The sequence below is a fragment of the Fistularia commersonii genome, chromosome 17, assembly GCF_037954325.1.
Source record: "Fistularia commersonii isolate RoL2024-O1a breed Wild chromosome 17, RoL_Fcom_v1.0, whole genome shotgun sequence".
Taxonomy (NCBI): domain Eukaryota; kingdom Metazoa; phylum Chordata; class Actinopteri; order Syngnathiformes; family Fistulariidae; genus Fistularia; species Fistularia commersonii.
Genome location: NC_141300.1, coordinates 6,511,425 through 6,583,513, shown reverse-complemented (window position 1 = coordinate 6,583,513; position 72,089 = coordinate 6,511,425). Strand labels below are relative to the sequence as shown.

The 72,089-nt window shown below is 41.6% G+C and overlaps 3 protein-coding genes across 7 annotated transcripts; 1 reads left to right on the top strand and 2 right to left on the bottom strand.

Annotated features, from left to right (window-relative positions):
• Positions 1 to 39,846: 39,846 nt before the first annotated feature.
• On the bottom strand, positions 39,847 to 41,411 carry ascl1b (achaete-scute family bHLH transcription factor 1b). The gene has a single exon (XM_086163194.1). The coding sequence runs from the start codon at positions 41,252 to 41,254 to the stop codon at positions 40,634 to 40,636; it is 621 nt and encodes a 206-aa protein (XP_086019320.1). The 5' UTR covers positions 41,255 to 41,411; the 3' UTR covers positions 39,847 to 40,633.
• Positions 41,412 to 45,972: 4,561 nt separating this feature from the next.
• Positions 45,973 to 51,435, top strand: irf7 (interferon regulatory factor 7). Its single transcript, XM_086163234.1, has 10 exons — positions 45,973 to 46,126; positions 46,319 to 46,472; positions 47,386 to 47,557; positions 47,645 to 47,745; positions 47,843 to 47,894; positions 47,989 to 48,087; positions 49,005 to 49,207; positions 49,840 to 50,041; positions 50,144 to 50,259; positions 50,347 to 51,435. The coding sequence occupies exons 1-10, from the start codon at positions 46,119 to 46,121 to the stop codon at positions 50,533 to 50,535; spliced, it is 1,296 nt and encodes a 431-aa protein (XP_086019360.1). The 5' UTR covers positions 45,973 to 46,118; the 3' UTR covers positions 50,536 to 51,435.
• A 179-nt stretch (positions 51,436 to 51,614) lies between these two features.
• On the bottom strand, positions 51,615 to 69,580 carry phrf1 (PHD and ring finger domains 1). Of its 5 annotated transcripts, none has more exons than XM_086163228.1 (19): positions 69,489 to 69,580; positions 68,660 to 68,785; positions 68,395 to 68,505; positions 67,917 to 68,113; positions 65,429 to 65,512; positions 65,085 to 65,218; positions 64,610 to 64,701; positions 64,092 to 64,270; positions 63,687 to 63,819; positions 63,405 to 63,529; positions 63,044 to 63,237; positions 62,615 to 62,734; positions 62,016 to 62,170; positions 59,788 to 61,696; positions 58,406 to 59,673; positions 58,178 to 58,278; positions 53,536 to 53,688; positions 53,327 to 53,455; positions 51,615 to 53,211 (listed from the first exon to the last, which is right to left on the bottom strand). In XM_086163228.1, exons 2-19 carry the CDS (start codon positions 68,745 to 68,747, stop codon positions 53,047 to 53,049), a joined length of 5,337 nt encoding a protein of 1,778 aa, XP_086019354.1. In that variant the 5' UTR covers positions 68,748 to 68,785; positions 69,489 to 69,580; the 3' UTR covers positions 51,615 to 53,046. The 5 variants fall into 5 exon arrangements, with proteins under 5 accessions (XP_086019354.1, XP_086019358.1, XP_086019356.1 ...); XM_086163232.1 differs by having other exon boundaries at positions 53,536 to 53,595; positions 58,196 to 58,278; XM_086163230.1 differs by having other exon boundaries at positions 64,107 to 64,270.
• Positions 69,581 to 72,089: the final 2,509 nt, after the last annotated feature.

The window sequence follows — 72,089 nt, the reverse complement described above, 5'->3', positions numbered from 1 at the left end:
AGAGAAAGGAAGGGGGAGAAAAAAAGTAATTTGATTGTCCGAAGGCTCCATATGGTTCCGTGGCTTTTTCGTTCACCCCGGCTGCCTGAGGCCTTTCACAGTTTCAAACTGATGACAAACTTCCTTATCCTCCCTTCATCCACCTCTCAATATCCCCTCCTGCTCCCCAAGCCCCATCCCCAAATACCCCCAAAACACCCTGAATCTAGTGAGAGGAATAATGGAAGAGGCAAACAATGATGGTGTATGAGGGGATGTTGGAAAAAAAAGGAGGGGGGTGTCAAGTGACCCGCAGAAAACACTATCAAACAAGACTGAAACTCTAAGGGGGTGACAATGGAGCGGCCTGCTCTTTTCTGTGCGGTGCCACTGGTGGGGCAAGATAAGGGAATTCCACAAAACAGCAATAAGGGAAGAAAGGGGAGCACTGCTTTTGAGAGATTCAAACCTCCAACCGAAATCCAAACACTCCCCCTAAAGATTATGGCTTGTGTGTTTAAAAGGGTGTCTGAAATAAAGCAGCACTTTGTTGGACAAGTTAGCCTTCTTGGTGTTGATCTATGCTGCCATTGTGAGCAGCAGTTTTATGCAGTTCTATGCAGATGACGGGGAGATTAAGAAAGGCCTGGACTACACAGGGCCTTTAAAGTTCTGATACAGAGATCTGTCACAATAAATCAAAAGGTAACACTGTGGCATTAACTGCTGCAGCTGTCTGAATCTATTGAGCCTTAAAACACTATAGAATAAACAGCAGATTTAGCTTTTGGACTCCTTATCAAACCTTTTGTGCACCCAGTTTGACTTAAGTGCTCAAAACCAGTATGTCTGAAGTGTCTGAAATCTTATGCTGCGTTAATGTTACAGAGCCTCCGGTGTTAAAGTCGAATAATGGGCCAGATCATAAAGAATGCCTCGGCCTATGTGAGACAAACTCAAAGTTTTGGAGAAGGTAATGTGTTAGGACGTTGAGGTTTACACCGACGTACCGTCACAACATTGCAGAGTAGTACAGAGACAACGTACAATCCTATTTGCTCTGACTCAAACATGGAGTGATATTCCTTTGTGCCTCCTAACTGTCGAATGTCGGACACGGCGGAAAGGCCAGTCTCAACCACGTGGCACCTTTAGGATAAACTGACAGGCACATATTTGAACAACAAGAGTAAGCATTTATTTATCCCTTATACCATCAATAAGTGAAAAAGAGATGTGGAAGAATATTGTGTGTGCTAGGACTTGTGAATAACTGGTAGATTTCCCTCATTTACTCATTCCGCATCAGCTTAATATCATAAAACACTGATTATTGAAATGAAAATGATACGAGAAACAACAGTAGCTTTAGAAGTGGTGTTAGTAGGAAGTTCAGGGGAGCTCTAATGAAGCCGAGCTCCTTTTGGCTACCCTGTTGCTTAATTTCTGCTTCTACTGTCAGAAAATAAACCACAACCTCTTCTGGCTCATCGTCATTGACCAGCTCAGTATGAAGGGAAAAAGACACCATTGATGTCCTTCAGCCATTCCTTACTCTGTCCTCGCAGCCTGCAGTGACACTGATGAGCTTGGACGTCGGCCAACAAACAGACTGATTGGTTAGTTATTTGCCTGGCTGGTTATAGCCGTATCTTGATGACCAAAGTGCTGATTAGAGTCCCAAGTCTGCATGAAAGACTCGCTGATTTTCCTTATGGAGAAGTTTCATATTTGTGTGGTCATTTGTAAACACATATTTAAGCAAAACATGTCAGTGAATATTAAATAGAAAAATAAGGCAAATAGAGGACTGTCTCAGAAAATTAGAATATTGTGATAAAGTTCATTATCTTCTGTAATGCAATTACAAAAACAAAAATGTCATACATTCTGGATTCATTACAAATCAGCTGAAATATTGCAAGCCTTTTATTATTTGAATATTGCTGATTATGGCTTACATCTTAAGAAAACTCAAAAATCCCATCTCAAAATATTAGAATATCATGAAAAAGTAATTTTTGGTTTTTTTAATTGAATCACAGAAGATAAAGAACTATATCACAATATTTGAATTTTCTGAGACAGTCCTGTATGCGTGCAAACACTCCACACACACGCACAGTCAGAGAGGGGGCTGCGGTAAAAAAAAAAAATGAATGTGAATATCATTTCAGCAAATTTACAATGCTCCTTTGGTGATGATGATGAAGATGGTACCATGGTAACATGGTTATGTCAGCCAAAGGGGAATTGGATGACCTCAGTAAAGGCTGGCAGGCCAAGCTTTATCAGCTGCACCAGTGACTGTAGTTTTAACCAGTTATGGTCTTGCATAACATCTTTGATAAGCAGAACTTCACTTTAACCAGCTCTAGCTCTATTTTTTGAAATCTTGTTGCAATAAAAGGGCCTGCAGATAAAATAAAGTATACTGACTGAAGACTGAGCCAGTTGTATTATGTCTAATGTAACTACAGGACTTGAAGAAGCAAAACTCTATTAGACATATTGAATTTACTACCTAGAAAAGCCTGAAATATACCATTCATATTAAAAATCTACCAGTCCCTTGTGGAAATTTTTAGTTGTCAAATGAACAAGCAAAGTAACAAATCGTTTTCTCACGATAGTTCAGATTCAAAAGGAGAGTTAATTGTTTATTTTTTTCCAATCAGTTGCAATTAGTCCCAGCGCCATTAGAGGAGGGTAGAAATGTCAATAGATGAGGAGTAGGGAAAGATTCATGAGGCCTGTTTCATTTGTTACCATTGGGGCTGTTCCCCTGTATTAAAGCCAAAAATAGTTATAGCAAAACATGCTCATAAATATTACTAAAATTTGTCCGAAATAAAAATCCTCCATCTATATGGCTTCTTGCTTCAAATGCATTTTCTGATTACTTTAGAAATTAAAATTACTATTTTTAGATAAACATTAAGTTAGCAAGAAAAGGGAAAATAAACTAAAAATAAGATAAACTGAGGTAACAAACTTGTGATAGTTGAAACACCACAGTTTATCCCTGCCAAGTCCAAGCTGAGTTGGGACCTGCATCAAAACCATTGATGCTTCTCCCCTACAGAGGCGACAACCCCTACAACCCTCACGTTTTAAGTTCAATATAAACAAATCAGCCTACAGAGGTATTTGAAGAACCTTTCAGACCAGCCTCATGGGACATCTGACAGATTTAGTGTAACAGTTGACTTTTCAGGGAAATAGGTTCCCCTCCGTGAGCTGCCACCTTACCGTGGTGGAGGCATGTGCATGTCCCAGTGATCCTGGGAGCTTTGTTGTCAGGGGCTTTATATCTCTGGAAGGGTCAACCAAGGCAAACAGGTCCCAGGTGAGGGACCAGACAGAGTGTGGCTCAGAAGACCACCCATGAAGAACCACCCATCATTGGACCCAGTTTTCCCTTGCCTGGACACAGGTCCCTCACCCACAGGAGGGGCCAAGGGGGTTGGATGTAGTGTGAGCGGGAGTGGGGGACCTTAGAGGTCCGATCCTCGGCTGCAGAAGTTGGCTCTTGGAACATGGAATGTCACCTCTCTGGCAGGGAAGGAGCTCGAGCTGGCACGCATGGCTGAGAGATTCCAACTAGATATAGTCGAACTCACCTCAACCCCTGGAGGGGCTGATAGAGAGCACTCCTACTGGGAACTCTCTCATTCTATTGGGAGACTTCAACCCTCACGTGGGCAACGACAGTGCAACTTGGAAGGAGGAACAGCCCCCCTGATTGAACCCAAGTGGTGTTTTGTTATTGGACTTCTGTGCTCGTCACGGATTGTCGATAACAAACTCCATGTTCAGGCATAAAGGTGTCCATATGTGTACTTGGCACAAACACACCTTTGGCCACAGTTCTTTGATCGACCTTGTGGTTGTATCGTTGGACTTGCGACCGCATGTCCTGGACACTCGGATGAAGAGAGGGGTAAAGCTGTCAACTGATCCGCACCTGGTGGTGAGCTGGCTCCAATGGTGGGGGAGGATGCTGGTTGTTCTTAGCTGACCCAAACGTAACATGAGGGGCTGCTGGGAATGTCTTGTAGAGTTCCCTGTCTGAAAGAGTTTCATCTCCCACATCCGGCAGAACTACAACCACGTCCTGAGGGAGGCGGGGACATTGAGTCCGAAGGGGCCATGCTCTGTGCTTCCATTGTCTAGGTGGCAGGCTAGGGCTACAGCCGTAAGGCGTTTGGCGCCTGTCAGAGCAGCAATCCTCAAACCCGCTGATGGACTCCAGTGGTGAAGGATGCCGTAAAACTGAAGAAGGAGTTCTATCTGGCCTCTCTGTCCTGTGGGGCTCCAGAGGCAGCAGACAGGTACTGGCAGGGCAAGCGGTATGCAGCTTTGGTGGTTGCCAAGGCAAAACTCGGGCGTCAGAGGAGTACGGGGAAACCATGGAGCACGACTTCTGGTGGGCGTTGAGGAGATTCTGGTCCACCATGTGGCGGCTCAGGCAGGGGAAGCAGTGCTCCGTCAACATTGTGTACAGTGGGAGCAGGGTGCTGCTGACCTCAACTCGAGACGTTGTAGACCAGTGGCAGGGGTTTATAAACAGATTTTCTAAGCATAGCCAGGGCGTCGAGGGAATCCGGTTCGGTGGCCGTAGGATGGAGTCTCAGTTTTTTGCAGATGGTGTGATTCTGTTGGCTTCATCAGGCCATGATCTCAAGCTCTCACTGGAGCAGTTCGCAGCCGAGTGTGAAGTGACCGGGATGAGGATCAGCACCTCCAAAGCCGAGACCATGGTGCTCAAATGGAAATGGGTGGAATGCCCGCTCCGGGTCGGAGAAGAGGTCCTTCCCCAAATTAAGGAGATCAAGTATCTCAGGGTCTTGTTCACGAGTGAGTGAAGGATGGAGCAAGAGATCAACAGGGGGATTGGTGCAGTGTCTGCAGCGATGCGAACTCTGTACCGGTCTGTTATGGTGAAGAGGGAGCTCAGCCAGAAGGCGAAGCTCTCAATTTACTAGTCGATCTACATTCCCACACTCACCTATGGTCATGCGCTGTGGGTAGTGACCGAAAGAACGAGATTGCGGATACAAGCGGCAAAGAGTATTGTACAGCTGAGATGAACTTCCTCCGCAGGGTGGCCAGACTCTTCCTTTGAGATAAGTTGAGATTTTCGGTCATCCAGGGGCGTTTGGAGTAGAGCCGTCGCTCTTCTGCATTGAGAGGAGTCAGATGAGGTGGCTCGGGCATCTGGTCAGGATGCCTCCTGCACGCCTCCAGGGTCCATCTGGGAGGAGACCACGGGGAAGACCCAGGACATGCTGGAGAGACTATGTCTCCAGGTTGGGCTTGGAACGCCTTGGGGTCCCCTCAGAGGAGCTGGACCATGTGATGGAGGAGAGGGAGGTCTGGGCCTCGCTGCTCTGGCTGCTGCTTCCGCGACCCGACTCCGGATAAGCGGCAGAAGATGGATAGATGGATGAATGGAAGTTCACTATCCTGATATCATAGCAAAAATAGCACAGCCATAAGCCAACAAAAATATTCTTTTAACATTTTATATTGAAGAAACTATCTTTATAAAGAGACCTTGAGCTCTCTCTCATCAAACTCCTGAACATCACTGGGAGCATACAGGGTGCCCCCCACCTAAACACACATGTTTTTTTTTTCTCAAATTTCTAGTATTATTCTTTAGAACCTTACAGCTGCATCATATCACTATATCACTGCCAGCGTCTTGTGACGGCTTTTGCTGACAGCTGTTCAATAGACAACTTATCATAACCACTCCCATCCTATTTCTCTGTCAATCCAAGACCTGTCCGCAAGACAAGAAATTCACAATTGTGCAACAACATTCATGGCATTCTTGATGCCAGGAACTACAGTGTGAATGTATGTTTTTTGTTGCTCTGTTGAAAAACATAATGGCATGAGAGAGAGAGAGAGACAGAGACAGAGACATAGAGAGAGAGAGACAAAAAAGACCGTTAAGACATCTTTCCTTGGATAAAACCAAGCCCACTGCTTATCTCAACGTTTGGGGCAGAAGGGGCTTTACTTTGTACAGAGCTGCTCAAATATGCGCTATTTGCACAGCATACAACTTCCCAGTCACTACGGATTAAGCAAACAATACAACTCCCCCATACAGCCCCGTCTGCCAAAAAAAACCTCCACCCAAATTAGTCTTTCTTTGGCCAGTTATAAAGACCTGAGTATGAATGAGGGTCTCTGTTAGTCCAGGGAAGATAACGCACGCTCACTCACAGCAAGGGGGAAACTGAGTGGTGGCCTTCCTGAACATCTGATTGGTTAGAAATGATTTGTCTCACTGTCATTACTGGATGAGAAAAGTAGCCGAGCTGCCCAACTGCTCCTGCGTGCCATATATTGTGCCTCCTTACGCATGAATTTGTGACGGATGAAAGGCCTTCTGCTACATCCTGATTAGGTTTTGGCCGGGAAGTTTGTACATCATCCGTGGCAACTCGAAAGACCTGCAGAAAGACAGACCCATGCACCGATAGCAAATTCAAATCAGTCTGAATGACAGTTATCTTCATTCAGAGAATTGCTGGCAATTGTCTCTGGATCACAGCCTGTGTAAATATATCAGCATGTACAGGTCAGGGTGTGTAATGTTAAATTCCAATTGAGCTGTTGCGTGGTTAAAACTACAGGTTTGATTTATGGGATGCAGACGATATCAACCACATTCGATTGCTCTGATGCCCCCAGCAAATTCCTTACAGTCAGATAAATTGGCGCATGACCTCCTCTGAACACTGAGTAAAGGAGTAATACAGTTATTTTGTAATACGTTACATTGTCTTACCTGAATCCTAATTTAAAATCCCAGATTGACCTGTAAGATGTCACTCAAGGAGAAAAAGTAAACAAGGTGGCAACTGACACATTTTTGAATGCCCAACCAACCATTTCAGTTTCAGTTTTATCAAAGTTGATGTAGTTAAAGTGTGATAGATGACTGAACTTTGTTAATCGTGCACGTAGGTATGAGGAACCACCGCCGCCAGCTAATGAGGTCAACACATACTGCATTAATTCCACAAACTAGGTGCTGAGGGAAGAGTGTGGACAGATACACTATATGCCTAATGACTTCACAAGTATATCTACTCATCAAGTCGGGATCCTACAGAAAAAGTGAAGGTGTGCGTATGCATGCGTGTGCATGTCTTCAGAGTGCAAGGTAACACAGAGACACCAAGAATGTTTAATTAAATCTTGGAGAAGGCTCTGGGGGCTCATGCTCTAAATGGCCCTCAAGCTGAAAGGAAGGATTACCAGAGAGCATGGACAGGCCCGCAGCTACAGCATGCTCATTACTGCAGAATGGAGAGATAAGTCCAAGAAAATAATAAGGGTGGAGAGGAATCGAGACCAGAGGCAAAAAAAAAGACAGAGAAAAGGCCGTAGAGGCAGAGTTTACATGTGAAATGTGATGATGCAAGTCCTCCTGAATACGTTCAAGTTGACAGACTGCAATAACTGTGGATAATTCCACACAGAGGGAAGAGTCCAAGAAGGAACAGCAGTCTTGACGGAGGTAGACAGCAAACATCCCATCATGGAGTGCAGGTAGTCACTTGGAGCAGTTTGTGTTGACTTACATTTATCTCCAGTCGGACAGGGCAATTGTCCATCCGCCACAAACCTTTTTGACACCTCACAGTTTGAATCAATTGTCAGGCTCCATGCCTCTGAGCGAACGCCAAACATACACGTGTTCACTTAAGGAGAAAGTATGGAAATAACTTATTCTGTCACTTTTTCATATCATTGATGACCCAAATGTGTAATCATCATTGCAATGAGACTTTGCACACCGAAACCCTACATCTTTGTTTGTTTTATGGTTGGTGATGAATTGTTCTGCACTGACATCTTCAGTCAGCTTAGGATGTCATGTTCAGCCGGTGTAGCCCAAATTTCACACAGGTTTCTGCCCATGTCACTGATGCTCTATTTCAAGCTAAGAATCCAGAATTAACTGGCTTTGTGAAAGATTTTTAAACATATACACCTCGCATGAGTGGACGCATACAGGAAGCGTTGTCATTATGATATTGATATATTAATGACAGGGAAGTAACTCCTTCTTTTTAAAACGTTTAAGTTCAATTTGCAGTCTTGGTTTTTCATGACAAAGAGGAGTAGCCGAAAACAATTCCTCCCGTGTTGGTGGGATTGATGACAAACAATAATTATAATGATGAAAAGATGGAATGTCATTGCAAACCCTTTGAGTTGAAAAGGCGCTGATTTTGAGATCTAAGTCTACATTTTAAATCTTATATCATTCAAAACAACCATTCCAATAATTGCATTACTTTCACTGGCAACTAGAAGTAATATTCATGTGCACCTGCAATTATGTGGGGAGGGGCTCTAGATTTAATCTTATTTCACAGGTCCCTATTAGCATCAATAACAAGTGTGTGTTCAATTTCACAAAAGCGAGGAAGTTCACAAAAAATGACGGCCTGTTGTTGGTCAATTGCATTGAGATGGACTTGGTGTGGCCTGTGCTGGAGGGGTCTATGTTCATCAGCTCAGACATGTTGTTAAACTCACTCCAGGGCGTCTGAGCTTCTGGGAAGCGCAGAATTCGACCCCAAGCCAAGCCCTCTGAGCCCCGGCCATGTCCGTATTAGTGCCACAGCCAATCTAACTGTGCTCAATGTCAACAGCTCACAGACTGGATTCACAGGGGGCAGTTTGCTCAACCTGCAGGCTTTATCCTTCAGACGTCCTGTTGACCTGGCTGCACCAGCTGGCTGGCAAATACAGACATATGCACTTTTGCTTGCAAACTTCATTAAGCCTCTTGAAACACTGGAAGCGTTTTGATGGGAAAGTCCATAACAAATGGAAACATATTTAAGGTACATTTGGTACATTTAACTACCCCTGGGAGTCTTCTAAGACACTAGCAAACATACACAAGCACATATATGTACACAGTGTTAAGTGCTGTTACACAAGCACATTAATTTAGCAATTAACAATGTGATGGCTGTAAGTGAGTGAAAGTATGTTTGAGTGAGATCAACATTCCTTCGCTCGCAATGTGCAAAATCAACAGACGAGGATAATTTGACGAAGTGGATGCTTTTCTGTTTTTACACTTAAGAATAGCAAATCAAACACAAGTCCCTTCCCCAAACACAGCTAATTGTGGGTGGAATTTCTACAGCAGATGCCAAACAAGACGAAGGATTAGATGATCAGAGGTTTTTGTTGAAAAATTACAGACAATACATCTGAATAAAATGAGACAATAACCTGATGGACAAAAACAGATTATAACAGAAATTGGATTTCGGTCTTGTGTCTCTGTATTTATAAGTCAGGAATGTCGTCTGATTGTAAAATCACACGACTTTTTTCTGTTTCTGTTTAAAGCTCAAAATAACTTTGAGATTATGGACTGGATACTGACCGGTGCAGGGATGCACTATGCACTGTCTCTTGTGATGCAGTGGAATGAATGACATAATCTATCTGAAATTAATCAGTTCAAGGACAAATTTGTACAGGCATATAAAACAGCTTGCAGTTACAAGCCGGTGTGTTGTTGAATCACACGTTTATCACCAGACAGTTAATATTGATTCATATCAGAGCTGCACCGACGGATGGAGACCAGCACGCCTCTTTCTAATCACTCCTGTCCTGTGACAGCGGTTAAGGTCAAGACCTCCCTGTGAATTTCCAGATCACTGTTTATCTAGCAGCAAATCAGCACCATTTCAATCACACCTGTGATAGTAACCTGTCTGCCTGCACAGATGGCCAATGACCCGGTCAAGTTCAAAGAGAAACCTGTGAGACGGAGAAGTCGACTGCGCCGCTCTTCAGCCTGTTGTGTTGTGAGTGAGAGCTTGGATTGATGGTAAACGTGAAAATGCACATAATGGAATAGATCCCATTCACAAATCCACAGTTTGTTTCCCAGGCTGAGTCCAACTCTAACATGTGTGTGTCTGTGTTCTCATCTCTGTCTTTAAGCCTTTTAGAAGTGAGAGAAAGTGTCTGTGTGTGTGTGTGTGTGTGTGTGTGTGTGTGTGTGTGTGTGTGTGTGTGTGTGTGTGTGTGTGTTTGTGTTTGTGTCTCCAGGCGTTGCCTGTGGGATTTTGATCCAAAATGAGTTGAGTGTTGGTGCATTAATGAGTAACACGCTACCCTCATCTGCCACAATGCCCTCCCCGACACACACACACGCAGACACGCGCACAAAAACATCCATTCAGCATGCACATGCACGCGGATACAAACACACTCACACACACACACACACATACACACCAAAAGTCCTCACCTCCTCCCACTTCTCTGACATTTCTGGGCTGTGTTGGGAGCCAAAGGAGGAACTTCTTCATTTGGAGTGTGAGACAATGTGGCAGGCCGGTTGGCTTTGTGCTCCTGACATCCCGCCGAGGCACAATATGGCTCCGTCAGGGATCAGTGGGAATACACAATGCCCATTACCCACGGGGCCGTGCAGAGGGCCTCAAGGGCAGGGCCGGGATGGGCCCGTTTCCAGACTGCAGGGTGTCTAGGCCACACTGAAAGAGAGATGGAAGAAGGAGAGAAGATCAGAGAGAAGATAGAAAGACCGGAGATTAAACAAGAAAGCCAAGGAAAGAGATAGGGTAGAAGATGAATGCCGGAATAAAACTATGGGAGATAGAGGATTGAGTGTGGAATATGAAAATGGGTAGGGGTTGTGAGAAAGAGTAAGGCACAGGCGCGATAGAAGTAAAACAAGCAGGATACAAAAAAGACGGTGTTGAAAGGAGGACATACAGGGAGCAGATCCTCTGCCAGGGGGTGCATCTCCCTGGGGATACATGGGAGGGGGAGTTTCTTGGAGCTGAACTTGGTTGCTTGATCACACCCAAAATAAAGGCAGCCGTGAACAAACACGGGCAGGAGGGGAGAGATGCATTTTCACCTTCACCGCTGCTGCTTTGACCCGGAGGCTCTTTGAGTGGGCGCAGTGAGTGGACAGGATCAGATGGGGTGAATGTCAGGGGCCAGAGGGCCAGAGGTGGAGACCAGGGGCCAGAAAGGGGCACCTAGAAAGACAGAGAATAGATAGAGAGGGTGGACGTGGGTCAACAAGCCAGCTGAACTTAACCATTAGTATCCCACGAGAATCTCCCTCTGTCACTTTTCTCCGTCGTTCAAAAATACGACATAACTGAACTAGTTAGACAAACAATCTGTGGTGCGGAAATGTCAGTTATGCCATAAAACAAGCAGCAGAGACGGGATAAAGTTTAGTTCGAAAAGTTGGATCAACATCAACCGGTCTGATTCACATGCTACAACTACGTGTATCTTACTTCAATTAAATTTCAAAGAGAGCAGGGCTGGAAGGATCTGAACCATCGCTGTTCCCGCTCTCACCTTAGTTAGGGGTCAGCACCAGTTTGATGAATTGGGTCAGCACTCGCCTATTTTCAGCCCAGGGCTGACAGAGAGATTCATTAATAATATCAGCGTACCCCTGCAGAAAGAAAAACTGCTGCGCCAATGGGTTTGCAACGTGCCCCAAGAAGTTTCTCCAAAAAGCTCCCAACAGTACATCTCTCCTGTGATAGAGGTGTATATATAGCCTGCTCTAGAAGGATGTAAGCGAGTCCAATTCTCACAAGCGACAATCTTTTAAAGATATGTTACGCTCATTAGGGGCCTGTGCAGTGAGTCGTTATTTGCCCCCATTTTTACAGCATCTAGCCTCAACATTTAGCCATGTGTCTCATTATTTTTACTTAGATCCCGCGCGGATATTAAATCACGGTGTCTCTGGAAGAGCACACTCATTTTTCTTGACGCGTACAGAAAGTAAATATTACCATGTAATCAGAATGCATCAGGGACACTGGGAACGGTTCCCAGGGAGAGAATTGAAGGTTCTGTAATGCAGTGACAGACGTGGTGCTGAGGGCAACATATGTGACGGTACATAGAATGAAGTCTCTTCCCTCCCTTTACCCCCGGCCTCGGACTCCCCTCTCCCACTCTGTATGCTGGAGTCTCCAGTCCAGATTCTGCCACAGGTTTTGTAGAACTAGAGGCGTTTGCGCAGCACAGCTTGGCTGAATGGAGATTCACAACATGTGGCAACCCCACCACCACCACCACCACTGCCAACAAACACTCACCATCTGGCCTGATCCTTTCTGCAGTATGAGAGTGCACAGATGTGCAATTAAAATATTCCCATGCTTATGCACATATGGAGACACAATGATCTTCTTTTTTTTTGACTTACACTTTTCTCTAAGTTGCAAAGTTTTTTTTATACTCACTGTTATACTGCATCATAATTTAATGGAGTACTTTGGCCAAAAGGGAAAAAAAAATCCTTAATTTGATTCCCCTTTGTATGGAAGATCCCAGAAAGCCCACATAGAATGGAGAGACCGGTCTCTTAACTGGGGCTGAATGGCCATAAGCATGTTGATCTTTTGGGGTCAGAAATCATTGTGTCCTCTGCCTCCACTGTGTGGTCTCTGGTGTATAATTGACATTTAATGAAGGTCTCCCTTAGCGTGCATGAGGCCATAATGGCACTGAGTGATTGAATAGCGAAGAAGGGGGGAAGGGGATGGGATGTGGGAAGAAAATAAAAGCATAAGGAAGCATTTTATAACTTCTTAGAATAAAATGTCTGACAAATAAAAAAAAAAAAAAAAGCTGGCAGGGGCTAGCTTTGCATGTAGATCGAGGGTAAGGGTGATTTACGGAAGTGGAGGATAGATGGCACTGGAAAATAAAGGCATGATGGGAAAGGGCCCTGCAGCATGTGTGGAAAACGACAGCCTGCTGTCTGGCTGCCAACCCCATCTGTCTGCTTTCACATCACCTCCATCAGGAAGCAGGAGATGTAGTGGGAATGTGCGAGATGGAAGGAGCGGATCAGCTAATGCCCAAGGAGGTGGCGAAATGTCCACATGCTGACTTTGAAACATATCAACTAAAAGAGTTGCACACAACAGCAAGGTTTTTGAACGAAAAAAAACGCTAGATAAGATGACTCACTGTCATGTAAGGTGCGCTTAAGCAAATGTTGCTCCAGGCATCTCTTAGTGTCTGTTACATCCCACTGCTGTCAGTTCCTGATATTTATAATAAATTCAAAATGACATAAACTATTCAGTGATATAACAAAACGGTACGTGTTCTCCTTGCTGACATCTCATTTGCCTAATAATTGGGAAGAGAGTTTGTGTTTGAAAGGAAAATAACTGCTAAAAACCGACTAGTTGGCCCAGTATCAAAGTTTGTACTCAGGGTGAAAATATATCCAATCACAAAGATCTGGAAAATGTGGAATGTATACAACAGCGTGGCCAGAGTTTAGCTTGGAAAACTTTTTTTTTTTTTTTTTTTCAGAAGTCAGACAAATGCATCCCTGCCAATCCAACTGAAACTGGAGACAGAAAGAGTCAGGGGAAAAAATAACTCACATCCAGAGTGAGAAAATACACAAGATAACTTTGTAAGATGTCATTGCGTTCCAATTTTAATTGGAAGACTTAAAACTGATAACTAAATCTCAGTTATTAAGCCCAGATATGATTGTTGAGAAAGAGGTTGCACTTAAGTCTGAAGAATAGTATGTGAGTATTTTAGTTCTTTATATTATGTGAGAAGTATATTGTCTAAATACATCTCATGCCAGTATGAGTTTAAAATTTATCAACAAGTTAACTTGTTGAGTCTGTGAACTCCTGACACTGTGGACCCATGCAGACCCCCACTGCTCCCACCAAATTTCATCAGAATTGCTAATTTGATTATACTGATGACAGATGGACGCTCTGAGTGCACAGGCCCCCCCACCTTTGAAATAGTGAAGCAGTAAAAATGTCTGCACACAAGAGAGTATAGAATTTATTCATGATTTCACTGAGATTGTATTTATTATTATTTTTTAATTGTTTTTTCTTTTTTATTGCTTAGAGCTCTGGTCAGTGGGTCAATTACATCTATTAGTTGCGATGGAGAGCAATCCTGCTGTCATTCCATTTCAGAATACCACAATTTACAAATCAAAGAATAAATGCTCTCTAAACTCCTGCCAGCGTCTACTGAAACCAACCCCTCGGAGTGCAAGGCAGGCAAAAACTATTAACACCACCCCATCCCTGGGGAGAAGGCTGTGTGGCAGGTTCGTCCCTCGGGGAGGAACTCAGAGAGTCTGTTCCTCTAAAATTTTACGTGTCAGCTCATTGTTGCGGCATGTGATGTATTTTCAAAACTATGCATTGCAGCAGTCTGTCATTTTTGACAAATCTCAGCATTATGAGACAATTGTATTGTTAATGCGGAGGCACACACACGCATACCCCGATTCCATGTTCAATGGATAATTTGAATGGTTATTTCTGAACAGTGCACAGAGACAGAGCTTCACTGCTTTATGTATATTTCTATATCGGTCAGTCTTCTTGGAATGCTACTCATTAGTCTGTGTTCGACATACAAACAATTAATACACACCGGTTTGCTGATCATACAGATGTCTGCATGAGTCTGAATACATGAATGCAAAACCAAACATGGAGAATAAATGGCGTTCCTTTCGAATGTCACAGTTGAAATGAGAGAAAGTGCTAAAGCGTGACTTAGTCTGTGATACGAGAAAGCCTTGAGGACGTGAAAGTCATTTCAGATCTTTTGCATCAGCTCATAGTTTTAAACTTTTTCTGCGCCATAAATCTTTGTCCTTTCCCATTTTTTCCTCTGTTCGTCAGACTCCAATAGCTTCAGACGCACAGCTGAAGCAGTTAACGGTTACAGTGTTTGTGCATGTGTGTGTGTGTGTGCGCACACACACATGCACATGGGTTTGTACCTGTTTAACATACTTTTGCATGTTGTAAACAGCCTTAGAGACATAGATCTGCCAGTCCAAAAAAATCCTGTTTAAAAGCAGCAGGGCAAACCATAAGTTACACTCCCACAATTTTGTTTATATATGTTTCTGATCTGTGTGTATGTTTATATATGTGTGTTTGTGTGTGTGTCTTTCATAATGTCCTGAAGATTGGCATGTGAGAGATAATGGCTTGTAAGTGGGCGTTAGGATTACCACGCCCACAGCGATTCTCACCTTTAAGGGAAAACATTTGCTAAACTGAAACAGAGACACCCGACTGAGGCTCTATCTGTTTGTTATGTCCTCAACCGAGGAGAGCAACAACAAACTACACAGGGATTTTCGTAGTTTGGAGGTTTAGATAAGAGATCTTAACAGACACACACAATAGAGAACAAAGTTAGGGCTTTGGCGTTGCTTGTCACTTGCTATCAGGAGTTCACACATGTGAAGGTGCAGAAAGAGGAGCACATACCTGGCCTTCTACCCTGCAGCCTTCCTGTCAGTCCCAGCATGTTACAGCTCACAGAGGCTGGCCGCGACTCTGCTGAGTAAAATGGAGATCAGAGGTCACACGGCAGCACTGATTTCAGTTGCTATATCAGGTTAATCTCCTGCAAGTTTGGCAACTTTTTTTTTTTCAATAGCTTTTGTCACTTTCAGATTTTCTCGTGTTTTAAATAAGCAGAGTTAGACTGAAACAAAAATACCAGGATTGCATCACCTGGGAGATATATAATACGCAGACCTGACAGTGTAGATTTATTTAGAACCTGTCTTATGTACTGAGGTTGTTTTCATCATTGATTTCACATTTTAAGTTGTAAGAGTTCATTCATGGCCTAAAGCCAAGGAGCGAGAGAGTAAAAAGGTCAGGTGTAACAAAGATGACACTGTTATCTGTCATATTTCCACACCGATGCACACAATGGGTCTTGAAAAAGGTTTTGTGGGGAAAATAGAATATTAACTGCCTTCAGGGTTGCTTAACCTCACCGTAACACTTTTCAAACATGATTCTGTGGGCATCCAGAAGAGTCTATCAGCATGCAGAAAATTTTGAACTGTGTAAATGTTGCACCCGCATTTGAACAACCGCGACAATGCAAGTATTTAATTATATCCTTCGTCATGCTCTCTTCATAATTGAAAATATATAATTGTGAACATTTTGTGTTCAAACCGTCTGATGACGTGGTATCGTCTAATTTGAATGAGGAGTGTATCCGTCTTTTCCATTCAATGACAGAAAGAAAAATCAGATAGTAAACCTGGACTAGCACAATTCTAGCCATCAAAGGCTTGTCAAGGAAAAATATAATTTAAACATTAAAGGTATCTTTGAAAATGAAGCAAATATATTATACAGATGTATTGTGCTCTTTGGCACTTATATAGAGTACAGTTTCATTATGTGAGCATGAATGCGTGTACCCTTGTGTGTGTGTGTGTGTGTGTGTGTGTGTGTGTGTGTTACTGGTGTGGGGGAACCCAACAGCATCAGTGACAGCCAGCAGTCATTTCTCGTGCTTGACAGAGCTGTCATAACGCATTGTCTCGTCCACTCACTGTTAAGGGAGGACGGGGCACGCATTCCTCCATCAGAGACCTGCGAGGTGTCTTTATCCACACAGTGACGGGACCAGAGACTTGTAAACATACAGAATCTGACGTTGGGAGTCAGTGAAGTGGGACATGGTGTGGAGCACTGTGAGACATCCCCCAGCGTGAATCAAGGGCATCAACCTCGATGTCGGGTTCTGTCCTGGTGTGGAGAAATGAACGCATTTCTTCACAGAGAAAACTCACGAACACGAGTGAAGTTTCAAGCTGATCTAAAACTTTGCCCCTCACTAGTGAAGTAGAAACATTTTTCATGTTTAAGTTCTCTGTGCACACACACAAACACAGTCCATTCGGTCCTTGCTGGGGGCTACGTTCGGTCTTTGGCTTCTCAGACATGAGCAGGCTTGCCTTTTACATCCTCCGCTAAATTAGACCAGAAATGCCCTCAACGGCCAGCTGATTTCTATTGTGTGTGTGTGTGTGTGTGTGTGTGTGTGTGTGTGTGTGTGTGTGTGTGTGTGTGTGTGTGTATGTGGGCAGGAGGGGATTGAAAACTTGGGCATTAAAAAAAAATATTCCGTGGGATATCACCTCATTGCTAAAGGTGTTGAAATCATAAATCAACCCTTCATTTATGTAGAAATTCAATGAAATTCAGTGATCTTCCATATGATTCTGAAAAAATAATAGGTTGTGAATCAAAATGACTTTAAATGACAAAAAGCCCAGCTCAGTAAAGGAACCACTTTATTGATAATAGTTGTTAAATGAAGTTAAAAATGATCTGTTGTTCCCTCTTAAATCTTAACAGTAGTACACAGCTGACATCTACACAACAATGCTATCTGCCTGCCATCTTTCATCTTGTTGTAAATACAAACACTGGGAGGGGTTGAGTGTGTGTTTGGAGACGTCAAGTGTAAGACTGCAGAGTGGCAGTTTGGTTGTCTCCTGCCAACGTCTCTTCTCTCTCTGTTTATTGTAGAGTGAGACGAAGCAAACCGTAAACATTGTAAATTTTCAACGATTATCCTTTGTCACATCAGACGGAAAATTCTTCATGCAGTCCGCGCTCTTTGATACGCAGCATGAACCACAGGCATCTTTCAAACCATCACTAGGAACAGCACTCAACTTTGTTGCGGCTCGCTGTCACTTTCTGTTGAAAAATTTCACTCCCAAATCAAATCACCACACTTTTGTTGTTTCCTAGCTTGAGAATCCTGTTGTCATACAGTTTGGCATACATCTAAAATATGGATTCCACCGTTGACATATTGAAAACAGTCTTTGCTGTGCTTATACTTAGAGAAATGCACTTATTGGTTGATAGCCAAATTAATAGATTTCTTCATCTGCCTTGAACTTCTTTTTACATCTTGAAAATCTGATAGTCCAAGTCCATTTACTCATTTGGTGATAAATGAGATGATATCTTCTCTTGAAGATGTTTCACCTGTCATTCAAGAGACTTCTTCAGTTTTGAAGGTGGAATTTTCACAAGATTTGACAAGGATTAATCTACAGCTGGATGGTTGAGAGCCTCCACAGTCAATATAAATTATTAGAACACTGGGAATCAATTGCAAAACCCAAGTGATATCCAGCCTGTGCCATTTCTAATCAGGACATCAATAATAATAATACATTTTGTTTGAAACAAGTATAAATCTAAATCTAAGACATTTAAGCGAGGGCTTCCCACGCTGTGGACAGGGACCTGGGCTTAATTTAATGACATGCCGTGTCTGGGCAAGTTTCATTTCAACCAGCTTCTGACGCTCTGTGCAATCTCATTCATCGTTTCTTCCCACAATAATAAAACATGTTTCCATCCAACAAACTCATTCCAACAACCACTTGAAACCTGACAAAGCTCAACTATCTTAAAAGGTTAAACAAGTTTTAACATCTTTGCTGATGATCCACGGTTGTAGCGGCACGTATTCTTTGTAATTCCTTTGGTTCTTTCTAAGATACCACAAAGGGCCCCTTTACATGTTCGTGACCAACATTCTGTAGCAATCATAAAGAGATTATATTATAATTTGTCGTATTTCGGAAGCAAGATTAGGATCAGGATGCCATAGGGATGCTTTTGCCCATAGATTTGGGTTGTGAGATGAAATAATGTTCTGAAATAATGATAATAATAATATAACTTGTAAACTATCATGAAACAGTCACATTTTCAATAACCAATTTAACATTTTAAAAAATAAATCACTTTTTGAAGTTATCTTTTTGGAATCAGTTAGTTCTGTAGCTACTGTGGGTCATAAGTGTGTCTGGCATTTATTTTGGGTGCTGGAACTCCTGGCTGACCACCAACTCTTCCAAGGTTGCCATGTTGGCTGTTTGTTCAGACACGTTGGTTCAGCTAGCTCAAACAGTATTTTATATCGCTATGGTAATAGCATAGGAGCACGCACACACAGACACTTTGACACACAGACACACACACAGACACGATGGAAACACATGATAGCGGGTCTGTTTTGGTGTGATAAGGCTATCAGACAGTGTGGACAAGGATGTTCCTGAAGTACAAATGTACATTTGCTAAAAAATCAAATCTTCAAAGAATTTAATAGGACTTAACTTGAGGGATCTCGTGTTTCATTTAAAGCATGTTTTTTTAGTCTTGATTGGTTATGAAGGCCACGGATTGACAGCCTTTTGATCGGCCTCTGGTGAAACAACAATTGGAGGAGATGCCGAGGCCCCTTCCTAAACCATTCCAACGTAAACACCAAGCACACGCACACACACACACACACACACACACATACACACACACACACACCACATACTCACACAGAGATGTATGCACGTACACAAATGCGCAGCACAATCCTGAATCTTCTTTTTGTTTTCAGCGGCCCTTTTAATTGTGTGTTTCTGCATCTTGCCTTGTGTATTTACAGAAAGTGTAACAAGGCCAATGGAGCCAATTATACAAAGCACGGTCTCCAAACCCCTCGTCCAGGCGGAGGAATCACAGAAATATTTATCCTGTTTAAAAGTTTAGGAAGGAGAGAAAGGACCTTGGCACTAAACCCTTTAGTGAGGCAAGAGGAATGAAAACCTCCAGTGTAAAAGGACCTATTAGTCTCAGGACATGGGCATTAGCATGATAGTAGACTAATCCTCGGGCTGAAGGAGAGGGACGCTGTATCTACGCTTTCAGCGACTGAGAAGGGGGGTTCCTATATACATACACACACAAGCTCTCTGATAGGTAGGAAAATGCAAAGTGGGGCCCTATAAGGAGCATGAGGAACACCAGCGACCCAGTAAATAAGGAGAAGGAGGAGGCGGAAGGAGAGTGGGCGTGTCGGGGAGTGAAGAAGGGCGATGGATAGAGAGGAGAGTGAAACTCACTAACAACAGACCAAGACCAGGGGAACCATTAATGATGTAAGGAGCAATTTGTAAAACTGCAGGCATGAAAAGAAGTGTATTTCTTTTTTTGTGTATGTGTATAACGTTCATTTAAAGTTTCTGCTCTGGTCTATAATAAAGAGTTAAATTATGAAACAGATTTATTTCTGCAAATACCGAACAAATCTCCAAGATAGTCCTTGACTGAAGGAATCCTGTGACATAAAGGTTTATAGGGTCACGGGGAGCATACAGACAGGGTTTTGCAAACCTTAACAGCTCCTAAAATAAAGGTCAATGAGACCTGTGACCACCAAGATCTCTATTTATAGTAATAATAGTGTATTGAATGTCAGATTGTTATATTTTGTAATCATTTGTAGTCATTTTAAAATATTGTCAGTTATTATGTTCTTTGTGATTTCTCAACGATTTTCTCAGACATTTCATATTTTACATTTGTGGGATATTGTATCTGTTTTCAGGTAAATTCTTACTTTAATTTGTTGTAATTTTAATGGACTTTCCTGGTCTTTTTTTTGTCAAATCTTATCTGATTTTAAAAGTTCTTTGTAGATTTTTAGTGTCATATAAACCGGTATGTGATACCCATGTATGCGTGTGCATGGGTGTGTGTGTGTGTGTGTGTGTGTGTGTGTGTGTGTGTGTGTGTGTGTGTGTGGCAAGAGATGAAGCACGTTGACTCAGTCTGGGGTCAGAGAGGCCAGTTATTTACAAAGCGTGTGTTGATGTAGTGTAAAGATGGAGGACACACAGGCAACTCATGCAGGGAGAGGGCAACAAGTAGAGAGAATGAAGCTCATTGTATGTCCGTTAGGGAGATGGTGAGCGTGGTGTTTGTGGGCGGTTGGGACTGAAACCAAACAACTGAACTCAAAGTGCCTGTGCACATTGAAGTGTTCACAGGCTGAACAATCAAAAGGCAGTGGAAGGAGGAGGGCAGGTTACGGAGAGGAGACACCTCCAACCAGGCTCTGAAAATATGATAAATGGCCTGTTTGGTGGGAGCATTCAGTTTTCAGTCATGGCAAGACGTTGAGGGATTAGTCTGTATGAGTCAATATTAGTGTTGGTAGCATTAGGAAAGCCTTGTCTGGTTAAACAGAGCAGGGAATAAAGCATTTCCAGCTGATGTCAATGTTTGAACAATGATTCTAATCATTTGCACAGACATGAGGTCTGTCTTGGTTTATCTAATAGATCAACGGGGATGTAAAGCTAAAAGAAAGACATGCATATTGGAGGGAAATTGGTTTCCTGGATGCGCGGGGGATACTAGTGAGCCAAATATTCGCCGCTGAAATGTCCACAGATATCCTGTATTTCGGTGGCTTTGCACAGAACGGCCACACATTATATGAAGAGAATTAGAAAAGAAAGTTGCTGACCCACAGTTATGACAGGTAACCTTAGATTTCATGTTGACAGCTTTACACATTTGTCATAAGTACTGTACTTCAAAATGTCTTTCCTCCCGAAACCTGCCTACCTACCTGCAGTGCAAACTCTGTGTTGCCCCAAAAGAGAAAACTAAGAATGCCATTTGAACACAAACCACTTGCAATGTTTTCAGAATTGTTATAGATGTGATGTGGCGGCTTTCCTTTACACAGATGTTCAAATGAACAGTGTTCAACAGTACTCTGTCACTTCACGTTAAGATATAAAAAAAACATCTCCAAAGGTGAAATGTGTCCAACTGATTTTAGATGCATGTGATTTGCATATCTTGATAAAGTCTTCACAAAAAATCCCAGAACTTCCTCTAACCTAACAGTAACTAAGGACTCTTGGTCCGGAGACTTGGTGTGTGCTGTGAAATGTCTATTTACTACAAAACGGCTGAATGGATGAATGGTTACCTGTTGATTTATAAGTGTCAGGTCACTAATAGTACACTGCACTGTACATATTCTCAAACTAACAATATCCCCAAACTGATGGTAGAAAATACCCAGATCCCACAATATCTCTGTAGATAACACAACAAATACTACATGAACGGTCCATCCAAATATAGTATTTACCTATGCTTTAAAATCTCAAACAATTAACGTTTCATCTTTTGCAACATCAAGATTTTTTAATTCATGTTTCGTAATTACCTCTATGTCATTGAACACTGTGTTAATTAACACATAAAATGCCGTACTTTATTATTATTTATTTTTATGTCATTTATTAATTATTACTATACCGCTACTTTGGTAATAGTAAATATCGGTCTGATAAAGGAAGTGAAAAAAAAGTTTAATACAAATTTTGACATAAAACATATAATCCTTGTTTGCCTAAAGTTTATGGACTAAATCACCAACTGTCGTCATTATTTCCCTCTCCACCCACGGTCCATGTGACAAATAACCGATAACGCCTGCTCACGCACTCTGGCTGTAAGGTGTGTTCCTACAAAGTCTTGAGCACAGTCCATTTCAGCCAAAAGCTTTTTGAGTTCCAGATTTTAGCACCAGTCAAAACCGGTATTAAATATTTAATCCATGAGTCATGTGTGAATGTTATCTTTAAGGCAAAAGGTGTACACACTCACACACACCTCCCCCTCCCTGGAAATACATTTATTGATGTTTGATTTAACCCCTTTTACTGCAAAACACTTCTTTTTGATTAGAACTCATATTGACATCCAAATCGAAACTTAAAGGAAGATATTGAAATAAAATCAACTCATGGCTTGGATTGTTTTAACACACGGAGCTGATCAAGGCCGATTATCAGTTTATAATTATTGGATCATCCTGGACTTACTCCAAGCTGGGATATCTCACTGCAAAATTTTATTGTGTCTGCACAATGACAATTCATAATCTTGATTCTCGATTCATTGAGAGCAAGATTTTGAATAAGTTTGTGTGCAAAAAGAAATGGGAAATACCGAGTAGCTTACTTTTGCAGCAGACTGTTGCTGATTGTATTATACTTCCACGCTGAATAACCGATGCTCGAATGTGCGGCCACTGAAAGCATCATCAGGTTACTAACACAGAGACAACTGCATCTGTAGTTGACCTGAATCTGAAGGCAATTAAAGACCAAACTTGTCATTGCTTTACCTCCCACACCAACCCCAACAGACTCACAGATTAATGAAGGCACTTAAGACTTCCTGTTTGAACCATATGACTGATCCACTTCCTCTCAGGGTAAATGACTGTACTTGGAAGTCCTGAAACTTTTTGCGTCACAAACCATTAAGCTCTATTTATAGAATTTAAAGGAGCAACACCCCCACCAACTCTGTAAAACATTATTTTCTACATCCATACCAACATCTTTCACATCTTGAGAAATTTAAAGATGAACGAGTGAGAGAAATAGAGCCATAAATGGAAGTATAGGTGATTAACAGGCTGATAAATATGAGAAGGTGCCACGTGTTTTCACTCAGTAAAGTGAAACAAACACATTTGCAGGCCATGGATCTCACGTTTTTTTGAGTGTTGGAGTACTGCTGGAACACAAGGCTGAAACTGTGTATTCACAACGTGTTAATGGGTATATAAGATGGAGCCGTGCACCATATACGAAAGAAAACGTGCAAATAAAAACCACAGAGTAGTGATATCAGAGGATTACATGGAGGTACGGCTGCTGAGTCAAATAGTTGGAATATCTGCTAGGTGTGTGTGTGTGTATGTGTGTGTGTGTGTGTGTGTATGTGTGTGTGTGTGTGTGTGTGTGTGTGTGTGTGTGTGTGTGTGTGTGTGTGTGTGTGTGTGTGTGTGCATAGGTATCCCTATAAGACAGGGCGAATATGCTTGGCCCGCCTACAGCTGTGATGAATAGGTCTGAGCCTTTATACCACAATGCCCCTCACTTCATTACTGTCACATGGAACAGATGGTGCCTTTCACCGTAGTATCACACGTACGCGCACTCACATGCACACACACACACACACACAAACACACATACACACATTTTCTTTCCAGGGATGCTGTGGCAATGTGCACACACATACACATGCGGGGGATGAGCACACTTAATGAATTCCACACCACATGCAGATTCTGCACTCAGCTGAGGCATTAATTTACAGTTCTGAGGAGCAACCAAACAAGAAATTAGATCATGAGTATGAAATGTTCAACAAACAAGAGAGGGCATAATTGAATGAAGTGGGGGAATAAACAAGCAATGCTTTGTCCAGATGGAAAATTGTTTTTAGTATTTAGGTATCAAGATCTGCCAGAGCAGCAAAGCAAATTCCCTAAGTTGTATGAGACAAACATCTGTGTGTGTGTGTGTGTGTGTGTGTGTGTGTGTGTGTGTGTGTGTGTGTGTGTGTGTGTGTGTGTATGTGTGTGCACGCGCGTGTGTGTGTGTGTGTGTGTGTGTGTGTGTGTGTGTGTGTGCATATTTTCTTCTCATTTCCTCGTGTACTGAAAACGTTGCTCATGATAAACACAAATAAAAAGCAAAGTTTGAGCAAGTGATTGTCTTTATTATGCGCACAAACAAATTTACTAAACCAAACACACAATGTGCTGACGAACTTCATTAAATATTGATGTGAATTACACGTACAAAGATCAGCAGGAGATGAACATCTTCCCATTTCTTGCCCAGTTGTCTCTCTGGTCCTGAGCTTTTTGTGCAAATCACATCTGTGAAGAGCAACCGCGAGAACAATTCCCCGCTCCCTCTGGTGTCAAATCCAAACTCGCCTCTAAACTTAAATCATATCCCTTCCCTTCCTTTTCTTACAGGTCACAAATTAATAAGTCCTGGTTCACTCAGCTGCAAAGGAGCTTCCGCAAGGCACACAAATGTGAAGAAGAAATGGAGCATGAGTAGATGCAAAGACCCCCACTGAAAAATTCATTGGTGTAGTTTTAATGGAGGTACAGTGGGTTTAATGACAAACTCATATTTACTCTGTATGGAATAGTTACAGAAAATCATTAAAATCTACAATATATCTAACTGTTATTTCATTATATATTAGAATACATGCCAGTATAAGAAATCCAGCACAGCGTTACTGATCTGACCTCAGTTTTAGTGACGATAAATATACATTTTTCCTCTCTTTCCTTTCGGTTGTTCCCTTCAGGAGTCGCCACATCAAATCATCTTCCTCCATCTAATACTACTCTTTGCATTCTCTGCTCTCACACCAACTAACTTCTTCCTCTTTCACTCCATCCATAAACCTCCTCTTTGGTCTTCTTCTTGGTCTCCAGCCTGGCAGTTCCAACATCAGCATCCCTCTACCAATACATTCACCATCCCACGTCTGTGCAAAATATTCAAATGACTAAATTATTTGCAGATACTTGACGTATTCTTTTTATTTCTTCCTCTGACCATCCGAGGATGACCATTTCTTTCTTTTTCCCTTCATTGTGCAAATGTCCTCCGCATCACTCGTTTTCTTTCTTCTGTCCCTTGACTCAAAACATGTCTCACCTGTTTCTGGAAGGGGAAGCAAAGCAAAGTTCAAAGGACCGTAAACTTTTCAAATTACACCTGCTCGCGCGCGAGCGCAGTAAACACTATCTCTAGTTTTCATACACACTTCTTGACCCCGCTATCTAACCGAAAATCAGAGGGACTGATACAGGGGTTGTGACCACACGCCACACAGTGCCCAGTTTAAACTCTATCTGCAGATGGAACGAGTCCAGACTACATTTTCCCTGCAGTATCTTATTGGTTTAACACTGAACAAACTGTGGCAGCACACCAGACCACCAGCGACCGGGTCCGTTATCTTATTTCTGTTTGCTCTTGTTTTTCTTCAGCTGTCTTGAGGGCGACTATCAAGGGTGCATCTCCCTTATTTGCAAACCAAAAGAATACGTGTTCATTTGTGTGTGCGTGTGTGTGTGTGTGTCTGTGTGTGTTATTTAGTTCGTTATTAGTGTCATATAGCTCATAAACATTTCCCAAATAACTTATTATTCATCCTTGTACTTTTGATTGGAAAGGACCTCGAAAGTAAGGCTTATCATTGAAATGGGCAGGAAAGGAAAAATAAGTAGATTTGGAGGATGTTCCTCCTTTGTACTTCAATTCTTCCTTTGTTTCATAATGAAAAATACATGAATGTACTAAATGAATTACCTTCTTTAACAATTAGTGGAATAACTGGTCCCAGTAGGAAACAGATGTGGGACAACCTCCACACAACACCACAATAGCCTGGAGTCCATGCTGACCATCCATCTGTATTTGTTCTATACAGTAAAGAATTCCTGCAGGAAAACCAACTGGCATTCATCTGTTGTCTATTGTGAAGAAACTATCACAGGAATGGATCACTGGGAAGACAATCCCACCCAATTCTCTAATTTAAAGCCGAAACGACAGCTCCGGCATCGACTTTGATTGATCAGGGAACAAATGGTCCGGATTCCCCAGGCCTGCCCTTCTCTGACAGACTGGCATCTGAATGGTTAACTCAGTTAATTTTTGGAGGCTGTGGCTTTATCTCCTGTCAGAGCCTGATGGAGTATCTGGTTGCAGTAGGTGGTTCTCTTTGAAACCTTTGGGGGGGTCTAACCTGCTACTGTTGCACTGCCGAGGCAGGGGTTAGCACCCATAGATCCTCCAGAAGAGGGGGAGGCGTATCACACAATTGTGCATCAGCAAGGTTGATATCATGACTGCAGGAATCAACTCATCTGCTCCATTGATTTTCATACAGTGGAACAGGATCTTGCGGCATCTAAAGCCTGCTTTACCATAATGATTCCACACAGCGCCACAGCTGTCCATTTTATCATTTGACACCATAAATCTTGGTGATTTTTTGAATTGGAATAAAATCTGAGATACACCCTGTAGCAACAGGAAAAACAGAATATACCTCAGGGTGCTTGAGAAATATGCACTTGAGAAAATGGTATTAACCAAAAACCTCATCAGACAGAAGGTGTCATCGCAATATTTACAATTTCACAGGCATTTTTGATGAGCATTTTCATGGGTTATCCAATAACAATGATATAATTTGACACAAAAAAGTACCAGGTTGCAAGAGATTTGTTTTGCATCTGCCCTTACTTTTCAAGTAAAATCGATCTTTCATTTGGTGTAGATAAAAAAATGAATTAAGTGTTGAAGTGTTCACTCAGGTTTATGTCCCATCCAGGCAAATGATACATGTACTGTATTACATATTTTCCTTTTTTTGTCCAAAGTTGTTGTATTGAATCCATGTACACTGAAATTATCCACACACTTGTAGACGCATTAGATATTTTAGCCCCGATATTTGTTAAATAATGAAGGCCATGTAGATGCATTGTGTTTTAAATCGACTGAAGATCGAACTTCATGTTGCATTGCATTGCGTTGCAATGTAATTAGTTATCTTAATGCTACATTATGACAGTACCTTACATTAATTTCACGATGAATAAACAATGTAGAAAATATTACTGTTATGTTGTAAATTTAGAAAAAGACAAAATTATCAAAATTGATATAACTGAAATGTCCTGTTTCTGGTGACCTTTAAATTTAAAAAGCTGTGAGAGATCACCATCATCATTGGATGGAAAATGAACATCAGCACACTTAAAATTTGAATGACTCGTCAGTTTTCTCACCCTTTTAAAGTGCAGTGTATGAGGTAATTATCTGCCCAGATGAGAATAATGCAAACTCTCCAATGAATGAGAAATATTCTGATTCCACTAGGAATGATTCCACTAAGTCTCCAATAGTAATGGACACTCAGTTGAGCCGGTCAGTCAGTGCAACAGTCTGAGGCTCAGTCCATCTGAAGCCTGGTAAAACCCCTGGGTTGGACTCTGCTCAGCAATGAGTAATGGGGTAGATGGAAGAAAAACAAAAAAGCAGGTTTCATCCTTATTGCTAGTGAAGACACAGGATTGGTGACCCCTGTGTGCAGTAAAACCGCTTGACACCTGCCGAGATGTTGACTTATAATCTTTATCACCAATATCTAATCGCTCGCCTTCTCCCAGTGATAAATGGACTTATGCTGGAATTTTTGCCTCAAACTAAAAGACATGCAAGGCACGTGTATGTGTGTGTGTGTGTGTGTGTGTGTGTGTGTGTGTGTGTGTGTGTGTGTATCACACAGATAGAGAGGAACTTGTGCATTTGTCTACATATAGCTGACATGGTTAATGCTTAAGCAGGCCTAGGTGTGTGTGTGTGTGTGTGTGTGTGTGTGTGTGTGCGTCTGTGTGTTGTGAATTCAGTGAGTCCTGTATCCCTACGGAGGCCATGAACCTGGTCGGCACATAAAGAGGACAGACAAGGAAAAGAGTTGTTATCTAACAAAGTGTCATCAATGGTGAACGGAGCAGACCTGCTGCTACATGCTTGATGTGCTTCTTTCTTTTTTTTCTTTTTTCTTTCTTTTTTCTCTATTTAATTATTTCTTCCTTTCTTTATTCTACCGCTCCAAGAAAACTGCCCCAGCATTCCTGTCCATGCCTAACAGCCGTTGGCCTCTTTAGGTCGATTAACAATGATGATTCTTTTTATCGCTCTGTATGACACTGAGACTTTGCACACTTCAAAGTGTCAGGATTACAGTCTTTGATAGAGTTAATCCCAGGAGTCAAATGACAAGAGCGGTCTGTCCTTTTCTGACATAATGATTACACGGGTGAATACTGTTTCTGCCAGCAACGAAATTGCAGCAGGAAAAAAATACTCTCCATCTGAGTCTAAATATTGACTCTGAGGTCTGTGTCTGCGTTCAGTCGCACTTTACTGCTATTCACTCGACAACACGGTGAATCAAGATGAAAGTGCTGCACTTCAGGGAAACCATTACAAAAGCAATTCGTCGAATCTATGCATCTTGTCAAAGCTACCTCATTTTTCACTCACTCAGGGATACTGTGCCCTAAAACCAAACATCAGCTAGAAAATCTTGCAAAGGTCCAACAATAAGTTTTTCAGTCTTTGAGGAGTGACAGTAATTGTGATGTTTTGTGTTGCTACTGCATTCGACAACACAATGTGGTACAAGGAGTCTGAGATGACCTGGGGGTCATTTGTTTGTCAGTGTCACAGGTCTGTTGATGCAAACAGTGACATTGTCAGGGGGACTAAAGTCTCACCGCACCCAGAGGTGCATGTTATAAAGGTCCCAATGCTTTACAGGACAGACTCGACACATAATGACACACGCATGCATGCACACACACACACACACAAACACACACACATAGACGGGTTGAGTGACTGTCTGAACAGGTAAACTCTGAAGTTGTAGTCCACTGTTGGAATGCAATGTCAAAGGTAATTGTACTTGAGTTAAGTGCTTTACATCATTTACTCAATCAGTACATTTACCCAGAGGGGAGAAAGTACTTTGTCAGGCCAGGAGTCACGTTTAGCTCAAACTTCACTAGCTAATGAGGATTTTAGCCCTGCAACTGTCACAAGGTTTTGAACAGAAGATCGCATGAATGGCTGGATGATATGATTGTTGTCCATCCATTAGTTTGCAAACAAGATGGATATGAACATTTGCTATCAAGGCTCATTTAATCAAAAATTAAAAATGGACACTCTTTTTATCATATACTGAGTACTTACACGATTGCTTTTAACTGACAAAACTACCCTTTTTCACCTAACCATAACAAGTACAATAAAAAGTATATTGTAATAATCAACAGCTGTTTTTAAAAATATCACTGATTTTTTTTTTCAGCACATTTTTTATGATTTCAATAAAACTCTTCTTAATATGGCTGCAGCTATAGTTATATTCAATTATATTCAAACTCAGTCCAATTTGCAGGCTGTGGAATTTTACAGTGTCAGTGGCTCTAACAGTTATTTAATTCAAAGAGCAAGAAATGATAAAAAATGATATATCAAATGTTAAAAATCAAAATTTAAATCAGACCCTGATTCATCTTCTCAACTTTTGAATATCCGTTTCCTTTACACACATATCTAGGAGCACATTTTAATTGCAAGGAGGCATTAAAAATAATTATATATAATTTATAATTATGTATAAATTACATACATATCATTATATATAATAAATAGGTAGGTGGTGTCATGTATATATTTATGATAAATATAAAGAAATGAAAAAAAATAAACCACTTAAGTAATGGGGATCCTTTTAGATAGTAAGATAAACAAGCCCATGAGTTTTATGACATGCCTCTCCAGAACAAATCACTCTCTCTGTCACCTGACCTATCACAAATTACTTTTTTAAAATGTTTGTGTTTAATATCAGTGCTGAGGTTTTATTCTTAAACAGAGGCAATTTAGCCTCATTATTGTACTGCAACAAATCAGACTTCTCTGATACTGACTGTAGCCCAGTGTGTTTGCTTGATATCCACATCTCCAGAGGAGGGTCGAGGGAAAATATATAAATTATGAGGAAGCCTACCTACAGAGCAGGTGAGCACACACACACAAATCTCAAAACGGTCCACAGATAGGAGCTGTCACTGAACAATGGGGGCAGAGCCGAGGCCCGGCCTCCACCGCTGGGTTTCCCAGAAGGGACGCAGACACATACTGATAGTGGCTGACTTGATAAAACAAGAGAAGAGAGAGGGATCCAATGAGACCACACAGGATCACCCGCAATTTACTAATTTATCTGACCCGAGTCAGCCAGAGCTTCTGGGTTTGTGTGTTTGTAAGCAGTCGAGCACTTTGGGAATGCCAGTGATTGTGCACTCTGTCAGACCTTTGTCTGTTTGAATTATTTCACATACTGGGCACGCAAACTGCTCAGTCCCCTGGCATCGATGAATAAGGCTGAAATGGGATTACACAGTGACTTGTCTTCGCCTCAGTTCTCCACCCTTCTTTCCCTTGTTTGGAGCCCTACTCAGGACACAGCCCTTCTCTCAGGTCTGTAAAGCCACGCTGATGAGCCTGACTAGCTTGGGCTCTTAGGGCCAGTAATAATCTCTCTTTAGGACGCTGAGAGGGTGAAGTGAGCCATAAGAACCCTCTCTGTCAGCTTTAACCCGCTAGCAGAAAGAAAAAGTCATAATTATAGTGCTCTCTCTGTCTGGATTTAAATTAAGCTTCCTGCCGGGGCCCCTATAGGCATAGACACATGCGCATGCACGTACACACACACACACACGCACACACCCTTGTTCACACATACACACACTTGCACTTCAATAAAGAGGCACTAATCAATCAGGGGTTCCCCTGCCCCGGCTTCATTGAAGCCCCTGTCTGAAAAAGGGACTGACAGCCCTCAACCTCCCCGTATTGTCAGGATGAGACTGATTAGGCTTCTGACTGGCTACCTCAGCCACCAGCTAGAAAAGCACAGAGGTTAAAAGGTCCCCATTTGAAATCGACAAACACTGAAAAGTTCTGGACACCTGCTTTCTAAAGTGATGCTCGTCTCTTTGGTTTGATCCTCCCTATTTTGTGATTTCAAATTTGAGGGCAGCGCAGGGCAGCGGGAGAGAGTTGTTTGAGACACATCGAGAGAAAAAAGGGGGTGAGTGGGGTACTGTGTGCATGTGTATGTGTTTGTAAGGCTCAAGTTTGAAACGGGGAGCTTGGCTATGGGCCCAAGGCTGGAACAAAGAGGGGACACTCTTTACATGCATAGCCAGACAGAGTAAACTGGCCAGAACCACAGCCGGCGAGTACGGGCCTCGGCAAAAAAAAACAAGGCTTCAAGAGCAAAACGAAGGCAGAGAAACAAAAAACGAGAATATCAGATCAATTTCTTTAACTTTTCAGTTCTCCTCTTGGTTAAACTCAGGTAATGTGCTAATAAGGGGCTGAAAAGCAATAAAGGAGAGGAGAGGAGAGGACAGGAGAAGCTTTATTTTCCGACTGTCAGGTATGAAACACTGTGACGTTCATCGTGAGTTCATTCTGAGTCTCAGTCCACTGAGCTGTCAGATGGAGGATTTTCAAAAGGCAACTTTCTTTCCCATCACTGTTATTCTTGAGGAAGGTGGTGCGGGGTATTCCCTTTCTTTTATTCCCTCTTTCTTTGACTGAAATCAGCTTAAGGCTTTCCAACAATTTTGCCCTTTAAAAACGAGAGCCACTCCATCAATGTGGGACAATAGTATATCCTGACAAAAACTCGGAGGGCTTTACGCCACCCTGCCATCACTCTGTTCTCTTACAGCCTCTGCTGGTGACTGGTAAATGCCACTTTCAATCTTTCCCTTTTCTATGCACCTTCCTTTTTACTCCCCCTATTCCTCGCCCTCAATGGGTGTGTTAAGTATTGTGCATTCTGATGGGGGCGGTGAGTCAGTCAGGATCATTAAAAACAGGCCAAGCCTGTGGCCAGATCAAAATAATTAACTGGAGAGGTCACAAGCTAATGAAATGAAATGGGGGACTGAAAGGAGCCCCTAAATGGTGCGCACTAATCCTCCCTTTACCTTGTTTTAGGGAGGGGGCAGAACTCTGTAAGCCAGGGCATCTCTGCTGATAATAGGTTGTGGGGTGCAGGGGGACCTGCAACTATGAATATGTGTGTGTGTGTGTGTGTGTGTGTGTGTGTGTGTGTGTGTGTGTGTGTGTGCGTGCACGCCTGTGCATGTGTGTGCACTTGTAGGTGTTTTTGTCTGTGTTCGTGAAAGCCATTACCTTGTATCCAAGTATCATGCATTTTATGTAGTGAGGTATTGGCCAAATATGGCTTAAATGCAGGAGACAAACATATAATTTTGATAATAGACTATTAAATGAAAACTGACAAATTGGTCTATAATTTTGGAATAGGAGTAGAAACACTAAAACAATGACAATGCCCTCGTCCAGGATCGTCGAATGTTGTGTTTGAAATGAAACTTTTTCTTTCGCAGACTCTCGTCTATACAGGAAGTGAAACCTTCACTAACTTTTGGGGGATGGCTCGACCACCATAGATGTGGCTTTTCATATTTGTCTCCTAGTGAGCAGAGAAGTGTACACACACACACACACACACACACACATACACACAAAGACACACACACAGACACACACTCACACACACACACACACACACACACACACACACACACACACACACACACACACACACACAAGACACACACACACACACACAAAGACACACACACACACACAACAGATGTAGTTTATCAGGAGGGCTTGACTTGTATCATGTTGCGTTTATGTACAGCGCCGAATCCATGTCTAGAGCACGTGTTCTCCTGTGAAAAATATGTCATAGCTGTCAAATATCTATAGATCTAGTATGCTTCCAACTTTGGAGACAAACTTTTCAATCATGAGTCAGCCGGCTATCATTGTTTTTAGCACCAAGTTTTCATTGTTACATTTCATCACAAGAAATGTTAAGTTATGGAAATGATGTAAGGAATTAGTAAAATACTGATCTCTCACATCTGGCCCAATGTCGGTTTAAACCGCTGAAGTGCCTCCAACCCCAGCCCCCACCAACCTGTTGGCCAAAAAAGCTGCACTCATCATAGATAGATGGATGTTAAGCTACCAGTAATTCCATGCCAATAAGTTTGACTTACCTTTGCTGATAGATTCTTCATAACAGAGGGTGTTCGTACCTAGTGGTCAACTTGTGATTACACAGGGGGTTGTGTTGATGAAGCTGATGTCGTATGCATGTAATGAACAAAACAGTGCATTACTCCACTGTGGTTTGGCCTTGCCAAAACCAACTTTACCTTTACTTTTATCCTAATCCTGCATGTACTTTCATGTCTATGAGTCCTGAGTCACAAAGCTTTTATGACCACAGGCAAGTGTACACTAAGCTTAGAAAATGTGAAAAAGACCCCCGTATTGTGTCGTGCAGAGATATTCACGGGACTCATAAAAGGAAATATCTAAGTGTCCCAATGTCTGTCTGAACGACATAATAGACGAAAGAAAAAAAGCGATCCAAGGCCGAGGACAATGCGTGTTGGAGGCTGGTGAAGCCCTGGTGTCTCACTATGAACAGGTTCTTCAGGGCAGGCTCTAACCTGCTGAGAAGCCCGGAACATAACTCCAGGTTTGTGATGGTGAAAAAACAGAAGACGTTCTGTTGGTTAGAAGTGAACTGACGACAAACAAAATATGCACAACGACCCAAACACACACTGACTTTGAGGTGATACAAGGTTTTGCTGATAGAAGGAATTCACCTGATCTTGGAGAACAAGAGAGAAAATATGTAGAGAGAGAGGCAACAGGGAGAGTTGCTTTTGTTTCTTTAATCTTCTGTCAACTGCCACACAAATGTAAGGAGGGTACAAGGCAGCGTTGAGTTGGCAAACAAAGTCTGATTTCAACAGAAGTGTATTGGTAAGAGATGAGTGGACCATGTGAAGTAATTAAAATGTAAACGGTCCTTGTTTAATTTCTGTTTCAGTCACAATAAAACTAATGAAGAGGGCCTTTGAAAACCAGCAGTAATCATCAAATGAAATATGCAAACTCGTCTCGGGAGTTTACTTTAATGCTTGGATAGTGTTAAAGTGAAAGCCTGATATTCCTTCTGATCAGTATTGAGCACAATAACTAACATTTATTGCCCTGAAAGTGGGTATGTTATTATTCTGGTCTCTGGTTTAATGGCCAAGATAAGACTATTAAGTCCTTTTTCCTACAACTTACACAGGCTAACGGTTTTCAAATATGTATATTATACATGTGTATTTATATATGAATGCATGGTTTTTGTGTATCTATATATCTACATATCAACTTTTCTCAATTACATTTTTAATACCCAATGTGTTACATACTGTATATTCAATCTACTGTTTTCACTGGATCAGAAAGTTGCTGTATATTTACATAGGTTCTTAAAATGTACAAGTTATTATAGCAATAATAATGATCACGTATTATTATTATTATTATTGTTATTGTTATTATTATTGTTATTATTATTTTACGTAACAATCATAACAAAATATAACTTAATCCAGTATAATACTGTATTAAACTATACTATACATATAATATAACTTATAAATAACTTAATAATAAATACATATATATAAATAATATAATAAATAACTTAATAATAATAACAATTATGATTGTCATTATTATTATAAGTATTAGTAGTAGTAGTAGTAGTGGTAGCAGTGGTAGTTTCAGTATTATTTCATCACAATCTTAATTTAATCTAAGTTTAATCTAATTCAGCTTTTGCAGTTCTCCTCATCAAGTTTTTCACTTTTTCTTTTTGTTTTGTAGGTTACATTTCCAAGTATCATTGTGGTAACATTTCTGAAACTGGTCTAGACTGTTCCTGTTCGTGAAAATCAATCTGGGACTTACTGCCGAAAAAGCCCGTAAATGATACAAACCTGTTGTTCTGTAGCTTAAATACATAGAAAACATGATCATGGTATTTAAAATGAAGGACTTGTCATATCAAGGACAAAATAGCTAAAAAAAACATTTTGAAATTGTTCCCTTTTTTTATAAATAGGTAATAAGATTGCATGCAGGCCCCTGCATTATGCCCCTGAGCAGACTCACGATCCATCAGTATTATGTTTCTCTAAATGTGATCTCAGCCGCCCATTATCATCTGTTTGTAGTGTCTTAAAGGTGCCAGTCTTTGCGTGAGTTTATTTTGCAGTCCCAAATTAAAATTTGCATCATCCTAACTTCACCTCAGACATCAGTCCCTGATTCACCTATCATCCCAAACAGGCCAAAAAGAAAATTAATTCTCCTCTCCAGGTCTGTCCAAACAGGTCACTCCAAGATACAGGCTGGCGTCTCTCCCTCTCGCTCTCTCTCTCTCTCTCTGAACCATCATTACAGTCATTAGGCCAGAATAGGCTCTGTATCACAGGAGTCCACCAGCACCCAGTTTAACCCGCCACAATTAGCACATCCGTTAGAGTAGAATTACCCTGTAAAATGAGAATGCTCCGGACAAAAGAAGCAAGAGAGTTGGAGTTGAAAAAAGAGGGTAAGTGTGAGGGAGAGGAGGGGAGTGGAGAAATAAGGGAGGACAGGGAGAGATTAAAATTGTTTGAATTGAGTCCACGCTCGCCCCTTTCATTTGGTATTCTGCTCAAATCAGGGCTTTTGTTCGGCCTGGCGTAAAGTAGTGTCAATCATCTAGACCTGTTTTTTTTAGAATGGGGAAATTTATTATGAATTTGCTCCTGCAAATAATGAGGACTACCCCCTGCCTACTCACCCTTTTTTCCTTCTCCCTCTCCACTCCCAGCCACCTCTTCTCACTCCCCCCTTGCCTCCGACACCATATCAGTGGTGTAGAATAGGCAATAGAGAGCGAAGTTAGCAATCTCAGGGCCACTCGCACTCTGGACCCACATCAAAGTGACAGAGACGTCCAATCAGATTTGTCTTACAGGCATTACATGATGAATATGGTGCGGCCGTAACACAAAAGCGCCTTTGTGTGTCCTCCGAGCAGAGACTATTCACAGCCCGCCACAGCCAGCCAGAGTGGAAGTAAATGGCCAAAAGGGCCCAGGCCAAAAAAAAAGAACCCAAACTTGTGCAGCACAATAGCCCATGCAAATCACGGCCCCCTCCGCCTCCACCCCTTCGCACATCCCCACCTCATCCATCCCTCCACCTCTCAGGCTGTAGCTTGGTTCCTCCTCTGCTGGGTCGTCTGAAGTTTAGGGCCTATTCACACACACATACAGGGGTGTCAGTAAAGTGCTGAGCTGCACACATTCAAACTCCCTTTTTTTTTTTTTTTCGTTCAACTCATTTGAAAAGAGAAAGATTTCTTTTTTAGAAATACACGAGTAGAGTGACTGACTTATTTGCCAGCAAGCTGGGGTGACTCGGTGGCTGCGGGGAGAAGACGTCTTTGTAAGAGTGTCGATGCGGGGAAGCGGATTTCTAGCAGGCTGCAGTGGCCCTATGTGGCTTTAACTTGCATTGATAGAAACCATCAAATTTAATGAGGAAGGCACACACTCTTACATCATGTTGATCCAGATATCAATAGATTCATGTCAATAGATGTCAAACACCGAATCGATCAAGAATGTTCACATTAAGCTGCTAAGGTGTTGCTGCTGCAAAAAACCAACAAGTTTTTCTGTAGAATGTTGTTAAAACTGAATCTGCGTCCCAGCAGGCAAAGAGGATAAAAATTAATTTTCTGATTTTTGAAAAAAATAGTTCGATAATTATTATATATGTCACACAAGTTATTTCAAATCAACTTGAGCTAAGTAAGAGTTTTGTCTAGTCTGTATTTTTCAAACTGGAGAAATATTTTGCTCAGTGCTGAGACTTAATATTTTGTTCTTGAGTTATCTTGTTTTTCATCACACCAACCGGATTGTGACTGTATCCAGGCAAAAGAGAAGCAGCCTTAATAGCTGCAAATATTGAGCCCCACCAGGATATGACTTGATAAATAGCTAAGGGGTCACCAGATATTTCTCTGAACCAGCTGCATAGCCAAATATGTGTGTATGTGGTGTGTGTGTATGTGTGTGTGTGTGTGTATGGGGGGGTCAGCTTGTCTCCTATGTTAAAAATAAACACGTCCATGCCTCTGCTTAAGCATTAACACCTCTGTTAGCATTGTTCAAGGTTGTGCGCTATCCCTTTATCCATCCGCTTCTGTGTGCCAACTTCCCTTTGATTTCAGGTCATTCTTCATTTGTCTATAGTTATAGCCCTCTGTGCAGTGTATCCACCTAAAGAGCGTACTCTAACATCAAAGGGGTTAGTGTGTGTCCTTCATCCTATTCACTTGAAAAATAAGCGGATGGTTATTACGTTAGTTTTGATTAACCAATTTACTGCAGACACTGAAACTGATGGAAGCCCTTGTCTGGCATATGAAGCAAAAAATGTGGCTTCCCTTTGAGGCCCAGCAAATAACGCTATTGCTTACCAGCAATTCCAGAAGCACCTGTTGCACTTGTTTACACGTAGCTGCTATACTAAGTTGTGGAAGGATGACAGACATGTATAGTATTTTTTCATTCAGACTGTTTAATTTCAAAACAACATAACTCCCAATACATCCAATAAATTGTTATCTCAGACTAAAGAGACATCAGTTTTAAACAAATATGAGTCCCAAACTGTCACCTGAGAGCTTCCTGAATGATTAGCACCACTTGAATCATCTCGCAGTTCACTTGTGAAGAGCACATTTTTAATGCTGTTCTGTGTTTTTTTTTCTCATCTGTTTTAATACAATCTGTCTCTCTGGGTGTGGGAGAATGTGCCTTTATAAGTGCCTATAAATTCATTGGCATGGAAAACAAGAAAATTAAGATTTTTCCAATCTCAAGCAAGCAAAAAAAAAACATTTTGGACACCAAGTAAGTGACATGGCTGAAGAAACAAATCTTAACACAGGATTGTGTTTATATCACATTAAAGGCCTGTTGGTTAAAGTATATTATCATGGAATTTATTACATTTCTTTAAATAATAGCTGTACACACACTGCCAGGTTCATTGTTATGATTTTCCAACCGCAGAGTGAATCAGGTTTTGAACTTCACAGCATTAGAGCAAGGGCACCAAGACATGTTGTTGGTGTGTGTGTGTGTGTGTGTGTGTGTGTGTGTGTGTGTGTGTGTGTGTTTCACTGATGCACACGCGGGAATGAGTGATGATCATGCAAAATGGTGCAAATCCACGGAGCGCCATGATGTGTGTGTTTGGCGGAACGACTGACCTTTCACCGCCCCATTCTCCGCTTAATTTCGCCGCGTATTATGGTCTGGATGCGTGCGCACGGCCCCATTTGACTGCCTCCGTGGGTTTTACGCATACATCACGGTATTGCGCACCAAAACGCATGCATAAATGAGTCGAATGTGATGGATTATTCAGCATTGCATTACGCCAAAATTAACATCAGCCTTACATTGTCAACATGAAAATGACCCGCCGACAAAATGGCATGAATAAATCTCTCTCTGCGTCCTCTCCATCGGAGCCTTAAGAGAAAATTGCACATCAATCTATCCATCCATCAAAAGACAAGCCCTTATTTTCACTTTGTGCCTTGGCCCCTGTTTGACACTCAAGGACATCAAAAAAGAAAAAAGGGAAAGAAAAAAGCCTTGGCCCTGTAATAATAGGCCAGCGGGGTATTCTGCCCCAAACAATGACGAGTCGTTTGGAGTCCCGGTGACGTAGCAGGGAGGAACGACCGCGCGTAATTATTGCCATTTATCACTTGTTTGAATTTGTCCCTGCCTCCACCGGGGAGGGTCACCGTGCGCCACTCCGAGCGTGGGGGCCTTTGTCACCAAGTGCAGGCACGTGGCTCACACCTGCAGCGTGTGCGTGCATGCGTGTGCGTGTGCCACTTTAGAACCCTAGAAATATATAGACAATGTCAAACACACACACACGCACACACAGAGTTGCTGCGGATTTTTCAGTGCCACGGAGAAACGCCAGGTGGAACTCCTCGCGGCGCTTGGCCGAAATTGGCACCGGTGTTTATTTACAATAGAGGTTCTTCCATAATTCGCATAATGAGGCGCAAAGGCGCGCACAATAGAGGCGTTGCGCCCCCCATTCCGTCGGAGATGGGCTTGTGATTGAGCTGTGTGCGCCGTGAAAAACACAGTCGGGGATACAACTAGTCTACAACCCCGGGTTTTATTTAGATTGATCTAAATCAGGCAATAAGAATTTTGACCCGACTCATTGTCCCGCTGACTTTCCCGGGGCCGTATTTCAAATAGCCATTGAGAAGAGTGAATTGCAACCCTCCCTCCCTCACCTCCCCCTCTCCGTTAGCTCCAGGGCCCACTGAGGCTGCTGCGTAAAAGCACAGTGTGCAAAAGAAACAATGCAATGCATGAAACGTAATATTAATCCCCCCACCCCCCACCCCCGTGCTGAATGGAGACAAAGCGCGGAGAGACTGCACGTCTATAATGGTTATTGAGTGGTCATCCAGCTGCGCAATTTCCCCCCCTTGCGCCAAAAACCAAGCCGGGAAAAGGTCATTGAGGGGAGGTGAATGGGAGAGATCCCCTAGTTTGCTCAATTGCCGCCACCAACACAGCTTGTGTCCCCCCTCCGACCCCCTCTCTCTCTCACTCACAGACAAACACACACACACACACACACACACACACACACATGTAAACAAAATATAAAAACCAGCCGGGTAGACTGTGGATTAAGTCATCTGCAAAAGCATGTAATATAAATAGATTCGTCTTTATTTATAAAACTTGATTTACACAAAATATATCTGTTAAAATCAAAATATTTACATTTAGGCTACAGGAAGTGGAGAACAAGTGCATACATCAGTAAAGGTCTCCTTTTAACCTATTTCTTAAAAAAAAACAAACACCTACAATCTGTCATAGGTAGTAGCCATGATATTGCTGTCCAGTCAAAACAACATCACGCGCACGCCAAACCGGAAATTGGCAGTGAGCGTCGGTTACAAAAATATGTCTTCATGTTATAAAGGGTATTATACAGTGTCGTTACTTGGGGGGGAGGCAGAATGTACACGGGGATCAGAAGTTGTTTGTCTTGGCTTCCAGCAGACGTGGCAGCCGTGGCGTGGATCCTCCGCCGGGTCACGCGTTAATTGCACTTTTAACCGTTCGTTCGTTCCTTCCGCGCGTCGACGTGACATCGCCCGGCACATTCAAGCACAGGGAGTGGGGGGGGATTCGGGGCAACGAAACTCCCCGTTCCCTTCTCTCACTACTGCTTTGCAGACGCAGACAGGTGAGGGATGGAGGTGACCGATCACGCCCCGGCCACGGAGGCCACGCCGGAAGTGACGCCTCTCCGAAGTCTCTGGTCTGGAAGAACTGTTTTACGCGCAGGCGCAGTGGCGCGGCGCAGGCGGCCTCATCGTCAGTACCTGTCGAACCAGGTGGTGAAGTCCAGCAGCTCCTGCTCCTCGGAGCTCAGCGGCTCGTAGCCGCCTTCGTCCGAGGAGTAGGTGGAGTGAGGCGACTCCGGGTCGGCGGAGTAGCTGTTGGAGAGCGTCGGCGACGGCAGCCCGCATTGGAAGGCGGCCGAAACCGCGTCGTGCTCGTCCAGGAGCTGCTGCAGAGCCCGGATGTACTCCACCGCGGACCGCAGCGTCTCCACTTTGCTCATCTTCTTGTTGGCGGCGCCGTTGGGGACGTGCTGACGAAGCGTCTGGAAGCCCATGTTGACCTGTTTGACCCGGTTGCGCTCCCGCTCGTTCCGCCGCGCCACGGCCACGGGCTGCTGTTGAGGGATGGAGTAGCCGAGGCCGTTGAAGCTCAGCCGCCTTTTGCAGCGCAGGAGCTCCGGCGAGTCGGAGCGCTGTCTCTTCAGCACCTTGGTTTTGTGCTGGTATCCCTCCGCCGGTATCCCTCCGCAGAGCTGCGCGGCGGGCACCGCGCAGCTCTGCGCCGCCGGGGCGTGCAGGGTGAGCCCGCCACGCCTCTCGGTAAGTCCAAAGGTGAACGCAGTCTGCGTGGTGGTGACGGTCGTGGTCTCCATCTCGTAAAGTGATGGATGCAGCAGCAGAGGCGGCGGCGGCACCCAAGGGGAGGCGGAAGTGTTTGGCAGGATGCAGCTCTCGTGTCCTTCGCGTGGGGACCGTGTGTCCGACTCCAGTCCAAGTCTCTCTTGACTGCCTCACTCCACGAGCCGATCTGACCCAAACTTTGGCAGCACTCCTCTTTTTCAACACGCGCCCCGACACACACACACACACACACACACACACACACACACACAGGCACACACACACACGTACCACCCCCTCTTTTTTAAGGGGGGGTGAGAGACGCACGCTTCTCGGCGAGGCCCCGCCCCCGCGGTGTGACCGCGCTCCCCGCCGGCTCCCCCGGGCCAGGCGCGTGGCTCCGGGAGCTCAATAAACAATCCCGGGCTTTGAGCGCGCCGGGAGCACGCGCTGGGCTCATTTACATTCCAATGTCTCCCAACTTGAAGGCCCATTGGTCGATTCAAACGGGGGAGAAAGAAAAGGAGAAGACGACGGAGAGAGAGAGAGAGAGAGAGAGAGAGAGAGTGAAAAAGTGAATGGTGTGCTTCTTTGAAATGCCTTTTGAATTTGACAATGTACCCCTGGCAAGTCTTCAAATTATAAGTCTCCCCCCCCAACACCACCACCCTTCCACCCCCGACCATCTTTCTCCCCTGGCTTTTTACAATCCCGAATACCATGGCCGCTCTCTCCTGTATCCGGGCTACAGCTTTTACAGAGCGAAAGCGTGTCTCCCGGCTCAGTGCGGGGGCAATTATAAAATTGGCCATTTCAAAGTAAACATGCGTTCAATCCCGCCGTAGAAGGAACTCCTTGGCTTTGTTGCGATTTATTTTTTTTGTGCTCCTTCAGTGCCTCGCTCAACTTTTTCCAGCATTCACTTTAAACAGGGTGTGCACTCCCATGCGCACGTTTCAAAATCAACTTTTTTTTTTTATTCCCCATGCAGGGGTATTTTTTTTCCGAGCGATCACACGGGTGCTCTGTCTCCCTACCAGCAACTTCATAAAACTTCCTCCCATCAGGAGCGATGAAGACCAGCGCATTGACAACAAAAACAGGACAATTGCGGCCTCTAGCGGCCAAGTCTTGTAATTACTCATTGTAGACAAGCTTAAAACATCAGGGTACCCCAAAACAGTGAATCAAAGATTGAGCTATTCCAGTTTATCCAATTCTAAATTTTTTTATAATTCAATCCATTGTTCAGAGTGAGCTTCTACTTGAGAAATTAATGTGTACCTAATTAATGATAATAATAATTTGTATGTTCTGTTGTAGCGAGTCATGAATGTTGGGGTTTATGTTGATGCTTGTTTTCTGTGTGACTTGGAGGTTGCTGGGAATGATGTGCATGTGGTTTGGGGTGCAATGAATTCTGTTTTTTTTTTTTTTTTTTACCTGGAATTGAGCAGGAACAGTTAGTTGTATTGGTGGCTTATGTGGCGTGGCTATGGCCAACAACAGCTATTGCTCATTAAACAGATGTTTTACCGTCATCTGGGTGTTTCCCCGACAAGAACGCTAAGGTTCAGGTCCCAGGTTTAATCCAACTCTGGGCCTATCTGTATGGAGTTTGCATGTTCTCCCCATGTGTGCGTCAGTTTTCTTCAGGTTCTACGTCAGACCTGGTTATTTTACGGCCCATGGGTCACATCCAGCCTGTTTTGCTTTTTTATCTGGCCCATCAAACTACTTTCTCTGAATTTTTTCTGAAGTATTTTCAATCAATATTGAATTTAGAAACTCCTTTTTTTCCTTTTGTTTAACTTTGTATGGATTATTACATTCAAAATAGTGTCAGTACATTTATATGATTTTCAGTGATTTTAAAGTTGAAATAAAAGGCCAAAAAAAAAAAATTATTTAAATTGCAATTATCATTTTTTCAATTTACATGATACCTAGTTGGCCCGTGCATAAAAATTCAATAATAACTGTGGCCCACCAGCCAAAATAATTGCCTACCCCTGTTCTACGGTATCCTCACACATTCCAAAAATATGCAGCAGGTTAATTGTAAATGTAATAGATCTAATATATAAATCTAATAGACTTAATTCAATGAATTCATTCATTCAGACATCCATATCACCACAACCCCCATAGATGTCCCTGGTGTAAACAGTTGTTGGCTGCTTGTTTTTCCATTCCTAGCATAAGAGTGTTTAAATTGTTTATTTTCATTTTTTTCTATATCATCTGATACTTTGTTCGCTACTGTTCTACCGTTATTCATTTTCTGAAGGCTGCTGTGGCCTCTAGGATCCATTCGACACAAGCACTGGTCTATTAAAATGCTTCTTTTTCCCAGAGTAATTTCCTCTCTCGGGCCTTGCTGTATCTGATTTCATAGAGGAGAGATGATTAGGACCCCCAGGACAAGATTGGATGCCAAGATCAAAAAGACACAGAGAGAAGTTAGTCAAATCTCAAAGCTACAAAAATGTGTTGGAAAGAAAGAAACACCCAGGGGGTACAAATTTTGTCTGTATGCAATTTTATAATATACATATATGTATATACAAATCACATGCCATGTCTGCTTCCACCAAGGGACCTTCTCCCTATCATCTTTTTGTTTCCACAGCACATCCTTTTCCCTTTTCTGTTTACTTGGCTAGCCTTCATGTGTCACCAGCAGAGGACGCCATGACAGAAACTCTGAACTACCTGTGTTCAAAATTACATTTACCGTGTTTTTTTTCTATCTCTCTGAAATTAAACTAAAATGCCCCAGTGCTTCCACTTAATCAGCACTGAACTGCACAAAATGCTTCCTCCACTTATTTAGCTTGTGGGACTTTTAGCAGCAAAAGTACCTAAAAGCACTCAAGAGTTTAGATTTGTCAGCATCATGGTGCAAGAAAAAACACCAGGATTATCATTATTGTGTCTCCTCATACTGCAAACAATACCAGTTATCAAAAAAAATGACAGTGAGGTGACAGGAAATTTGCTGCCAACCATTTTTAAAAACTTGTTAAAGTTTCACTTTAGGTACAGAAAACATAACAATCAATCATCACCTCACTTACGAAAAAACACACCTTGTTTCAAGTAGGAACCTGTTACAATAATAGTCACGTGGTCAGGGTGTGGCTGTCTCAGATTTTATTACTGTTTTTAAATCTTTTGTTTTTAAATCTTGATTAATATGTAGTAAAATGTTGCCCCGAGTTCCTAAAAATGCTTCTTTGATAAAATGTGCTTAAAAGAGTGTCAAGAAGAAAGAGGAATGAAGGGGGCATTATTGGTCTTAGGTTTAATATCAGATTGTTACCAGGTCTTGCAATGTTGAAGATTTATATTCAGTGCCAGTAAGGATACCCAAATGTCTGATGTTACTTTTCCAAATATCTTTGAAGAGCCGATGTGACCGATTCGTTTTTTAAATGGCAAATAAAAACAAAGTATCTCTATGACCACCTTCCGCATGGTTTTTCAAGAATGGGGCCCATATCCTTTTTCAACCTTTAGACATCTGTTGTCCACCAGGACAATGGAAGCAAGTCTCAGTTGTTTCTTTGCCTGAGTAGGAATGGGGAAGTGCTCCATTATAGTGTGTATCATTTCCCTGTTTCCAACATGTGTGTTTGAGTCTTGTCTGTGTTTTACTGTCACGATATAGCCAGGCAATAAGGTGCTCAGCTCAAAAGATATTGGAACCAGGAAGTGAATCTTTTCAGCTTGGTCAGGTTATTTTATTTTTATTTTTTTTATCTGAGTAGGCTGAAATTAGTGACATTGTGATGGGCAGCCCCCATATCACACACACAGACCATAAAAAGTCTGTCTCATTTACACAGTACAACTGCACACCTGCAGGAATGTGACAAAAAAAAGTCCCTGGTTGAAATGCATTGGTATTTTGGTACTCATCTACTTCTTCAACCGCAATGTTGTGTTGTTTTTCATGACTATTAAGCATCTTTAGACAGGCGTGGGTTATTTTACAGCTTGTCTTACACCATGGGATTTCACACCAAGACTTGATTTTCAGAGAGGTTACTTCGAAATGAAGGAGGAGCAATGAAATGTCTTCAAGGGAAAAAAAAAATCAAGTCCAGTTGCTACGAGTAGATTTTGACAAGACTTGCCCGTGACCTGGATGAATGAAAACCTCCACAGAGACACCAATACAGTTATTCCAATGAGGCCAAAGATCCCAAAGGAATAATTTATAGTCATCAGTGTGTCTGTTTGTGTGTGTGTGTGTGTGTGTGTGTGTGTCAAACAGCAGGCCTGTAATGAGTTAGCGAGTGAATATCATGGGATATCCATATTCATGTTCAACAATTATTAACGTGCCATATGACACTTCCACCAGTACCAAAGTGCAGCTCACCTTCGGATGCTTAAATATCTTAAGATGTGTTTTCTAAATGTGCTTATTTCCAGAATATGCGTGAAGGGGTCGGTTGAAATAAGCGAATGAGTGAAACGATCTCCGATTTGGCAAACATGGAATCCCTTCCCAGGGTGGTAAATAAAAGTGACGGAGCGCACAGCCCCATCCACGGCCTTGGTGGAAACCACGAACACGCGATGATGTCAGACTCGTGACGTGATGAAATCCCGAGCAATTGACGCCGTGCAAACCCGGAAACCCGGTTTTACTTTCGTCCCATCGAAACGCTGTGCGTTGCGTCATTTCCGCGCGGAGGGCGTCCTCGGTTCACCAGCGTCTGCGCACAACCGTCACTCGAGAGACAAGCACCTCCCGCGTGAAATCGACACCCACGTTCTTGCAGGAAACTGCATCCTCCCACGCTAGGGTTTTTGGGCGGGGGGGTGTGTCTTTAAAAAGCACCCTGTAGGCTCCAGGGATCCAGACCAGAATCATCTGCTGTCATGCAAAGGTAGGAAAACGCGCTCCTTTCCCAATGACGTCACTTGTTAACTGGAGTGTCAGGTATCTCCAGGTGAAAGTGGATAACATGTGTTGGTACTCAGATTACTCCAGTTTTTGCCGTGTTTATCCAGTTTGAGGAGTTCTTCTTGCCAAGCAGGGTGAGGTGAAGGGTGACCCGTCTGCGTTCTCTCCTTCCTAGCCCTCCCAAGCCACAGTTTGCCAGTTGGCTCCTGGAGCAAGTGAGGACGGGCCAGTACACGGGTCTGTGCTACATTGGCCAAAACAAATTCAGGGTACCGTGGAAACACAACTCCCGGAAGGACTGCAATGAGGAGGACTGTAAAATTTTCAAGGTGAGTTTTACTGTTTGGACCCTAGTTGTGCCCCGCTGCCGCCGCCGTTGCTGCTGCTTCCGCTGCTGCTGAGGGTTCCCGGCAAACAAGGAACCAACCAGGAAGTCTAAAATGCTGTGACTGCATTTTTTTTCTGTATTTAAGTCTGGGCCGAATTATGTTTGCAGGGCTTACAGTAAGAGCCGGCAGAACCAGCTGAAAAGAGGCAACAAGTGATTTTCCCAACATCTTGACAGGAATATTTTCCTTGCTTTTACTCCAATAAAAAACAAAACAAATGACCAATAAAGTGAATATAATGTCTGCCTTAGGGAGCCAGAGTGCTTTCCAATGAACGATTATTTATAATTTTATCTTCTCAAAAGGAGGCTAGCTTTTCCTCTTGTCGCTGATATCTGCGGTGCTTGGTGCCCTTTTTAAATGTTTACATTTGTCTGTTTAAATGTTTACATTTAAATGTTTACATTTAAACAGATTAGAGGAGCGGGGCATTGATGCATGGATTACCACTTACCTCCTCACAGATAGAAGGTTCCTGGTTTGATTCAGATTATTTTCCTCCCACAGTCAAAAAACATGCTATTGAAAACATTGAATTGCCCTGTGTGTGTGAGAGGGTGAACAGTTGCATGACATGAGAACCCTGAGGGCAAGATGAGCAGCATAGATTATATTACATGACATTACATGACATTAAATTAATAATGTCATGTAATGTTTGTTAATCAATGAGTGAATAACAAACAGGTTCAATGAAGAGCAGATTTAATGAACTTTCTTGACACAAGTCAACGGTGATTTGTCAAAATCTAGTCCGTAAAGCAATAACAGTTGATAGATTGTTCGGTTCGAAACGATTTCTTGTCCTTCTGTGAGTAGCAGCGTGGCTGTGTGTGTTTATGTATGTTTGCAGGCTTGGGCTGTTGCAAGTGGTAAAATCAACGACTTCCCCGATGACAAGGCCAGGTGGAAAACCAACTTCCGCTGTGCGCTGAACCACCTCTCTAAGCACTTCAAAATGATAGATGACAACTCCAGGAACTCGGAAGACCCTCACAAAATCTATGAGGTCATCAATACCGGGAGTAAGAACGCGCATGCTCGGGGTGCACATGCAACCATGTGCACGAGTACCTTGGACGAGCGTCGGCTTCTGTTTTGTTTGTTTGCAGGTAATTATGAAAGCCCACCCCAACAAGATTCCCATGAGGGCTTCGACATGCCCGTGGACATCTATAGCTCGCCCGCAGAATTCAACTCCTCGGCCGATGAGGTGTGCTTTCACTCGATGCATGTTTAATAGTGCTAAATTGTATTTTTTAAATATATTCATAGATTCTCTAAAAGCTGAAATATTTCTCCGAAAATAGTGCAATCTTGCTCATAAGCTGATGGCCTTAGATCTTGGAAACCAGCCAATAGGTATTTATCTGTTTAATTTTCATACATTGATTTGATTTGTGATTTGTTGCCATGCACTTTAAACACATTTTAACATGATTGTTTTGTCTGACAGATGGGTGGGTACAGGAGTTTTTTGTCGGAAGCTATCCCGCCACTGCAACAGTTGGAAATAACACACAACTTTTACCAAATGCAGAGTCCTACTATGAAGGTAAAAAAAATGCACTTTGTCAAGTTAAGTCAAGTCAAATTCTTTTTACGTAGCACCAAATTACAATAGAGTTTTCTCATGACACTTGAGATTTAAAGCGGGTCTGGACGACACTAGAATGATTAATAGAAACCCAATATTACCCTATTAGCAAACACTTTTTGACAGTGGCGAGGAAACTGTCCTTTTCTGGTGCAGAATCCTCAAATCCTTGGACAGATCCAAGCACAATGCAGGCATTCTTCTGCTTCGACCGGTTGGGGTAGAAAGAGAAAGAACAAGATAGATAGAGGCTAGTGTTATGAGGGTTGGGTCAGGAGGGACGCGTACAAACAATATCATACACGTAACAACAGCAGTGCTAAAAGCTACTAGGTTCCGGTGAAATAATACAATAAGGCAGGGGTGGGCAATTATTTTGTCTGGCAGGCCCCATTTCTTATTTAATTTTTATGCATGGGCCAACAAGGTATCATGTAAATGGTACAAAATGAAAATTGCAATTTACATTTTTTGGCATTTTATTTCAACTTTAAAACCATTAATGATCATATGAATGTGCCAACATTATTTAGTATGCAGTCATCGATACAAAATCAAACAAAAGGAAAAAATAAGGAGTTTCTAAATTCAATATTGACTGAAAATACTTTATAAAATATTCAAAGAAAATAGTTTGTCGAGCCGGATAAAAAACAAAACGGGCCAGATGTGCCTTGTGGGCTGTAAAATGCTCAGGTCTGATATAAAGGGTAAAAATATTGGTCCAAGCACAAATATTTGCGGAACACCATAACTTACTTTGGTGCACACATAGGATGTTTTGTTTACATGTGCAAATTGAGATTCGAATTTTTGTATTATCTGAATCATCGTCTTGCTTTGGCTTTTTTTCCCTGTTTGTTTTTTAATTAAAGTAAATCCACATCCAGTCGACGGTTCACCTCCGCAGCCAAGCATCTACGACTTGGAGATCTCGATCAACTACAGGAAAAAACAAATGCTGAAGTTAACGTTGAACGCTTCCCGTCTCCAGCTCCACTACAACCACGAGGACCCGGAGCTCAACGCCTACCACCTCTGCTTTCCGACAACAGAAGGCCTGCTGGACCACAAACAGGTACTGCGGCAACCTGCAATCGCTGCGAAAATGTCACTTTTGTGCTCGGTCTGAGGCCAACTTGGAGCTTTTTGTGTGAAGTGTGCATTTTTTTCCCCGTGTGTACGTGTGTTGGTTCACAGGCTTCTCGAAAAAGTAGGTCAAACGAATCCTCAAAATTGTCACTGGGTGTAAATGAGAGAGCGAGTGGTTGTAGAGTTGCGCCTGTAATTGACTGGCAACCCTGCATCTCACACAGGGTCTTCCAGCAATCATAAATATTGGTATTGACAATACATGGATTATTAGGTTGTAATAAACCCAATTTGGATTTTATTGCACAAGATTTTATTCTCTTGAACAACATTTTATTCTCCATTAAACAAGGTTGTATAGTCTTTTATTCTACCTTTATGTAGAAGTCTGTTTTTGACTACCATTTGATAAGTTTAATTCTACCAGTGCAAATAATAACAGTACTTTAAATCACTCGCAGAGAAAGGATAATCAACTACTATTCCCTTAATGCTTTGAGTTGAAACGGGTTAATTTAGCTTGAAAAAATTATTTGCTGCATTAAATCACAAGTATCATAGAAAAAGTACAGGGAAACTATAATTTTTCTAATTTTCACAACACCTTCGTCACACCAGATTGAATACACCAATCGCATCCTAAACATCATCCAGAGAGGTCTGCTCTTGGAGGTACGGGACACAGGAATCTATGCATACAGGCAGGACAGCTGCCGTGTGTTCGCGAGCACCGATAACCCCAGCACAGTTCATCCTAACCCCAGAAAACTGCCCCAAAACACCATGGTAGAGCTCCTCAGCTTTGAGAAGTATGTGAACGGTGAGTGTGGACGAAATGGTTGAGCAAATTTGCCGGTGTCAGTGGGTCTTCTTAAAAACCAAAATAATGTAACAGAAAACAATGATTGACTCCGTGTTTCAGAGCTGAAGCTGTTTAAAGAGGCGAACGGTGTTTCTCCATCCTACACCGTCAGTATGTGTTTCGGAGAGATGTTTCCAGATGGGAAGCCTTTGGAGAAGAAGCTTATTGTGGTCCAGGTAACACTACTTTTCCATGTATATACCGTCAAGACAGGAAGTAGGTAGTCCAGCTTCCCTCTTGTAATCTCACTGCCTGTTCTGTAGGTGGTCCCGCTGATTTGCAGATATTTCCACGAGTTAGCCCAAATGGAGGGGGCTTCGTCTCTTCAGAGTACCAACGTCAGCCTTCAGATATCGCACAACAGCCTCTACGACCTCATTAACTCGGTCTTTAGTTTGCCTGGTTCTGAAGATCCAGGACGGGCTGCTGAACTGTTCCTCAACCACATGTGAGGTTTTATCTAGAACTGATCCAAAATGAAACTTACTGCAAATCCATAGTTACATCTTGGGGTTGTTTTCCCCAAAAAGTCAGTTGTTGCAAATAATGTGTTCCTTTTTTGAAATATAATAATGAACCGAGTTACTCCCCATTGACAGTACATAAAATAAGGAGAACATACTTTGTCTTATTAAGTAAACACAAAGCTACCTGAAAAGGTGAAAAGAGCACCTGGATCTTCTTCCCTGTATCAGTTATTCATGTTGTTTAGCATGTAATGACTAAGTTACTAATGCGATTAATGATTCAAATGCAGTATATTGCTGTCATGTGTTATTGTACTCTTTGTTAGACCCAACACCAATTCCAATCACAACCTAAGCTCAGATTTAGTGGCTTTTGCAACATGGACATACATTGCAATTCCTGCTCCATACAAATTATTTCCACATAAATATAAGCACAAACTGACATTTTTGCACTACATAAGTACCGGAGATGCACATCTTGAAACTGACTGTTACACTGCTCTGCTGAAAGCTCATTGGCTGAACCCCTGTATATGACAGTAAGATGGTATTGTTGCTTTTTTATTGCAAGGTGACCATCAGACTATCCCAATGAAGTCATTGTAAAATATAAAGATTTTACTTATCAAATATTTATAACGCTGTTAAATGCAGATTGTTTGTCATGTTTTGTACAATGCATGTGTCAAACTCCAATTGAAGCTGTTTAGTGTCAGAGGGATTAAAAAGTCAGCAGGCTAAAAATGGTGGAAATACCTGAAAATTTTAGCCAAGAGAAGATAACCTCAGGCATTATTCTACAATAATAAAGTTCTAATTTACTAGTAGTAGTTTTTAACTTATTCAGCATCGAAATGCTTAAGACCCGGAGACCTGTAACTTTGATGGGGGGGTGACTTTTTAATAACTTTCTTGTGCCTCTATGCTTATTTTTATTCAAACATCCTATTTTTTGAATTGGACAGTCTAAAAAAAATTAAGCAAAGACCATTGTCAGAATATGAACAAGAACTTGAATTAAATGGAAACAAACCCTATTTCTCATCAGCGGTTTATTGATAAGGTGATCTGAGAAAAGTCTGGCCTTTAAATTAAAATGAGTTCCTTCCCAAAAAGCCACAAGCACCCGTTTACCGGCTTAAACTCAAAACACATCAGCTTTACAAATCCCAGAAAAAGAAATCCAAGGAAATCCCAGCCAACCAACCACCATAATGTTGACACAGAAATGGAGAACAAAGCAAGTGTCTGTGAATTATTAATGGTTCGGATATGGTGGCAGAGGTTGACCTGGTATGACCAGGAGGAAGGTAAGACAGTCAACTAACTCATGTACACACTTTGTGACCAGCGTCAAAGCAACCATCACTCACTTATACTAACAGTATCAGTTCTAATGAAAAACACTGTCTCAGAATGTCCCCTTAACCGTATAATGCTGAGAGCAAGATTGAAACTATGCAGAAAGTTAGCTTTTCTTAAAAAAAGGTAAAATAGATATGGAAATAAGAGCACCGAGTTGGAAATTGGAAAGTAGTGGACAAACATTTATACATTACAAATACATTTCTGCATTACCTATTGTTAAGTGTTACTGCCGCTGTTACAGAACAGCAACAATATTAATCAACTCCCTTTGCTCACAAAGGAAACGGCGCCTTTATTTTAGAACTGGCAAACAGACAAATATATCCACGTATCTCTAAAGCCCAAATGTCTGTAAAATGTCCGTTTTCCACAGTGGAAAATAAAGAAAAATGCCCAAAAACAGATAATGCTGTTTTTAAGACACACAACTCAAATATTAATTTCACAATGCTTCATTGATATTTGTTGTTGGTTCGCTTGTGGGACACACAGTCTTAAGAGATGTGCAAGACAGTGCACAGATGCTTTCAAATAAAAACAATTTTAATAAACTACAAACATTTTTTTAATCAGTAACTTTGCAACAGGCAACACAAATGAAGCGATCATGTGAGAGGAAATATCAAATATAAATTATTTACAACCAAACTGCTGAGTTATTTCATGGATACTTCTTTTATACAAAGATTGCATAAGTGTATTTATTTATGCCACAAACTCCTCAAATAGTCAAATAATTCATCTCATCTGATAAATAACTTTGAATGCAACAGAACAAAAAGCTGGAGGGGAGAGCTCATTGCATTCCCCCAGTGTAACGCCTGTGGAGAAAGCTACCTGATTTATCGCTCAAGAGGAAATTCTTGGAGATTTGCCTCTTAAAGGCACAATCTCTGAATTCCCTATTAAGCTCCCCAGCTGAAAAAAAAGGAATAACTGGTTCTGAGCGGTGAAAAATCATAGAAGTATTACATCACGACTCCATTGCATATTGTTGCAATGACAGTTGAAAAAATCTGTTGATCAGCATGTCCGGAACTTTCAGACTACATCCAATGGTAAGGAGTAATTTAAAACACAAATGACTACAAGTGTTTGTTGGTGATGGAGAGCCCATGGTTTCCATTAGGGACTTTCAGAAACTTGCGAGGGCTCAGTTTGGACCTCCAATCCCTTTCCTGAATCCTCTCCTTTCTTGTGTTTCCGAGCGTGCTTATATTTGTCCACGTAGGCCTTGACCAGATTGCCCACCTTCACTGGGTTTATCTCCCCACTTTTACTGTGACACACCTGATAAATGGGAAAACGACAGGACAGGACTCAATATGAAATACTTGAAGTTATTGGTAAAATTACATTGAAAAAAAAATTCAATATCTTAAACCAAATGTACGGTGTAACCCACCTTCTGCACAGCTTTACGGAGAATCTCCTTGTATTCTTCCTTGTTGATGTCTCTTTTCTGGTAGAAAGGTTTAATAGCTAGCTTTACTTCTTCTACTGCCCTCTCCTGCATGTGGAGCTTCTTCAAGTACTGGTTACAGAAATGCCAAAAGTCAAGAAAGGCTTTCAACAAATAATGCCATCAAATATTATTCCAAGAGCAGTTCTTACTTTGTCCTTTCTTGACAAATCACCGCCTGGCTCCCCTTGCCCCGAGTCAGGTAACACCTCCTTATGACGACCATCGGAGTTAGAAGAGGGACATAAGGGAGTGACAGAGTCTTTCTTAAAGGGAACACTAGCAGAAGCTGGTCCACTAACAGTCTGTGTGTCAAGAAAGGAAAGTGTTGAGAGAGGGTTGAAGATAAAACCGTGGAAAAGTAGCTTGAATATTTTGGTCTGAGTTACTGAGCCCGCAAATATAAAAAATGATTAGTTATTTTATGAAGGCTGTTACGTATCACTTTCAGATGAGCAAATGCCACTGAAAAAGATCAACACCACAGGATAATGATGTGAGCAGAGTCTCCTGTCCAAACTCAAAAGTATGGAAATCTGTTGTGAACATGTGAAAGATTCACAGCTTTTATACAACTATAGGCCCTTAACATTTAAACCAAAATTTTTTTACTGATGATCTGGCACTGGAAGAAAACCAAACTGATACATGTTGAGTGTACCCCATGAGTTAGACCGGGGGTGGGGTGTTGATGATGTAATAATTGTAATTGTGAGGAAGCTGACAGAGAATCTTAGGGTTTTTTTTTCCTCAAAATAAGGTTGAGGTCAGATCACTCGATGTCAGCGCGTATCATGCGTTTAGCAATTGGCATTCAAAAATGTCATCAAAAGTCAAATTGTTGGCTTTTGTGCGGTTTTAATAAAGTCGGCAAGGTGCCTGTAAATTCAAAACGTCACAAATGGTTTCAAAACTTTGCATAGCTAAAGATCAAGTCCATAATGTATTGTTTCCATTGATATTAGATGGGAGTCTCCTCAGTGTAGCTTAATAAAAATGAATTCTAAGAAATAGCATTGGTCCACTGCACAACAGTGTACTTCTACCAGCTTTTCTTATTGTATTTACATTTTTCTTATTGAATTTAACAGTGACCCTGAGACTAAACAGAATGCAACCATTTGGGGAAAAAAAAAATCAGTCTTCTTCCTCTTTCAGTTTTGGAACCATATTACCACTACATCTGTTCTTTGTAATCCCTCACAGCTCAACTAAATAGTAACATTTCCTTTGCAAAACTGAGGCGGTAATTTAGTGCTTCATCTCAGCTCTTTGTGCCACCCTCGTCATTCTGTAGACATGAAAAAGCCCTGATATTTAAGAGTTACATGGATGACTGTTTGCATCCCCTCTTTATTTGTAATGCAGTATATCAGTTCTGTCAATGAGATGACTGTAGAAACCAGCAAAGATAGTCATGAAATATGAACTTGATAGTAGGGGAGACCTTGGAGGGTCTTTATCTCCATGCACTTTGATGTGTTCACCCCATCCAAAGCATTCCAGCTGATGACAGCTTTTTAGAATGTTTTCCTGAGTAGTATGAGAACACCCTGCTGACTTTCCTAGCTAAACATCCCCTTGGAACAAAACCCTCAGTTGCTCAAGCACACAGAGCTTGAGTAGAATGCTGAGAGAGCAAGCATGTGTCATGAGACAGAGTGGGCGTGGGTTAACTTAACAATTCCATGACATGACGGAATGCTACAAAAAAAAAACAACACACACACACACACACACACAGGATTTTGATTATTTAAGATGCCATGAAGATTATGTCATTTTCAGGAATGTCCTTCCTTAAAAGCTAATGCATAGCCATACTCTGACATGGGTCTTCATAGCATAATTCTGCGGGTCCTGGACTGGCCAGACTGAATTCTAGGCCCGCCCAGATTGATAATGACAAGCATATGGTCACAGACAAAATACAGAGCGATAGAGCCATGGGGCCATTATGGATCCGAGGTCAACAAAGCAAACAAGGGAAAACTTCCATTTTTAAAAATTCGAATGTTCTTTTTCCCCCCAAAATTCTCGAGAATGAGTGTAATTTTAGAAAGGAACGATGAAATCAGTGCTTCAAGTTGTGTTTGGAATACATAAAAGAGAATATGGTCTAAAAGGGATTTGCAAATCATCCTTCCATACATTGTTTACCCCTTATCTTGCTCAGGGTCACAGGGTATGCTGGAGCCTGTCCGAGCTGCCATCGGGCGAGAGGCGGGGTACACCCTGGACTGCTCACCAGTCAATCACAAGGCCACATAGACCGACAACCATTCACTCTCATTCGCACATCTGGGCAATTTTTCCAGATTTTTCCAGCTCACCTGCTTTTAGACTGTGGGAGGAAACCTAGAGACATCGGGGGAAAATGCTAACTCCACACAGAAATTGCACTAACTACTGTGCCATCATGCCGCCCATTTTGCAAATGATTAGAATGTTATTCTGTTTGTAATACACCCCATGATTTCTGGATCAATGGGTTTTGATTGGACTTCTTTTTCCCCTCTAATGATACCAGATGAACAATAAAAAAAAATAAAATAAAAAAGGGGACTTTATATATATATATATATATATATATATATATATATATATATATACACACACACATACAGTGCCTATCTTAAGTATTCAACCCCTTGGATGTTTTACCCTTTTAGTGCTTTCATAAATCAATCATGGTCAATAAAATTTGGCTTTTTTAACACAAAAACTTATTGGCAAAAACTGAATCCCCTGGAGTTCAGTGAAATCCATTATCAAGAAATGGAAGGAATATGGCACTTGTGTGACTGCCTAGATCAGGCCGCCGTCGTGGACTAAGAAGGCAAGTGCAAGTAGGAGACTAGTGAGAGAAGCAACCAAGACCCCTGCGCCTACTCTGAAGGAGTTACAAGCTTCAGCTGCTGAGATGGGAGAGACTGCAAATAGCAACTGCTGCCCGGGTTCTTCACCGGTCAAAGTTTTATGGGAGAGTGGCAATGAGAAAGCCACTGTTGAAGAAAAGTCGTATTCAATCTCGAATAGAGTTTGCCCAAAAGCACGTGGAAGACTCCATGGTCAAGTGGCAGGATATTCTTTTGTCTGATGAGACCAAAATCGAGCTTTTTGGCCATCAGACAAGACGTCATGTTTGGCGGAAACCAAACACTGCACATCACCAAAAACCCACCATCCCTACTGTTAAGCATGGTGGTGGTAGCATCATACTGTGGGGATGTTTCTCAGCGGCCGGACCTGGAAGGCTTGTAAAGACAGAGGGCAGAATGAATGCTATAAAACACACTGAAATCCTGGGGGACAATCTTATTCAGTCTGCAAGAGAACTACAGCTTGGGAGAAGATTTATTTTCCAACAAGACCATGATCCGAAGCATACTGCATACACAGAATTGTTAAAAAAGAAATGGTTAAAAAAGAACCAGGTAAATGTTCTGGAGTGGCAGAGTCAAAGCCCAGACCTCAATCCTATAGAGAATTTGTGGCTGGACTTAAAAAGGGCTGTTCATGCCCGATACCCACGCAACCTGACAGAGCTTGAGTGGTTTTACAAAGAAGAATGGAGCAAAATTGCATGGGCAGATGTACAAGACTTATTGAGACTTATCCACACAGACTCACTGCTGTGATTGCATCCAAAGGTGCATCTACAAAATACTGATTGGCAGGGGGTGATTAATTATGCAAACAATTATATTTCTTTATATATTCTTATTTCATTGACATTACTTTGAAGAAATCTGTTTTCACTCTGACATTTAAGAGTTTTTTCCAATAAATGTTTGTGTTAAAGCCAAATTTTATTGACCATGATTGATTTCTGAGAGCACTAAAAGGGTAAAACATTCAAGGGGGTGAATACTTATGATAGGCACTATATATATATTTATATATGACTTAATGATGATCCAGACTGAAAATGATTTCATGTTTTGACCAAAAGGGGAAAATAATTATTTTCTTACCATTTCAAAAGCAACATGAAATTTAGACATTTTCTAGAGCGATACCCAAAATTTAACCTGCTGATATGTGACAGATCTGTTTTCTCTCAGGGTGTTTATGAAATATATCTGAACAATATCATCACACAGGACTCTTTTGAAGTGTTTATATATTTTTGAAAGCATAAATATATCCTTTTTTTTTTCCAAATCAGTTTCTTGCACATCTCGACTTAAAGACTCTAAACGTCTAAAATGTTAAGCAACAACTTTCAAGCCTTTCTTCCACTGGTAAAAAGGATTTATTTTGTTAACCCTGCTGATCATTCAAAAAGTCACTTCTAAAATCAACAACAGCATATTTAACTGAAGTAGTCAGCTGCTGAACTATGTACTACCTAAGGTTATTCACTGAAACCCAACTGTTCCAGCCTGGTGGCTGAAGCTAACTTTTGGAATACTAATACAATGGAATTTCTTGGAAGGAATTCAGCTTCACACTGGCTTTCAGTTTCATTTAGTCAAAAAATCCATCAGTTTCTGTTCCCGAGTTACCACGCTTCGAGGTGAATACTGCCCTCCTCTGGTTGTTCAATCACAGCAAGTGCTGGAAGCGGTTCGGAAACTGCTTTGAACCAAATGCAGTTGGTACCTGCACTCAAATGTCTTATTGCAATGTTCACATTCATATATATAAAAATCAGATTTATAACAATGTTTACACTCTTCTCCCAGCACATATCCCCAATACACTGGGGGCAGCATAGTGGGAATTTCACAGTACGGGGAAACTCGTTTCTACTCTGTACATTTAACAATAAATGCTTTGAATCGCTACCTTAGTGGTTATAAGCACCTGATAAGCACTGGTCGTCTGGACTGCAGAAGACGGCCTGCGAGCTCCTTCCTGTTTCAGCTTCAATTTATAAAGGGCCAGCTCTGAAGAAAGAAAGAAAAACATTCTGAAACAGTAGCAAGCAAGGGACCAAGATTTCCATTACTTCTGGAAAATGATCTAAAATGAGCAGAAAAATGGAATGTATAGAAATCAAGTCACAATGCTCACTGCTTGCAGTTTTCTCTGGTTGAGGGCTGTTGGGCTCCTGTATGTTCCAGGTAACTCTCTTCCCCTGTGTCTTGGTTTTGGCTCCTGCTATTGTTGAGATTGAGACCGGTTCTGCCTCATCCTTCCCTTCTTGTTCATCCTTCTCTTGTTTAACAGCCACACCACTGTCTTCCACATGCTCACACTTCACATTGTCAAGGTTGTCGAGCATCACGTCTACATTGAAGTCCTCATCAGAGTCTGAATGCAGCTGAACCTCTTGTTTAACAGGGACAGTCAACTGATGAGTGTTTGGCAGTTTCACTGAGGCCATTACATCTGGATGGGACTGAGGAACTGTTTTTGGGAGACCGCCCATTGGATCAGATGTTTTCAGGGTGGAGGGTGAGGTGACAGCAGTAAAACTGCACCTTTCTGGAGAAGCTGGTATTGATTTAATAATGGGGACTTCACAAGGTTCAGTCTTGATTTTTTCACAAGCCTCTACCTTGATGGATTTTTCATTTTTCACTAAAGGTTCTGTGGAGACAAATTCTTCTTTTTCTTCTTTCTTTGGCACAAAAGGAGTGTCAATATCTTCTTTTTTTATTGACCTGGAGATGGGGGAATCCTGGAACATATCCACCAATGGTTGTTTTTCTGTCTTAATTTCTTCTGCAATCATTTTCTCTTTTTTTATTACTGCTACTGTGGCCTGGGTTTCTCCCATGAAGTCCTCATTTTCCTTTTTAATTTTAGAGACAGGGTCAGGGGAGAAGGTGCCTTCTTTATTCGTTTGAGTCTGGACGCACTCTTTCAGAGAGCTAGGAGGGAGCATTTTCTCTTTCTTTATGGCCTTTTTGTCTTTAGACAAAGAAAAACAGGATCCTGGTGTTTTTTGTGCACTTTTGGAGTAGCCATCATCTTTCTTTCTCTCTTTTGAGCTGGATCTAGACCTAGGTCTCTTTCTATCTTTTGATCTTGCCTCTACCTTGTCTCTGATGGACACAGAGGATTGCTGATTCCGTGCGTGATCCTTCCTCCTCTCCCGAGATCTTGACCGGCTTCTTGACCTTGAGCGTGATCTTGACTGAGAGCGACAAGGTTTTCTTTCCCTTGATCTCGATCTGGCTCTCGAATTAGACCAGGAACTTGACTGATGCCGCTCTTGTCTCTTGTCTTTTGAATTCCAGCTTCGGTCTAGGTTTCTCCCTCTGCAATCACCCCTTTCATTGCTCTGTTGTTTCTGTGTCCTCCTCCTTGAATGCTCTCTGCTGCTTGAACGGGAACTGGACCAACAAATCATACAATATGATCAGCAATGAAAAAAAATACCAGTATGATATTTACAAATAAAAAAAAACTGCAAAGCAAGAAATACATCAAAATTACTATACATTTACCTAGATTGCCTTCTGTCTTTGGATTGTGATGGGGACTGATGTCTCTTTCTGTGACTCCTCCCTGGGGAACTAGACCTTGAACTTTCTGAGGATGAATACGTCCTCCTCCGCTCTTTGGATCTTGACCGCCTGGAACCCTTTTCTCTTTCCTTATCACTGTCTTTCCGTTTGCCTCTGCTGCCGAAGGAATGATCTCCCCTCCTGTCTCCATCTGACTCTGAGCTGCTAGAGGCGGAACATCGCTGCTCTGATGGAACATCTTTTTTCTTACCAATAAAATCTGTTGAATGTGTGGAATCTGATCGGATTTCCTTCTTGTCTTTCCTCTTGGCGGAAGCTGAGCTGGATACTGATTCATTTTTTAGGTTTGGAGGATCAGCGACAGGATTTATGATACTCTGTCCACTTTCCTCCTCCTCAGTCTTTATCTCGGATTTTAGACAGCACATGCTGTTGTCAACAATTAATGTGATAGCCTTTGTCTCAAACTTTATTTTACTTTTGATGCTATCACCAGACCTTTCAGCTTCCCCTGCATCATCCAACCCTGGTTCTTGCTTAATTTTCACATGGGACAATGTGGTTTGTTTTTCAAGCTTGGCACCGAATAGTATTGAGTCCTCTTCCACTTTGACAATATCATCTAAGCATCTGGCTGCTTGGGATACTGTCTCCTGACAAAGAGCTCTCCTTGGTTCTTCCTCTGAAATCTTAGACTCCGTCATCTCAGTTTTGACATGAACCTGCGGCCGATTACTTTGAAACTCCTGCTTGATCCCTAAATTGGATTCTAAATAATCTGGTCTAGAGCTACAGTCCAAGCTAGTGCCTTCTCCTTCATTATCTGAGCTGTCCGAGTCTGACAGAGTAGGATTAAAGGGATCATAGATATTATTATTGTCAATTTCTTTGTTTACAGGGGCACATGATGCCAGCAGCATCTGTTTATCTCTGTGCAATTGTTTTTTTTTTGTTTCATTTTCTTTTTCTCGCCGCTGTACCTGTGTGTTGCCTCCGCTTGTTGATGATGGGATGCTAAGTCTCCTTGAGTGCCATGAATTTCCACTGGCGTTAATGCGAAAACTGATGGCCGATGAAGATGAGGAGGAAAAAGAAGAATGACACGGCTGAGTGGATGGTGAGCCACTGGATGAGGAAGAAGAGAACGAGTTGGAGAAGGCAGTTGAAGACCCCGTTCCATCAGATCTGCTTCTCTGAACCTGATGGTCACCCCTGCCCTGCTGGTCTACACTTTGCTGTCTATTCTTGTCCCCTGCAAGGTTGTTAATGCATGATTCAGGCATGCCATGACGCTTCCTGTTGGTTGTAGAATTACCATTGCTACTCCGACTGCCACTGCCGCTACTACTATTACCACTACTACTATTATTGCTGCATCCAGCAATGTCGTTAGTTACACTGCAGCTCTCTCGTTTTATTTTGGGTATCCTAGGAAGAACGGAAACGTCCACCCACATTGGCTTCGTTGGTGCCTTCTGAGTTTGAGGTTGTGATGGAACTGCTTGATTACTCTTCGAACAGGAGTTGGGCGCAGGATGCATAGCTAGGGCTTTTTGCCTTTTTTCTCCGACTCCACTGATTCCTGGGAGAGCTAGCGAGGATATGGGTCTGTTTGTTCGATGTGGCTGTGAATTCAGATGACCTCTAACTGAGGATTCGGTATGGTAAGATGGCTGAGTGTGGCTGGATGAGGAGGGTACGCTCGAAGATACTAGAGAAGTGTTCGGAGGTCTGTTCAGTGAACAGGCGGATCCTGCTCGATCGCCACTGGAAAGAGACGAAGAACTATCTTCTTGATTAGGTGCAATCCCAGGGTTCGTCCAAAAACTAGAATCTCCTGAAGTATTGCCTTTGCTGCATCCTGGCTTTAATCCAGATGGCAAACTCACTAGGACAAAAGACATTATAAGCCCAACATAAGCAAATATTAATTTAACCTTATTTTCAAAGAGACGATAAGAAATTGTTATGGCCAAATAGCTAATCAATCAGCCCACTGGGAACACATGGTGCCAGGCTGAAGAGTGTGAAGATTGACATTCTACAGCTGGTATGTTAAGAGTTATATTTTTATGGCATCAGCTATCTTTGAAAGAGACAAGAGGTCACAGGGTTTGTGGCTCTCTGATTCATTCTTCCCACTATTATCTGGCCACAATCTCCTCTTACCCAACTACACAAGCGACCCATATGTCATGCACCCTTACTTGGCTTTGTAGCTTTGAGAGAACCGTCTCGATTAATGACGACATCAGAGCTATCCATCAAGAGCATGCTCTGCCCGGAAAGAATGCTGCCTAGCAGGTCGGGCACTGGGGCTGCCTCCACGATACCTCCAGGCTGGGGGACATCCATGCCCCTCCTGTTATAAACACAGGAAACATAGAAACAAAGAAAACAAATATCATGTGGTAATGTAAAAACCCATCAAGGCACAAACCCCTGATGCGACCTGATTTTGTATTTTTAATGGGGTCACCTGGCTAAGCCAATCCATGGCATGAGGACATGAGATGAAGAGAATGTTTATCTTGCCACCTGACATGATGCAATGGTAAAAGGCAAACATATTTGCAAGAGGGAATTTTCACTTTCTGTACCATAAGGATCTGATACATCTTTTAGGTTACAGAAATTCTTTGATGCATTACCATTTGATAAATTAACAAAGTAGTACATGATGGGATGAATTAGAAATCTGGTTTAACATTGAGTTTCTACAATTGAAACTCAATATTACATTCCCACAAAAACTACTATTGGTGCCAAGCAAGCCTTGAACAAATATTGAAATGTGAGTTTTTACCGCGAAAGGCTTGCGGTGACTGGTCTAGCAACTGGATGGTGAGAACGAAGTGCTGATCGAGAGATTCCTCGTCTTTTGGCCTCCAGCAGTGATGTCACTTGGTCCTGTTCTTCTTCCTCGCTGATTAAATAGATAGATTAATGGTTTTAATTATGAAACAGCATACCTAAAAAAAATACTCAAATATTATGTTTTTCTGAATAATAAACTGAGCAGTGAATGTTGAAAGAGTTGTATGAATGTAATTTAGTTAAAATGTAACATTCAATTTATTACTTTTGCAGATGACCATGATGCTGACTTTTGATTTGTTTTTATTATATTGTAATAATTTCCTCTTGTATGCAGTGAAGATATTTTATTTTGAGTTATCAGCCTGTTTCATTTAATATTTTGGATCATCTCAGTGACACAAACAAGTCATCGTACCGATCCACAAATGGATCCAGGTCAAACGGATCTCCATAGATGGAGAGGGAGGCTGCACCGATGTCAGCACGCATGCTGCTTAGTGTATGCTCTACTGGCCGATACACTGTCGGAAGCGAAGGGGTCTTCCTGTCCTTTGCGATTCCAAGACTACTGGCGATGCGACTCCGGGGAGTAGGAGTTTTTTTCTGTACCTAATGGTTAAACATGAAGATGACTGTTTATTTAGAGATAACAAATGCATTTAAGGCTAAGGAAAAATATTAGCAATTACTGGTACTAGTCACATTCAGTGTTTTATGCATTAAAAAAAAAAAAAATAAAAAAAAAAGCGAAATAAAAGTAATATCGATAAACTCACCAGCTTTTTTCTGGATTTTGTCTTCCTCACTTTACGTCTCCTCCTTCGGTTATTTGTAGTTGCAGAACTATTTTTAGCACCCTTAGCAGAGGCTGTCTTCTTGCTTTTGACATTCCTGCGCTTAGCTGTTTTAAATCAATAATATCAATAATAAAGTCATTCCTGATGACAAGCGTATCTCCATTTTAACCCTATAGCGGTGCCTTACGAGTCAGTATTCTTATAGTATCAACTTTGTTTAAAATATTTAAAATATGGATTTTTACATTTGCTTTTACTGACCTGTCTTGCGCCTGCGTCTAGCAGGGACACGAGATGTGAAGTCCCTTATATACACAGATGTGTTAAGCCCAGCCACCACGGCATTAATTGTCTCATCCAGCCAAGTGGACTGCATCAGATATGTGGGAGCCAGCTAAGAGGAAAAAGTTTAGATTACTCTTTTGTTTTACTGCACACCTTTACAACACACACCACACTAACAAAATACAAGGTTTGCAATGCCAATCTACTCTCAGTGAGTAAATGATATGTAAACAAACAACTTCATTAGTAAGATGTTTTTAGTTGGTCTGCTTTAAATACAACACGCTGAAAGATCAAGACATGCACCATCAGACCAGCCTTGTACATTTGCTGTTAAAGTGAGTTAGAAAAATGAGCCAAAACAGAAGCATCATGCCAAACCTGCGATGTGCGTGCCTGTGTGATGCGATGACGGTTGACGTTAGCTCGAACTCGCTCACTCTGCTGGGTACGAGCAATCGCTCGAGTGGGACCTGCAACACGGGCCTGGGAATGGGTGGTGGCAGGGCGGGCCGTGGAGGGTAGTCTTCGTGTACCACCAACTTCTTCTGGAGAAACCCCTTGAGTCACATGAGTTTAACATGTGACTTGTGATGCTTATGAATTGAAACAATGCAATGATCTCCTCAATAATGGACCTTGACAGAAAAATATGGTCCAGATTTGAAGAGCAAATCCACAGGGTATACTTACTTTGTAAGTATACTTTGAATTAATATTAATCCCGTGATCTATATCTAAGGCCTTATGAACCTTTTACCACACATTCTGTTTCTGACTTCAAATTTCTCAAAAAGGTTAAATAAAATAAATCACAAGATATGATATTTTGTTTTTTTTTGTCCTGTGTCAGGGAGAGTAATATGTGAATTTTGCAGGCAATTGTTATATGATCATACTTGAATTAGGACTGTTGGCTTCACACTCTGGACAGAACCATTCCTCCACAGGTACGGCATCAAGAGGTGGTGTTAGACACTCCATGTGGTAGCTGTAAAACAAATATGGTTTCAATATTGTATAAGGGTATGACAGTATTTTTTATTTACCATTACAGTTGTGTAACATACCCAGGTCCAGTTGGCCTCTTTTGAAATGATGAATAAATATACACAACATACACTGTAGTTATATGTAGTGATTTTGTGTGTCTTTAGTTTTCATGATGTATTAAGTCAGTAGCCACAAGAAGAAGCCTAGTCACTCCTTTTTAGAACATCCTGTTCTCAAAAAATGCTTGATGCAATATTTTCAGTGATCCAGTGATCAGAACTACTTGTAAATGTGGTGCCTTTCAGTAAGAAACGCAAGACCATGAAACAGGTTAGGGTTTGAAACAAATCAGCTAAGTTATTGGAATCATGTCTGCCTCACCCAGCATCACAGCCATCGCAGAGCAGAAGCCGGTCCTCTCGATCGCTGCCTCTACACACCTCACAGTTGGTCTGCTCCAGATCCAAATCAACTGTGTCCTCTTGTTGTTCCTTTACAGGTTTTTGCACTGTGATCTACATTAAGGAATCATCATTCTAATCATGTATCACAAATAGTTTCATATTTAAAGTATAGATAGATAGCTGCATATATGAAAGAAATATATCTGTCACAAAAACACAACCCCATAATAATTATTCATTATTACATTAGCAACTCCAACTGAGTATCTTGTATCTCTAAATGGTCCAGGAATAATCCAAATGGGGACTGAAAACACTCACCACTTTGCGCACTTTGCCTCTGTAACATTTCCTCAGATAGATGCTGTTGAAGGCAATACGGTCCACAGGGCATGAATTTGCATTCTACAATGAAAAAAAAAGTAACGTTTACTTCAGGCTGATTTTTCAAAGCTTTTGTAATTGAAATACTTATTTCCGTCACAAGATTGCACCACTACACTCAATACTGACGGCCTAAACAATCTGACAAGAATCAGAATTTTTTTTTCTTATCCCTGTGGGGCAATGGGAGGGCACATAGGGTAGCATAAGCATCCAAAGAGCCAAATATCTATAAATAAATTATACAATTATATCAATAAACTGTGCATCTGCACATGTATACAAATGGCTGTACATCCATACATATCTGTACAAATATACAAAAAGCAAATAGAAAAACTACATAATTACGATGAACTGTACATCTATAACTAGCATGAACAGTAATACACTCAGAGGGATGGGTAGTGAGAGGGGTTTCAGAGATGTTGGGAGTTGAGGAACTGGAATAGCCTGGGGACAAAGGTTGCCCTCCTCTGGGTTTTGCAGTCGGGGCAGCAAAATCTGTGTCCTGAGGGGAACCCCACAAATGCTGGGGACAGGATGAGGGATGGATCCTGTAGGATCATGATACCTGTCCTCCCAGTTTGCTGGTTGTGGAGGAGGGAGAGAAATATGACAGGGTTGCCTGTGATTTAGAGCAGGCCTTGGCAGTGCTCACTAGGCAGTTACTGTTCTGCAGGGTGATGGAGTGGAACCAGTAGGTGAAGGAGAATGTCATACTCACAATGAAGGAGTAATAGAACGTGGTCAGAATGTTTCTGCTCACGTCAAACGATCTCGGCTTCTTGAGCAGGTACTACCACTGATGACATGTGCTGTGGATCTCCTTATGTTTGAGGAGAACCTCAGGAGTTTGTCAAAGACAGTGCGCAGATACCTGTACTTCACCACTGATTCCCCTTGGAATGTGGGGGTGACTGCCTCAGCAAGCTGCCTCTGACTGCTGGAAAAGGTCACTATTGGTCCTTGATCTTACTCACGTTCAGCTCAAGGCAGGAGGCATTGCACAAGTGCACAAAGTCCTGAAGAGCTAAACCGTGGTGGAGTGAGGTACCAGAAAACAGGGACAGTAAGGAAGGTCATTTGCAAATTTCACCAAGTGGCAGTTTGGTTGGGTGGACCTGCAGTCAACTGTGTAAAGGATGAAGAGCAGGGGAGACAGGATATAGTCTTGTGGTAAGCCGGTGGAGGTGAAGGGGGTGTCAGGGAAGTTGATGTTAAAAAACACCCTCTGCAACCTGTGTTTAAGGTGGAAATGGGTGATCAGCTTCTGGTTGCAAGGTGTTGAAGGCTGAGGAGAGGTCTGCGAACAGGAGCCTGACAGTGTTTAGGAGGGTTTCCAGGTGTTAGTGGATGGCGTCTTAGATGCAGGTCTTAGCATCAGCCACCCCTCTGCCTGCCCCGTAGAGAAATTAGAGAGGATCAACCAGGGGGTCAGTTACTCTGGTCCCCCAGACCCCAATGACACACACCTGCTCTTGCTATGGACACCCCAAGATGTCCATAGGCCAAATAGAAGAGGGATATATAATATCTCCAGTGTCTTAAGGGTTGACCATGGGAGCTCGTGCTATGTAGACAAATATTAGTCTTACTATGTACAAGATAAAAATGAAGTAGATCCAGGCCAACAAAGACCAAGGAACCTCTAAACTGTGATGTGAAAACATTTCCAAACACATTAGCTGATCAGCTGACCAATCAACTTGACATCATCCAACCAGCACAGGCAGGTTTTATTCAGGGCAGCTAAATATTATTTAGAAGACTTCAGAAGTTTTTTCATATTATATATACACAATAACAATTTCTGAGAATTCAGGGATCCCAAATGGCACTGTGTCCAGTGTTCATGCAGCTGTCATCTCTCTGGTTATCTTCATAGGTCCAATGTATAATGTAGACAGTTTGGTTATTTAATCAAGTAAAAAATTATCTTTTTTTTCTACTTGTGTGCTTGTGTTTCATCTACGTTGATATTCTTGTCTGGTTATAATGAAATATAAAAATGACATTAAATATTGAAGAAAAAAAAGACACCATAAATCCACCAAACCATGTTTATAAGAGAAAGAATTAGGAAGACATAAAAGTTAACAAAAAATTTGCAAAAAATTCAATATAAAACTATGTGAAGAGACATTCAGACCGTTAAGAGGTCCAAGAAATAAAGAAATTCTTAAAGATAGCTGCTCAGAGAGCCAGCGGGTTGATTTGAGTTTGACAAGCTTGACATCTTATTCTCAGTAACACAACAGATATTGTGATATAAACCCATATTGGAGAGTCTGGCTTCTTAATACTGTGATATTAATTTTTTCATAAGCTCCCGGCCCCATCCTGAACTGTACAATAAAACCTACATCAGAGATTGGTGTAAAGCTATTGCGTCTTTGAAAATCCAGCGATCAGTCAAATTTACCTTGGTCCATTCAAGGATGCAGTCGAGACAGAAGTAGTGCTCACAGGTTTCTGGTGTTGCCACCGGCTGGCTACTGAATGAGTTGAGGCAGATAGGACATTTCTCAGCATCCTCATCTGAGCTCATGTCGTCAAGAGCAACAGAGTTCTCTCCCAAAGCAACATCTTCAGCTTTAGCATCCTCCTCTTCCTCATCATCTAATGAAATGTTGAAAAAGATAGGTAGGAGGTATGTGAAAATTATTTATCAGCACGTAAAAGGCCTGAATGTATCAATCCATCAGTGTTATTGCCATATACTTTATGTGCATCAAACATACCACAGGTAACTCAATTATAAAACCAATGCTCTGGTCAAGACACAATACTCTTGATTTTCAGGCAAGGGAAAGTGATCTTTCACTTCTGAATGACTGTGGGATGAATAAGAAAAACTAATCATGAAACCACACCAATTATTCCACATTACACATCCTCACCATCATCCTCGTTCCCTTCATCATCCTCCTCCTCCTCCTCCTCTTCATCTTCCTCATCACCACTATCAGATTCTCCATCCTCAGACTCATCCTCAATGTCGTCAGAGTCATCTAGGACAAAATGTTCCTATTGTAGTTAACTAACACTGAGGTGACTGGCAAATCGGAAAGATGCATGCTCGCCAATATATCGTCTGATCATATGATGCTTGTCATCATCATCATCTGAGAAACATGTTTGCACAGGAAAAAAATGCCAGACTACCTGAAATTGCCCACAGTGCGGCCCTTTTTCCTTTCCCCTTGGGTGTGCTGCGGTTTATCTGCTCATCGGGGCTGTCGTCTTCATCCATATCTGATCATCAAAAGCTTTTTCTCGGAAAAAGTAATCCTTGGCATCAAGAAGACAGTTGCAAAACATTTTAAAAAATCATTTCAAAGATATAATTATAGCTAAGCGCAGAAAATATTTTGTTGGATTTTGTGTGTGATCGAATAAACTCTTGAACTTTAAATCGTGTCTATTTTACTTTCAATGAGTATAATAGATACATTTCATTCACGCATGGATTTTTCTTTACTCAACAATATAATAGTGATACTGTGCACATGATTTGACATACGGCGACTCGTGGTTACTGAATCACCATATCGAGAATGAAGAGTAAATCTCTTGGGAAAGATTTGAAAGTTACTTGGTTCTCTTCAGTAGCTAGCAGCTACCTGCAGAGGATGGCTACATTTGTAAACAAAGAAAACGAGGCACAAAACAGGTTGCTACCTTGGTTCCTCACATGCAATATATACGCATACTAACTCAACATGCACCAATGACATATATATGCACTGACAATAATGACTAACCTATAATGCTGTTCTTAATTGACAACTGACGCTTGCTAGTAACATTAGCCATGCACAGTTAGCGACATTCAGAATGGCTAAGGCTAAATTTAGCGTTTAGCTAGTGAACTACATGCCTATTCGGACTTTGAACAAAAACATCCAGCGTGGGGAAATTTCCATTATCCATTCAGTAGATGCAGACAACTGCAGAGTACCAGTGAAGTATTTTGACTTAATTTAAAACCTACCCTATTCAGCGATGTGGTGTTGGCTATGTTTGAAGTGATTTGAAGTCACCACGGTTGTTGAGTGACACCACCGGCTGGTTGGCGACGGAAATGGCCGAGTGCACACGAACGACTGCTTCTCTTAAAGGCACAATACCACTGTATTTCTCATTCTCTATTTTCATATTCGTGTAGATACACTTACTTCTGCCAATGTAATATACAACAGCTGCCCAGAAAATCTAGAACACTATAGCATTGCAGTGCAATAACCCGCAATACATCCATATGAGGATTTTGATCAAGGGATTTAACTGAATTTTCGAAGATCTATTGGGAGGTCAGTGGTCACTTGGAGGCACAAAGTCATTCTTTGGGGTTTTTCTGGAAGTTATGTTTCTTGAACTTAAATGATTCACACAGTCAAGCTTCAGTAACCCCCAGTATATATGGTCAATATCATTGTCCTAGTATTGTCAATATGGACTGATAAACTTGTATTTTTTACACCTGCCTGATGTTTCTTACCTCTCCACCTTATTCTCAAACCTATACCTTTCCTTTGTCACTCTGATATATATACATACAGCGACTTATATATATATATATAGCGATTTATATATATATATATATATATAATTATTTTTTTTAAACAGTTCTTGGGATGACAGGTGAAGCATCATTCCTATAATGCTTCATCGTAGGACCCTGTGTGACATTGCTTCCCCCTTCCACACCAGGAGTCTTCCCTTTATGATGTCACAGCCTCCATTTGCAAAACATCCCCTTTCACAAAGGTCCTCTTTTCTTAATTCTCACCCACTGGACAAACACGTGGTTGTAATGCAGCATCAAGAAGCTGTGTTACAACTCCAACAACAAAAACACACAATTAAAATATTAAAATTCATGGGCTCTCTAAAAACATTCAATTACAAAGTACATCAAGTTTTAATACATTAGATATAAAACCCATAAATAATACTTTGTATGTGAATATTGTAATCTAATGTAATCTATGAAGTAAACTTGACAAAGTCCTGAAACAAAGTCCTGGCAATCAATAATGCAAAACTCTAGACAGATTAAAAACCGCTATCATTCCAAATTAGACAGATTAGAGCAATACACTGAAGGACAAATGTATTGCACAAGTTGAATTTTGAATCACCTTTACAGTGAACATACTTATTAACCAATGGTTATGTTCATGTCTTGGGCCTAAAATGTTAGATTTTTTCAGTTTTGTTTGCCATAAAAGGCAGGAAAGGGCGCACCATCCAGTCATAAAATGGTTACAGTGCTTTAGTGCACTCATTTTCCTTGTTCAGTGTGATTTTGCCTTCGGTCCATTATACAGTACAAAGTACACATCACACTGCCTCTACATATGTCTGCAGGAATGTTCCAGTACATTCAGCACCTTCTTTAGATTATTACTACAATGTACAAGATTGAGGCACGCAAGTGTTACTGTCGCCTCCCAGTGGCGTAAGGCCGGACGCTGTAATATTACATAATACTATACAATGTTGATTTACTACTTAATGTCATGTGGCTATGCGTATCCTAGACATGAATAATCCTAAGGCGCTTGAACAGCTTGCCGACGGATTCAGATCAGCAAATTACACTGTTACACTGATGTCTGCAACGTGTGCCATACCTGCCTGTCAATCAGATTTTAAGACCAATGAGAACATAAATAATTCAATCAAAGCACAAGCTCATGGCATATTTTCTTTTAAAAAATAATAAACATCTACCTCTATTTTACTTAGATAATATTTTAGGACAACACATATCATGAGAATCCTAATCAGTTAAGATGTTTTTTTTTAATTTTGTAATAACTACAACATAATTAAAAAAAATGCCCATTCCAGAGATCAAAAAAAAGGCACAACGTCTTTAATTAGAAAACTATCAGAGATTGTCCAAAAAAATGCTCAAGTATCATGTCAAACTTTCAGAGAATGCCACACATTATGTACGTAATAGCAATCTTTGTGAATGACCACCCCATGTATCTTTCTTTTAAAAATCCTTGTTAAGTTATTGAGTACGCATGAGTTTCTAAAAAAGATTTGTTTTCATTCATACAATGCATCATTCCATAATGTTTTCACTCAAAGTCCTTGGATTACTATCCATAGAAAGGTTTTTTTTTTTGATTATGTGTTTGAGATACTACAATGTTAACCCAATGGTATTTTATCTACTGCTTTTAAAGTTGTATATTTCACTATTATACAAGGGATGTAGGAGGAGATGGTTATCAGTTATACTGATGGTTATACTGAGTTAATCTGGATCTAATTTAATTTGTTCTCACGGGGTGAGCAAATGCATTGACCTGAAACAAACTTTTACACTAAGGAATCAACCTAGACATATCATTCAATGTATAAAATATATGTAAATTAGCCACATACGCATTTGATGATGTACTGAGTTGTATGGAGTTGTTCAACCATTTCTTAATCCTTGTGTGATTCATTATATTTATGAATGATTGAAGTTTTATATATCTACATATCTAGTCTTCTTCTTTTCCTTTCGGCTTTTCCCTTCGCGCCACAGTGAATCAACTTTCTCCATCTAACCCTGTTCTCTGTATCC

Bases quoted from the DNA above. Each gene is read 5' to 3' on its own strand.
- ascl1b (XM_086163194.1), bottom strand. From the start codon at position 41,254: ATGGAGACCACGACCGTCACCACCACGCAGACTGCGTTCACCTTTGGA.
- irf7 (XM_086163234.1), top strand. The intron at 46,473-47,385 runs GTGAGTTTTACT...GTATGTTTGCAG, and splicing joins AGGACTGTAAAATTTTCAAG to GCTTGGGCTGTTGCAAGTGG. The intron at 47,558-47,644 runs GTAAGAACGCGC...GTTTGTTTGCAG, and splicing joins TGAGGTCATCAATACCGGGA to GTAATTATGAAAGCCCACCC.
- phrf1 (XM_086163228.1), bottom strand. From the start codon at position 68,747: ATGGATGAAGACGACAGCCCCGATGAGCAGATAAACCGCAGCACACCC. The intron at 65,513-67,916 runs GTAAATTTGACT...TTTTCATTGTAG, and splicing joins GCATCCTTGAATGGACCAAG to AATGCAAATTCATGCCCTGT. The intron at 63,820-64,091 runs GTTTGGCATGAT...TTTTCCTCTTAG, and splicing joins CACAGGCACGCACATCGCAG to CTGGCTCCCACATATCTGAT.